General features: G+C 39.9%; 3 protein-coding genes across 10 annotated transcripts in view; all 3 read left to right on the forward strand.

Annotated features, from left to right (window-relative positions):
- The window catches only part of sanbr (SANT and BTB domain regulator of CSR), a 20,534-nt gene extending 15,984 nt beyond the window's left edge, over positions 1-4,550 (forward strand). For all 4 annotated transcript variants that reach the window (XM_053633004.1, XM_053633002.1, XM_053633005.1 and 1 more), the window contains 6 exons: positions 117-205; positions 293-321; positions 491-564; positions 1,498-1,586; positions 1,705-1,796; positions 3,473-4,550. In XM_053633004.1, coding sequence (XP_053488979.1) covers positions 117-205; positions 293-321; positions 491-564; positions 1,498-1,586; positions 1,705-1,796; positions 3,473-3,509 — 410 coding nt within the window. In that variant the 3' untranslated portion in view covers positions 3,510-4,550. The remainder of the gene's footprint in view (positions 1-116; positions 206-292; positions 322-490; positions 565-1,497; positions 1,587-1,704; positions 1,797-3,472) is intronic.
- Positions 4,551-10,369: 5,819 nt separating this feature from the next.
- xpo1b (exportin 1 (CRM1 homolog, yeast) b) lies at positions 10,370-41,050 on the forward strand. The gene is made up of 25 exons (XM_053632829.1): positions 10,370-11,060; positions 14,696-14,827; positions 15,929-16,030; positions 20,262-20,334; positions 23,107-23,168; positions 23,252-23,296; positions 26,286-26,467; positions 26,648-26,696; positions 26,830-26,949; positions 27,216-27,344; positions 27,481-27,639; positions 29,483-29,680; positions 30,133-30,271; positions 30,416-30,597; positions 30,738-30,894; positions 32,353-32,516; positions 32,690-32,824; positions 33,174-33,357; positions 33,639-33,745; positions 34,544-34,738; positions 35,934-36,102; positions 36,302-36,436; positions 36,945-37,104; positions 37,596-37,692; positions 38,941-41,050. Exons 2-25 carry the CDS (start codon positions 14,702-14,704, stop codon positions 39,085-39,087), a joined length of 3,216 nt encoding a protein of 1,071 aa, XP_053488804.1. The 5' UTR covers positions 10,370-11,060; positions 14,696-14,701; the 3' UTR covers positions 39,088-41,050.
- A 7,073-nt stretch (positions 41,051-48,123) lies between these two features.
- Positions 48,124-72,089, forward strand: part of si:ch211-63b16.4 (kinesin heavy chain) — a 33,594-nt gene continuing 9,628 nt past the window's right edge. For 2 of the 5 annotated variants that reach the window (XM_053632673.1, XM_053632672.1), the window contains exons 1-19: positions 48,131-48,843; positions 50,020-50,164; positions 50,666-50,727; positions 50,947-51,030; positions 51,362-51,506; positions 53,857-53,930; positions 54,576-54,714; positions 55,184-55,267; positions 57,103-57,134; positions 57,299-57,322; positions 58,777-58,887; positions 61,278-61,357; positions 62,883-63,039; positions 63,962-64,039; positions 65,704-65,893; positions 66,445-67,064; positions 70,451-70,546; positions 70,660-70,707; positions 70,866-71,106. In XM_053632673.1, coding sequence (XP_053488648.1) covers positions 50,059-50,164; positions 50,666-50,727; positions 50,947-51,030; positions 51,362-51,506; positions 53,857-53,930; positions 54,576-54,714; positions 55,184-55,267; positions 57,103-57,134; positions 57,299-57,322; positions 58,777-58,887; positions 61,278-61,357; positions 62,883-63,039; positions 63,962-64,039; positions 65,704-65,893; positions 66,445-67,064; positions 70,451-70,546; positions 70,660-70,707; positions 70,866-71,106 — 2,371 coding nt within the window. In that variant the 5' untranslated portion in view covers positions 48,131-48,843; positions 50,020-50,058. The other 3 variants (XM_053632668.1, XM_053632669.1, XM_053632671.1) reach the window with 3 other exon arrangements.

Genomic DNA, 72,089 nt, shown 5'->3' on the forward strand with positions numbered 1-72,089 from the left:
AATTCAGAAGAAGAGGCTGTTTTTGTTTGTTTGTTTGTTTTTTGCTAGACGTTTGCAGGCTTGAACTACTTTACTGTTTTTAACATTCAGATTTATTTTTATGTTTTCTGTATTAGCTGTAAAAAAGCCTAGAAAACCAGGCAAGCTTTTGAAAAGACAAGTGTCCTCGCCCATACTGCACAAAGAGCGAGCTGGAGGAGATAAGGTGTGTTATCAGCGTATTATTTTATTTTATTTCTCCAGTTAGACTCCAGCCTTCTCTAACTCAACCTCATTGTTCATCTTTTTACAGGGCGCTTCAAAGGACTCCACCCCATTCACGTACGTCATATCGGTCTCCCTAATATGTTACCAAACTGACAGCTCAGTGTGTACACTTATACACTATATCTAACACACATATTAGGTTGTATCATGCAGTGACAACAAATTGTTGCCTTTTTTTTTAATCTCCATCTTCTTTCCTTCCTTCCATCTCTCGTTTTCACAGAGTGAGCATGCAGAAGAGTAAATGGGACAGCACTCGCTCCTTGAGGTTTAACCAGGATGCCCAGAGGGAGGAAGGTCTCTGCACTCCACCGACATACGTTTATCCTCTAATCCGCTCAGTCTCGCGCACACACACACACACACACACACATAGCTGTGTTTTCCATCATTATCACTAACCTGCATGCTTTCCTGTGGTGTGGTGGAGTGAAGAGAAAACATGAAACGACCCACTGATTAGCCTTAAATCGTACTAAAGCAGTTCTTTAGCAGATACATGTATTAAATTGATGTACTGTACTGCTAGAACTATGCAAAGCCCATTAGGTATAAATGTTATAATGTTATTGTGGCAGTTTATACTGTGTTTTATTGTCAAAAAGCTTTAGTTGTGTTGTCCATTTGATCTCTGTATCAGTGTTATTGTGGAGAGGTGTGAAATGTTTGTCCAGCAGGTGGCTCACACCCTTCAACCTTTCCCATCGCCCTGCTCAGCAGCAGCTAAACACAGAGTCACGATACTCGACACACAGAAACCCAACAGTGTCCCGATTAATCTTATAACGGACTTGCGGCGATAAAATAATTCATTTGTTTATAACGATTGAAAACGTCCGATAAGTCGATTTCCGCTCCACCGGCGGAATGGAACGCGAGAAAGGGTTAAGAACTAGAAACGCCGAAATTAAGAATCATGTTCAGTGCTGTAGATGACTGATAAAGGTTTATAACAGCGAGCTGGATATTATAATGAAATTGGTATCCAGAATGCTTCAAATTTGGAAAGTGGTGATTTAAAACTCCAGTTTGTCTTCATTCTTATACACATATGATATATATGGCTGCAGATTTTCATTCCATTAAAAGGACAGATGGTTTTTTAATTTATTAGTCGTACTTTCTAATGTCATGGTGATGTCTTTTCTCCCCCTCCTCCCTTCTCTCTCTCTCTCTCTCTCTCTCTCTCGCTCTCTCTCTCTCTCTCTGCCTCTCTCCTGCTCTGTGTAGACCAAAGGAGAATGATGGAAATTACTGAGCATCTCACGAAGATGCGCTTTGGTGATTTGGAACAGAGCAAGTTAAAGGACACTAAGGAGGTAAAGCAGAACCGTGTTCATTGTTAAACGTGTGAAGGAGGAGTGGAAATGCACTGTAACAAAAAGTGAATAGAGCAAAAGTTCTTGCTTTAGTGTGTGTGTGGGGGTATGTCCTTAGCTTGCAGGAGGTATCTACTCCAAGTTGGAGGCGCAGTTTAAGAGCTCCACTCAGCTGAGTAACAGACAGAGCACCTCAGACAAAACACTCCGGTATGGCACACACACACACACACACACACACACACACACACACACACACACACACACAACACTGTAGCTTAGTATCAGTACAGAATAATCTTTTAGTTTTTATATAAGAAATGAAACACTTGGTGGAATGCTGTGATAGGAAAATAATCAACGACATGGCTGTGTATTTTTCAATAACAGCCCAGTGTTTGATTCCTCTTATAACACACCACTTATAACACTGTTGCTCTCTTAAAAGTCTCTGCAAACTCTGCTGTTCGAAAGAAGTCATAGCTTCCCTCTGAATGCAATAAAGCAATCAGTACGTTCACATGGACAACAATATTCCAATATGAACCCGATTAAGACGGTACTCTGATTAAGAAACTAGCATGTAAACAGCGATTATTGATGACCTTAATCTGATTAAAGTCATACTCGATGTAAACCCAAATGGAATTAAGACGTGTGGAGTATTCCTGTTTTAGTCGCATTATGGAAGTGCATTACAGACATGTACACACCTTAATCACACTATTGACGTCGTGTGGGAGTTTTCACCGCATTGTGCGACAGGACACGTACACACACGGCAGCGCTCAACCGTTTGACGGCAAACAAGAGAGCACGGCTGCGTCCCAAACCGCGTACTTGCCTACTACAGTATATAGTAGGAGATATACATGTATTTCAGCTACTATATAGACGGTAAGTACGCGGTTTGGGACGCAGCCCACGGCTTCAAGCAGTCGTCTGTTTGCACGTACAGCACGACAAATAATTAACCGCACTTGGAGCGTTCATAAAATTAAAAATAAAAACACCCAAAACTGTATACGGTACCATAACGAAGACCAACTGTATGTCGATACGTGAAATTCTGGAGGGAACGTCGGACGGCGTGGCGTGGGGACGTAATGACGTGTGCCGTTAATCCATCTATATTCTATAATATGTAAAACGGGAACATGAAAGGGATATTCTAAAAGTGACTCATGTAAACACCTTAATCAGAATATTGTCTTATTCAGAATAAGGTCAATAATGAGATTACTGCTATCCATGTAAACATAGTCAGTGACACTGGAGACTCCTTCCAAAAACGCTAAATTAAAGTCTCCTGACAAAACATTCACTGTATCAAGAGTTACACACATTTTGTATCTGCTGTAGTCTCTTTGTAAACCGTTACTATAGAAACGATAATGTATTAGATCCAGCACATTAATATAAACCTGTGATTTGAATTACAGTCAGTACTGCTGTCAGCGCTGGGGTTATAGAAATTAATCAACACTTTCTGACCAATCAGAATCATGAATTCAATAGTGTCGTTTAAATATATCTAAAATATAGTATGTGTTATCATACCGGCTGAAGAATCTCTATGCTCAGATATGCAACTTCCCCCCAAAATTTCCACAACAGCTTTGTTTTCCCATTATCAGTTTTGTTTGTTTTTCCCATACCTGTAAACTTCCAGGAATGGTGTATATTCAATTATGTGAACCGCTTCCTGTAACTTCATACTGTAGACATGTCTGTGTCTACACACCTTTACAGTCCAGCACAGGGATGATTTTCTAATCATTATTCTTTATTATGTTAGCATGGTGATGTTTATTCCTCCTTTTTTTCCGCTCCTTCTCTATTTTAGATTCGGTTTTTTTTTTTAACCCTCCTTTGGTCTTTTTTAGGGCGAAGACGCGCTCTGGACAGTCTAGACCAACGTGAAAGAAATAACAGGAGAGATGGATGTGCTGACACGCATGTGAATGAAACAAGAGACTTGTGTAAGAGGTGTAAAAAAAAAAAAAACACGTCCTTTTAATCATCCTTCTTATCCAGCGTCCTTCTATCCAGCCCTTTTCAGACCGTCGAAAGGCCTGCAATATCGTACCGGAAAATCATTCACGCAGCAGAAATGGATTAAAATACACTGGAAAAGAACAGCATCGCAAAAGCTTTCGGAAACTTTGCCTTCTCCTTTATATATTGTGCTGCTAGCTTCATAAGAGTACCTTGTCCTTCTTTTCCTTTATCTTTCATTTGGGCACTCGTAATTCCTGTCAATATCATTCTGTAACCCGTTATATACATTGTGCTATATACATTCATGGTCCTCATGTTCTGATCTCAGGTGAACAAACCGCTCCAACCCTGCTGTAGTAATCTGCACTTTAATCCATCATAAACAAACACAACAAAACAATCTAGATCCAGATTCTCTACAATAAACAAATGGAAGCTGAACTCTAATGCGACTGGGATTTAATTTCCTTAAACCTTCATGAAAAGCTGAAATGTGGGTGTGGGTGAGTTGTGAGAGGAAGCAAAATTGCTGTTGATGGGGATGGATATGGATTGGGTTGGTTCTTGTTGAGTTAATTGGAGTTCATTGTTGCTAATTATAGCTGATTGAAGATTATTTATTGGAGGAAAGGGCACTTCTGTGGGTGACGGTAATCAGCTGTTATGGGGTTATGTCTGGCGTGATAAAGCAGCAGCAGTTTTCAAAGCCAAGTGCTTCCTTCAGTCGCTTTCCACTGATTGCATGAGCTTAGAGTAATGACAATAGAGCTTAGTCATGATTGGCAGGACGCTCCACCAGCATCCAACCAGTGCTGATTCTTTTTTTATATTAAGACCTTCTGTTATCACTAATGCATGCCTAGACTATAGATTTTATTGAGATTTTAAACTGACAGGACATGCTGTTATAGGAAAATAATCCACTATGGGTCGTTGTGTTGCAGCATGTCCCGAAGTGTTGAATTTCTCTTACTTACACTACAGAAATTTGCATTTCATGATCGTTTCTATGTACAGTTAATGTTGTGGAACATTCGCGAGACATTGTTCCTGTTATCACTTACGTCCTAGCAGCTGTATAAAAAGTCATTCCATCACCAGCCTCTCTTTTTCTCTCTCTCTCTCTCTCTCTCTCTCTCTTGAAAAGAAACGGGGGGAAAGCATAAACTTTCCCATGTCTGAAAACTTACTGAGTGTTACAAAGTGCTGACACTGGAGACTCCTTCCATAAATGCTAGATAAACATCTCCTAACAGAAAACCTCTCAGGGTTTGGGGTTTGAATCCCGCCTCCGCCCTGTGTGCGTGGAGTTTGCATGGTGCTTCAGGGGTTTCCTCCAGGTACTCCAGTTTCCTCCCCCAGTCCAAAGGCATGTGTTGTATGCTGATTGGCATTTCCAAATTGTCTGTAGTGTGCGAATGTGTGTGCCATAGTGCCCTGTGATGGGTTGGCACCCCGTCCAGGGTGTCCCCCGCCTTGTGCTCTGAGTTCCCTGGGATAGGCTCCATGCTCCCTGTGACCATGTGTAGGATAAGCAGTACAGGAAATGGATGGATGAATGGATGGATATATTTACTCATTATAATGTCATTTTTCTCTACAGTAAGAGCTCATTCACACGGTGCATAATCTAAAATTACTAATACATTTATTTATAAAACGTCTTGATATCTAAGAAAGAAAAAAAGTCTGTTTTTCTTGACATTTATGGAATGCATCAGTAATTGGCTGTACTTCTGATTGGCTGGAATCGTTGGACGTAATGCTGATTGTTTTTTCCCAGGCGATTTACAGCTCAGGCCAATTAGCATTTGGCTCAGTAATTGGTTCAGACTGGTGAGATTACAGCACTGGGGCTCATGGGAACTCTGAGCACTAATGATTATGCGTTGATATCCTCTGTGATGACAGGAACCTCTGTGATCCGCTTTGCTCCTTGTCAATCATGCAGTGCATTTGGGCTCTTTCTTTGCTGTACAATTTTTCCGTATCCACTTCATTTCTCCATCTCTCATAGAAATCAAGAAGCCACTGCTCAGACGAAGCAGAATGTAGGCTAGCAGTGAGGGGAATACCAGATCTTTTCAGTGAGTCAGCTGAAGAGCTGACTCTTTGGACTCCCAAATGATTCACTGCTTCTTTTTGTTTTTTTAAACCAGCCAAAATAGTTTTAGTAATTGGTTTAGTGAAATCCTTCTCTATCTTGTGATTATCAAACAGTCTATTCTGCATTGCTTTAGTCCAGGACTGGCTCTAAATAATTACTCCGTGCAAAACCACTCAGATTTTGATGAGCTTCACTTAATACTTTTCGTGTTAGAGAATCATGAACACAGAATACCGAATCATTTTCAGCAAAAACATCACAAGATCTACCGTATTTGTCTTTCCCCCCATCTAAAAAACGGCTCTTCATTTAAAAGGTTCGCCTTAAAGACTCGATTCAGAGTCGACTCATTCGTGAACAACATTCTATATAGCAGTGGTTCTCGACATGTGGTCCAGGAGTCTGAAGCGTAGCCAGAAGTTCTGTCATTTTTTTTTTTATCACAACCCAACATTATTAAAGTTATTACATTTATCACTGACGTCTTATAGTTACTACCGTGTTTGACTGGTCACTTTAATTGAATGGGTTTAATCCAAACCTCAATAAGTCCTAATCAAGCAGGCCTCTAAATAATGTCAGCTTGTTTATACAGAGTTTGTTGTCTTCCCGTCAAAAGTTCAGGAACAGGAAGCTCTAGTGCTCCATCGTGTAGCCAAAACATTACTGTACATACTGGAATAATGATCCTAATGTTTGAATAGCAAGATTATATTCCTAATAAACAGTGGTCCAGCCTACAAAAAGTTCAAGAACCCCTGCCAATCTATTTGGATACTTCATCAGCTAGACAGTCTTCAGTCATGCATCTACAACATTCACTTATGTTTATTTACAGTATAATATGTCTAGGTTTTAACCTATCATTTAGATCAGCCTGCAGGAGACGTGGCGAATCGACACTTTGCTACAGCAGGACAGGGAAAATAGTGGCTGTGTTTTTTGTCATAAGACAAAGAGCAGTGTACACACACGAGCGCGAAGATGGACAGTAGTTGCATTCTCGGTGTGGGAGGTCAAAGGTCATATCCGGATTATTCGCTGCCCCTTTGTTCATTGTGCCTGCTGATGAAAGCTGCTCTCTCGTCATGGCCTTGAGTGATGAAAAGCTTTGTGCCTTATGGGTGTAAATAATATAAAACACTAACCAAATCAGCCTCACAGTATTGTATAGAAAAACATTTTAATCTTCTTTTTTTTCTTTAGCCATTTAAATATCTTGACTTAAATATGTTAATATTGACATTTTTGTTTGAGGGTTTTCATTTTGATATTATAACACTTTAATATTATGATGTTAATATTTATTTTCTTACAGCAATAATCATGGGTTATAGATTGTAATACATTTGTTTTTGTATTAGAGATATGATTAATACAACAACAACAACAACAACAACAACAACAACAAAAACCCTTTGCCTGTCATGATGAGCGGTAGCCACTAAAGGGAGCTGTTTATTCCTAAAGTGCTCCTGTGAAGAATCCACTCCTCATTGTTGTTTGTATTGTTTTCAAGTTCACCTCTTGGAATAGGCCACTACTATTTATAGGAGCTAATATAAATAGATACAGCAACAGTTTTGATTGGCTTGATTTTATGTTTATTTGATAGTGACTGCAAACACCATGCATGTCTCTGGCAAGAAACGATCACTTTCACATGCATGTATGTATTAGGCTCGTTTTCTTATTGGATAAATTCAATTTATGTTCACAAATCAGGACCTGACATACTTTGTGTGTGTGTGTGTGTGTGTGTGTGTGTGTATGTATGTATATATATATATATATATATATATATATATATATATATATAATATATGTGTGTGTGTGTACATATATATAATATATATATTATATATACATATATATAATATGTGTGTGTGTACATATATATATATATATATATATATATATATATATATATATATATATATATATAGTATTTATTTTTAAGAAAGAAATTTCTGTGTAATTTTCATGCACTTTACAAACAATGATTATAAACAGATCCCTTTTACTTATTTTTTTGAGTCTAAGCATTTGCAGGAACACTCAGTCAAACTGGGGTGCAAAGCCAAAGTCGGCCTCCTGACCTGACATCATGATAATATATGCAAATAGTCAGGCAGGACCGGCCTGAACAAGCTGAGGCTGGCCAAATCCTGAATGCGGCGCTCCACCTCACACTCACTCTTTCTCAATCTCTCTCTCACTCACTCACTCACTCACTCTCTCTCTCTCAGGTGACTCTCCCCAGGACCGATGATGGCTTTTGTAGTTGACTCACTTTCTGACTAAGTTTCTATTTTGGCTTGACTTTCCATTTCCTCTCAGATATAACCTATTACAGGTATTACAATCGGTGTTGTTGAACAACTCCAGAGTGTAAACAGTAATTACTCCAGAGATACTGTAAACTATCCAGATACTGTGCCTGCTAGTTTAGTTTCCTTTATTTCAAGGTCCTTTTCAAAGTACATTATGTGGTTTTATAGATGACAATCTATAAAGATGGCAAGCTGAGGATGCCTTTTTTTTTGTTAATCACATTTGTTAAAACATTTAAGATAATAATAGTAGAAGCATTTGGGGCGTCTTTAATTGTGTCAAGACATAATTCATCGATTTATACCAACCGCAGTTGGTATCAGATATCCTCGTTTGGCTTAACACACTGGCTAAGTTATCTACTTATGATCTCCTCTTTGCTGTCTGATGCAAACACGTGAGTATATGAGTAAACACAACATTCAATGTGAACTGTTAACCAGAATTGTCACTTCGAGCAAGTTTATTTCTTGATCACACACGGATTGTGTAACACAACAAACATTTCACAGTAATGGTTGTTTCCTAAGAAGCGCACGTAATACAACACAATGTGGGGTTGCAGCTGTACTATATCACCACGTGCCCCCTGAACTCACTTTACCCTGACCTCCAGTCCCCTGGAAAGGAACACGGCATGCTTGGTTTGCCCAAAAACACAAATAAAGGGCTGCAAAACTCTACTAACTGTGCTGTCCCAACTCTCCACTAACACATAGCTCTATTGTGTCAGTGTTCTTTTGGCTTCTTAGACAATCTTGCTGAAAAGAATCAAAACAAAAAAAAAAAGCAACACATGATGTCGGATGTTGGAGTGAAATTTCTGGTGAGCTTTGGGAATCAACTCCCACCATTGTTTTTTTTTTTTTGGTTTTTTTTTTTACAAGTTTACAACTTCACAATTTTTAGGTTCATAATATGACAGAACACATAAAATAGCCTACGAGTCAAGATTCAAGATCATATCGTCGCAATAATTAGCAAAGGCCAATTTAAACGCTAGTCTTGAATAAATTTGACAGTGTGTCCAGTGTAAATGAAATCTACGTATATCTCGCCTGGGATCATTCTAAAGATTTCTGTGAACAGAAGAATAACAAAAGACTTGCAGAGTCCACGCCCATTTACGCTTTTTGATTTTCTCAGAAAAAGACCTTTGTCAGTTCCTAGAAAGCAGAGTACCCTCTGGCACAGCTATTGTCCTGCAGATTTCTTCAGGTACTCTTGACATTGACTTTGCCCACTGAAAAGGTAAACATTAAAGCCCGGTCCAGGCCTAATTTCTGTGATTACAATCTCACTCGCTTATCCATTACTGCACTCATCATGCACAATCATGGGGAAACTGCTGAAAGGGGGTTGCAACAAGACCCTGATATATATTATATATGATCAGATATATAGTGAGACTGTAAGAACATATCAGTGAACTCGAGATGTAGAGTTAAGAGGATGCATGTGCAATGATGAAGTTCATGTCTAGCACATGCACGGGGTCCTATGTGCAAGATCACTTTTGCACGTGGTGCATATGAAAAAAAAAATCACAAAAGCCTATATAATCTTATCCTTTGTTCTGTTGCTGCACTATAGTTTTTTTTCTCTCTTCCTACACCAAAATCCTGTATTTTTCCATCAAGTGACGTAGAAGCGGAGTTGCACCACGTGACTCCTGTGGAGGGTGGAGGGGGGAGAGCGAGGCAGAGCGCGCGCTAATTCACAGCTTTAGCACAAAAAAAAACAAGCTTTGGCGTCGTCACGTGGTCGTGTCATTCGGACTGTATCAAAGTCATACGCTTTATTATTGTAAAAAAAAAAATTAATTGCAATAGAATAACAACCACGTCAAAGCCGTAGTTGTGATGTTAGTTTTATATTTTATCGCAAGTTTACAAGCAATATTCCTCCTGATTAATCTGCCCGTGACCCGCGCGCGCCTGTCTCTGGAGCAGCCGGCCACGCCCCCTCGGTGGCGAGTGGAAAATTACCAGCTTACAATCAGCCCCAAGTACAAGCTCTGACATCCGCTAGAGAAGGATTGATAGCCCCGGTCGCCTGTATAATTCATCTCTGCTTCCTTTTCCCCCCTCTCAGACAAATCTGACATTGCTTATAAAGGCTTTTAAAAATAGTCCCGAGTCGATAGAAGTTACTCTTTAAGCTATCTAAGCGCGTCTGATTCACCGCGGCGTCCAGTTCTTTAAACAATACTAATAATAAGAAGAAGAGGAGGAGAAAAATCACTTTTTTTCACTTATTCGTCGATTAGTACTAGAATATAAAACTCCACTCTCGCTGCAGCGAGTCCGCCTGATAGCTTTTTCTCTTCGCAAAGGGCGGAGCTGTTGTCGTTGGGGGGCGCTTCGCCAAAAAAATAATAAAAAGTGCTCGAGCTTTGATTGACAGCCGCCTGCGCCTATGGGAGATCAGCGCGGGCGTCCTGACCGTCATTTGATCCAATGGCGTCGCAGGAAGGGCGTGACGTTAATCCAAACTTTTTCGCGGCGCCGACGGCTGAAAACTAAACCGAGATGGAATCTCCCAGTCTGAACCGGTTTCAACCGGTTATGAGTTTGTTGCTTGTGAGGAGAAGAAGGCACATAGGCACACTCTCACGGTCTCTCTCAGTCTCTCAGTCTGTCTCCTATAAGCGCTGCAAAGAAAAAAAATAACAATAAATCATCAAGTAACAGACAAGATTTGTTGATTTGAGGTTAAGTTCTATTTCGTAAAATGACTCGGGTTGAGGAGATACCTTAGCTTAGCTTAGCCGTGATTGTGTTTGCGCTGCAGTGGTCCTTATTATTAAAAAAAAAAAAAAAAAAGAACAGTTAGCTGAAGCTAGCATAACGGTTTTTTGTTTGGTTTTTTTGTGTTTTAAACTCATCCTAGGAGCAGTGAAGGCTAGTCAGCAGGTTCTTAATTCATCCAGGCAGTCACCGTTACTGGAGCTAGCTGAGGTGACATAAGGGTGTTTATTTAGCAACTCTGGCAGAAAAAGCAGACCTTTCTTTCAAAGGCTTGGACTTTCGGTAGGTAACTGACCTGAGTGTGGGCTGAGAAAATGAATTAACTATATAACTTATACCTGTGTGTGTGTGTGTGTGTGTGTTTATGTGTAGTTTGTGTGTGTGCTCTGTCGCTTTGTGAATATATATATATAAGGCATTTCTTCTAGTTTGCATGTCCTACTTTTATCATTATTGAAAAAACAGACAAACAGATTCAATCCAGTTGCAGGTTTAATCATCTGGCTTGTTTGTTTGTTTGTTTGTTTGTTTGTCAGGTCGCTAATGCTACACTAACTTACATATTTAAGTTAAACTGCACACTAAGCAAACATGCAGTGCTGAAATGTCTCTTCATGACTAGTTCTATTTTGATTTGGGTTTTATTTGATACAAAACTGAGTCAGTCTAATGTTTTTTTTTTTTTTATGCTTGCTTTCCATGTGTGTGTGTGTGTGTGTGTGTGTATGCGTTGGGGGTGTGTGTGTGTGTGTGTATGTGTGTGTTGGGTGGGAGGGGTTGACCAATCCTGTACTTTGCTTGGAAACATTGCACACTTCCTATTCAAGCTTTCAGTGTTTACAATATTATATGATTAGTTATGTCAATTATTTAGTGCGAATTATTATTATTATTATTATTATTATTATTAAAATGTAATTAAAACAAACATAGCGTAGAAGGAAATTTCCATTCAGACACATCATTAATATTGTAAGACGACTTAAAAGCCAGTCCAAGTCGCTCTAATGATGAATGGGTACATTTTCTTTGGTGTGCTTTTCTATTATTATTGTTGTTATTATTATGATTATGATTATTCATCCCTACTATAGGTAAGCGTTGCCTTCTGCCGACGTGAACAACTCAAAAACTTTGACGTTTCTGTATGAATGAAATCTTTTTTCTTTATAGACGTGAGGGATTAAAACCAAGCCCATGCCCTCCAGAGCAAGCACAAAACGATCTCCAGTTCCTATTCCTTTAGAGATCGGACCGGTTTTCACGTCTTGTTTGTGTGTGTTTTGAGATTTTTACCCTGTCAGGTACGAGTCTGACGATCTGATCCAGCTTTACAGCCGTGTTTCCGACGCAGAAAGCTTACTCTCAGACAGCACGTGCGTTTCTTTGCAACCGAAATCGCCCTGCTGGCAAAAAAACGACCCATAGGACCGAATCAGGAGGAGATTAGGACTCTGACCCGGTTTGTTGAAATAGTCTCTGTGCGCCTGACAGCTCGTTGGCAAGCACGCGTCGTTGCGTCACGCCACGCTCTACTCGACGACATGCCGAGGAAAGGTTTCAGATTCGGTTGCGTGGCCACGCCTGTCCGTGACACATGTAAACAGTGAGGCGTCGACCGAAAGGGACGAACGGTTCGCACGTGTTCTCATTGAGAAAATAACCATCAGAGTCCGCATGGGCTTTAGACACGCGCACTGGAAGCTTCAAACGTCCGTGCACCGAGCAACACTTCCTGAATACATCGAGTGTCGCGATCTTTCCGTCATCCATTGAGCTATGAGTCTTGTTTTTAATTATTGAGGATATGTATCACATGTCCAGGACAGAATGTAGTGCTTTTTATATCCACACGTCTAGGAGCAGTAACCAGAGCAGAAAGCAAGCCATTTGCTGGAGCTTTATGACATAGTTTCTTATGTCGAGCTTGTTTAATGTGAGGTTAGAGAACCAGTGTTGGTGTAATGTAAGACTCCAGTAGGGTTGGGTGATATAATGGTGTAATATCACTATCGTGATAAATTACTATAAGTCACGATACACTTTTCTGAGATAGCGCCGGTATATCATATCTTTTTCTAAATTTTTTTCATAAATAGCAGTGGCACTGATTTGAAGCAGCGGGTTTTTTTTAGTTGTTGTTAAAATATTGAACCAAGTTTTAAAATTCTTTCACGTATCATTTGATATATTTTTATTTTATCATCCTAGTTCTAGTTGAGTTCTTCTGCTCTGAACACCATGTCGAGACTCATGATGGTGCACGTCGCAGTAAAAGATACCGCGCGCACACAAAAAAACTGACGTGATTGGTTTTATATGGTTTTATTTTATTTATATAAATATAATAGTGTGTGTGTGTGTGTGTATGTGTATATATATATATATAATCTGTTTATATGTTTAATGAACGGCGAGAAACATGCGTATAAATTCTTGTAACGGGACTACTGTTTGTGTTTGGAGATCGTTTAATGTTGGGAAGAGAATGCTTTAGCTGTTGAGAGTAGTGCTGGGCGATATGACGAAAACATCATATCATGATCCTTGAGGACATTTCTTCGATACACGTTGCGTATCACGATATATATTAGGGATGTGATGGTGAGGATATTTTCCCACCGGTTAATCGACGTGTGACGGCACCGGTAATATCGGTATCGTTATCTCAGGGGAGGTGGTATAGGTGTTTTCACTCTTTTCACCCTCGCTTTTAAATTGTTTATGAATTCCCGTGTGCATTTCGCCTTTGAATTAGCGGCAATTCGGGGGCAGCAATAGCTTGAATAGAGTCAGTCAGCTCGCCTCACTCTTCTTGTCTGGCCGGCCCGCCTCACTCTTCCTGTCTGGCCGGCCCGCCTCACTCTTCCTGTCTGGCCGGCCCGCCTCACTCTTCCTGTCTGGCCGGCCCGCCTCACTCTTCCTGTCGGGTCGGCCCGCCTCACTCTTCCTGTCGGGTCGGCCCGCCTCACTCTTCCTGTCTGGCCGGCCCGCCTCACTCTTCCTGTCTGGCCGGCCCGCCTCACTCTTCCTGTCTGGCCGGCCCGCCTCACTCTTCCTGTCTGGTCGGCCCGCCTCACTCTTCCTGTCTGGTCGGTTCGCCTCACTCTTGTTACGTGATAAATTAAATCTGACTCCTGCTGATTTGTGCTGCGACTCTGACTGATTCACCTCGTGCTGAATCGAGCAGACGCGTTCAGTTTTTAATTGTAGCGTCCGTTCTCTAACTGAACCAAATGACTTTTATCACTATAAAAAAAAAAAAGAAAAAGCAAAATGACAGTGGGGGCGGTGCCGTGGTGGGCAAATCATGGAATGGAATCGGTGTGCTGGCCAAACAATGTGTAACACCGGGAACACTGACTATTGCAGAAAGTGCTCTGTGTGTGTGTGTGTGTGTGTGTGTGTGAGAGATATATAATCTTTATATATATAATCTTTATATAGTAAAATAAACAGAAAAATGTTAAAATGAGTTTGACGATACTTTTCTGTAAAGCCTACGAAGACAAAGAAGATTAAGTTTTTAAAAAATGGTCAATTCGACGGTATCCGTTCAGTCCCGTTTAATTTGTAACGATTGAAAACTTAAATACGTCACCATACCGACGATGTGTCAGAAAAGTGTATCATTTATCACCTTTGTAATATTTACAGTCTTTGTGTTTATTATAAAGCTACGCATGCTGTGATACAACCACCGTTTAAGTCAGGTCCATGTGTTTGATTGGTTGAATTATGACATCTTTTAAAAACATCCCATCAGGCCTGTATCATGACGCTCATGTTGAGAATTTGGTTTTATTATGTAAGTCTTTGCATACGAGGAACTTGTTCCGCTCGTTTCACATGACTTTGCCCTGTTGGATGTTTACCGCCCCAAAAAAGGCCTCAACAGCCCTCCCCTGTCCCCACAGAGCTCTATGCCAGCAGTTATGACAATGTTAGCTGACCACGCAGCCAGACAGCTGCTGGACTTCAACCAGAAACTGGACATTAATCTCCTGGATAATGTTGTTAACTGCTTGTACCATGGAGTGGGACCGCAGGTAAGAATTCACACCCCACCTTGAGGAGTAGCATCTTCAGGGGGTTATTATTCTAAACTCTATGCATTCTTCTAGAATAACAAATGCAAAAAACTCTTGTGGCGCTAGATTTATTCTTATTCCAGCTTTATATTCCTGTAGTTCTTTATCTAGTTAATTTACGTCCTGTTTATATTTAACAGAAGTATCAGATTTTTGTTGTTTCCCCACTACCAAGCCTGTAAACAACAACCAGCTATTCGTTTTCTGAATTGATGCAAAAGCCGAAATTCTGCTGACGATGACTAACTATTTTGACGAACCAATAAATTAAAATAAACGGGCCTCTGGTAAATTAATGTTCCGTGGATGACAACTCCAGTTCCTGCCTCAGTTTAGTTTCCATTCAATAGTGTTTGGTATTCAGAAATGGATAAAAAGAAAAATCAATATTTCAATATCAGAAATAGATTTTTGAGCACACTATGTCCAAAAGTATGTGGACACCTGACCATCACTCCCATATGTGGTTCTTCGGCAAACTGTTGCCACAAAGTCTGAAGAACACAATTGTATAGGATGTGTTTGTATGCTGTACGTATTACAATTTCCCTTCACTGGAACTAAAAGGCCCAGACTTGTTCAAGCATGACGATGCTCCTGTTGCACAAAGCGAGCTCCATGAAGACATGGTTTGTCAAAGTTGGAGTAGAAGAACTCGAGAGCCCTGACCTCAACCCCACTGAACACCTTTGGGATGAACTGGAACACCGACTGCACCCCTGACCTCCTCATCCAACATCTTGTAGCTGAATGAACAAAAATCCCCACAGCCACGCCCCAAAATCTAGTGGAAAGCCTTCCCAGAAGAGTGGAGGCTATTATAACAGCAAAGGTGGTGTCAATCTGGAATGAGATGCTCAACAAGCACATATGCGTGTGATGGTTAGGTGTCCATGTACATCTGGCCGTTTAGTGTACATTGTATACATGATCCCTTTTACCATTTCTGCATGGAGAACATCAGTGGTGACATGCCCACAAGAGCCAAACCGGTCGTGAACACGGCGTCTCGTCAAGTGCAGGGTGTCAGTCTGCAATATTTATTTCTCTATATTCCAGCAAAGAATGGCCCAGGAGGTCCTCACGCATTTAAAGGAGCACCCGGATGCGTGGACCCGAGTGGACACCATCCTGGAGTTTTCTCAGAACATGAACACCAAAGTAAGCATGCACTCTCAACCAGCCTGCTACAGTCAACCGGACCGATGCTCACGAGCCATCTTGGCGGAGGAGTGCTGATCGGGCTTTTTAAAATTAGTATTAAATTTTTTTTTTTTGTAGTGATCAGCAGGGCTTACATCAGCGCTCTTTCTCAGAGATGCTTTGTGAGCACAGGCCCTGACTTCCCTGCTTTGAGGAAGCTCTGACATGATGTCACTAATTGATACACGTAATTGGGGAACACTTTAATCCGTTGAAGCCTTTTACAATGCGGATCCCTCCGTTTTTGGGGGGGTTTTTTTTGTTTTTTTTTGTAGTAGAGACAACCTAGCTGGTTCAGAGATCTTTATTATTTTTTAGTGCTAATTTCTTCTCGGTTTTATCGATCATGGTTGAACGTCGACTCAAAATCTTTGATTCCTCCCAACACCTCTGAGTCCAGTTAACCTCTCCCTGCCCCACCTAAACAAATACATCTTCTAATTAGAAGGAAATTGCATGGCTGTCCCACAGTGAGATGCCTTGCCCTTTTCGCTCTTCAGGTTTAGCTGTAGGTCTTCGTCTCCTGTAAACCCGTAGTCCTTAACGTTCATTTGGTCATCGTGTGAAAATAAATGAAAGCAACTCGATCATAAACCTCTTGGGGAATCTCACAGTGCTGTAATATAAAGACGCCATGCGCGTGTTTACCTGGTCAGAGCTAATCCGTTGTCAGCTGTCCTTCCTGTTTAGCTGATCGTAATTGGAGCTTTGTTCTACTCAGCAGTTGTTGGGATGGAGTTTATTCCCCTATTGTGCATCAGGCTTCCTTAAACTACTGGTAACAGTTTGCCTTTATTCGTTTTGTTCTGGGCTTGCTGTAGGTGTGCTCTTAACCCTTTGGTCATTATTATTACTAATGTTTGGAGTGGATTTGACAACAGAATTAATAATTTCATAATACGCTGCCCAAAAAAAAAAATCATTTCTCCAACAAGTACCCTTTCAAAATCATACCTAAACTATTTGAAGTGCACCAGGTAAAGCACTTGTGTTTATTTGGCTTCTCCCTATTTCTTATTAAACAAAGAATGAACAAACACAAAACCACAAAAAAAAATAATTTCTTACCTGAATTTGTTCATATTTGATCATTAATGCCAATGTTCCATTATGTTGATTGCTTGTAATAGGAAGAAAAGGGGTGTGTCTTCCTGTGCACCTTGACACAGCTAGGCTTTGGGCGGCAGGCCTCCACAAGGTCTACCTTTTCATTCCCTTATACTTAATTCTGCTCTGCATCCGTTTTCATTGCATTTTGCTGCTTCTCATCTGGAGGAGGGAGAGCTTAAGCGTAAGATGAGTAAGATGCTGATCCAGGAGCAGTTCCTCCTCCTCCTCTTGTATGGTCGTGTTCATTAGGAGAAACTGATCTTAGGTCAGCACTCTTCCTCTCTTCTTAGATATCATAATTACTCACTGGTCCTAGGCAGGTATTACATTTTGTGTATATACATATATGCACACACACATACATGCGTACATGCATACATACAGTTGCAATCAAAATGATTCGATCCCCATTGCAAATCAGGTTTATTGTCAAAATGTACAGACTTTCAGCTGTTTGTAATGAACAAAGCAAACAAAAGCAATTGAAATAGTTCAACACAACGAACGCTTTAAGTGGTTTCCCCAAATTCAACTGAAAATGCAACTTGTGACTTCTCCAGTTTCAAAATTATTCATCCCCTTGAATAGAATCTCTCTCAACAGCACAAATATGCAAAACAGGTGTTGCCTCAAGCACACCTGATACAATTAATCAAGGGTTTCATTAGTTGCACCAGGTGTGCTTGAGCTGGAACACATGAAATACCTGAACTGGCTAGGGGCAGAAAATTGTGTGAAGTACCTGTACGGGGCAGAAAAAGGAAGCTATCAATGGCTGCAAGCAGATTTCTGAGAAGGCAGGTTGTGAAAAACCCTCGAGTGACGGCAAAAGACCTGCAGCAAGACTTGGTGACAACATGCCCTGAGGTTTCAGTGAGCACAGTAAGGCATGTACTAAATGCAGAAGTTTTCCATGACGTTCACCACTACTGACCCAAAAAGCACAAGAAATGTTGGCTCAGAATCATATAAATAAGCCACAGAAGTTTTGGGATTCCGTTCTGTGGAGCGATGAAACTAAACTGGAACTTTTCGGCACGAAGGATCGGCGGTATGTCTGGAGGAAGAAGAATGAAGAAAGAACACTCTGTCCATAGTCGAGCATGGTGGAGGCTCGGTGATGCTCTGGGGCTGCTTTGAATCCTCTGGCACTGGAAACCTGCAGCGTGTGGAAGGCGAGATGGATTCATTGGAGTATCAGGAAATCCTAGGAGAAAACGTCATGCCGTCTGTGAGGAAACTCTGGCGTCATTGGACCTTCCAACAGGACAATGATCCCAAGCATACCTCAAATTCCACCAAGGCTTGGTTGCAGAAGAAGTGCTGGAAGATTCTACAGGGCCATCACAGTCACCTGACTTGAACACCATAGAAAATATCTGTGGGATTTGAAGAAGGCGGTTACAGCACGCAAACCCAAGAATATTACTGAACTGGAGGATATTGCTCATGAGGAACGGGATAAGATTCCTCAGGAACGCTGTCAGAAGCTGGTGTCTGGCTCTGCATCTCGTTTGCAGCAGGTCATAACAGTAAAAGGTGCTCTACTAAGTACTAAAGATGCTTATCATGAAGGGGGTGAATAATTTTGAGACTGGAGAAGTCATTATAAGTTGCATTTTCAGTTGAATTTGGGGAAACCACTTCGTTGTGTTGAACTATTTCAATTGCTTTTGTTTGATTTGTTCATTACAAACAGCTGAAAGTGTAAATTTTGACAATAAACCTGATTTGCAATGTGGGTTGAATTCTTGTGTGTGCAGGTATGTATATAATATATAAAATATTCTAAATAAATAAAAAGGGCAGGTAGGTATTTCAGCTGTAGAGATCATTTCGGTGTGAGTCTGTCTCTCTTTAGTTCTGATTTTCTTCTCCCTTCCTTGCTTTACAGACCTTCTCTTGTTTGTTCTTACCATCAGCAATTAAATGTCATGGCAGAATCATAGCTTCGAATGGCACAGTGACGTTTATGTTCATTTTATTTATTCTTTTTTTTTTATTATTTAATTTTGTTTCTTTTTTTAATTAAATCTGTCTCGGTTTGAAGGTGGAGATCTGACCAGGGCTTTGACTATAACCGTGAACCTGCAGGGTTTCTGTATCCAGATTTCAGCTTTGAATCACATCCCTTCACCTTGTGAAGCCTCTGTTATACGTTAACTCCTCTCATCGCCTCTCTCTCTGTTTGACCCACTTCATTTTTCTTTCTTCTGATCCTTAAAAATGACTGATCCCTACAGCTGAAATACTTTCAGCCTCGATGACACAGATACCAGTAACACAGCCTCTAACTAATTCTCGTGTTTTTCTTTTTTTTTTTTTTTTTTTTTTTTTTTTTTAACTGTAACGTTAAAAAAAAAGCACTATAGGAAAAAATGTAACCAAACCTGTAGATTGTTTTGCTGTTCCCAGAGGCGCACACCAGCCAAAGGCGAAAACAGCAGGTGCCAATACTTTTATTAATCGTTTATCATTAGCAAAATTATTAAGGAAAGAGTCGCTGATTAATTTTTTTCCTAATTCTGTTAAAAGAACGTATTATTGCCGATATCTAACCTTTTGAGTACGTAAAGTATTGGACGTATTTTTTTATAAATAAATAAAAGAAGACAGTTTTGTGCATTCTCTGACTTCCTGCAAGGTCGTGTTAACCAATAGCATTTTTTTCCCAACTGTCTTTCACTTTCTGGTGTGAAACTGGCAGAAACAGCAAAACTTATACAAGCTTTTGAGAATCTAGAAAATACTGATTCTCTAGAATGTTTACAACAAAACTATGAAATAACGCAGTGAAATCAAACCTGCATGAAACACTATGTTCAGTCTGATTGTATGCTTTTTTTTTTTTTTTTTTTTTTTTTTTTTTTTTTTTTTTTAAGGAAAAAAAAAAAAGAGAGAGAGGGAGATTTTTAAATGTGTTCAGGCAGTGATGATTTTCTGTCTGTTTTGTTTGTTTTGAGTCACAATTCTGAAAAAAAAAAAAAAAACATATATAAAATTCACAGTAGCTCATGTGGTTTACTGGATGGTTAAAGCTGAAGTCCTTAATGTTCGCTTTGTTCCCTTGGCATTCCAGTACTATGCTCTGCAGATTCTGGAAACAGTTATTAAAACAAGATGGAAGATTCTGCCCAGAAACCAGTGTGAAGGTAAGTTTTCCATTTCCAGCTCAACTGGCTGGCGCTACACTCATAAAAAAAATAAATAAATAAAAAAATAATAATAATAAACTTTTCCACTTTTATTATGCAGTCGGCCGCCCTCCGCGTTCGCAAGTTAGGTTGTCGTGAATAATAAAATGGGATTCTTTTTGGAGTTTAAGTTATAAATGCGTAAAATATATGTATTATTAATCTGTTTATCGTTTACTACCATAAATGTATACCCAGATTTATTCTAAAAAGTAAAGGTTTGTGAAAAGGTTTCAGTGCGCTGAAGAACTGCGGACTATGTGCTCTGACTGGGGACGCCACGCTCTTTATCTCGCGTTTCTCTCAACTTTTTGCACCTTTAAAGCGCGATAAAGTATCGACGGTAATCACGGGTCCAAAGAGTAGTGCTTCTAGTGATCCCAGGAGGCAAAAGAAAGCAAAGACCTTACAAGAAAAGGTTAAATGATTAGATTTGCTTCGTACAACACACTTGTATTGATCCACTTCTATTGCTTGGATAAATGACTATGTATTGTTCTGCATTGTATATACGGTAACGGTTTTATAAATGTTAATTTTTACTGCTATTTAAATACTGTACATGTACTCTGTTGCCTCTCTCGCTCTCTCTCTCTCACTCTGTGTGTGTGTGTGTGTGTGGTAGCCTACATTGTTGATGCTTTATAAAACATCCTGTTGCAGTACAGTGTATTGTTTACTTTTTTGGTATGTGAAATACGGCGTATTGTGTGTTAAATATATTGTTCACTTAAAAATGTGACGATAGCGCACCTTCAGATATAATTTGACGTACACCGCCGGTCAAAAATGTGTGGACACTCGACTGAAATGTCTCTCACGATCTTAAAAACCTTTTGATCTGAAGGTGTGTGATTAAATGTTCGAAATCGGTGTCGTAGGCAAAAATGTAATCGTGCCGACGTATTCATTTCTTTCACTAGAAAACCAACATTTTATTTACAGACGACTCGGAGCGAAATATTCCGAAAAGCAGCCGATAAGAGTCCGGTACCTTGATTTCTTCGAGTGTACGATTCCGGCTCAGGCGTTTGTGTTTGTGTATTCCTGATTTCTCATAGGACCTGCTTGCGGTGGACCTGAATTTGCATCAGTGTTAGCTAATCCTGAGCTTAGTGTGTGACTGCTCTGCACACACTCCAGAACACACCTGATCGAGTTCAGCAGCTCATTATTGCGTCCTTCGAGTAAGAGAAGGAAAAAGCGCTGAACCGTGCAGATGTACAGCAGCGCCAAAACCGGTACTCAGAACAAACTTTTTTAGCATGAAACGTTGACTGAATATGCAGTGATGAGGGTTAAATCCCGGAGACTACAGCTGTCAGTGGAGAGCTGTTTTGGTTTTTGTTCGGAGGACTGGATTTGGCTTGCAAGCTGCTTTAATCGGCTGCTTGAAACCGTTTGTTTGCTGCTGCAGCCGTGTGGTTTCCATGTTGTGTTCGCTTTTAAAACCAGTCTTTTTTTTTAATTTTTTAAAAATGTATTTATTTCTATTTAAATGAGAATTAATGCTATGGCAATTCCTTCCATAGCCCAGAAGTGTAACTCTTATATGCATGAATGACCTGTATCTCTCTTCAGATGCCACTAATGTGTTATGTAGGTCTTTAGGTATCGTGTGTGTGTGTGTGTGTGTGTGTGTGTGTGTGTGTGGGTATACCCACTGGAAAATACAAATCGAGTGGGTGAAAGGGTGAAAAGTTCAACCTCCTAAAAGGTTTCGCACCAAGGATTTCGAACGATGATGAAGACGTACTGCATTTTTCTTTTGCAAAGGCGTCGTAGTGTACTTGTTCATTGTAAATTTATCTATACACTTTTGAATCCATTTAATTTTTCATCTTATTATGTTTACATAAAACTTCACAAGCGAAATAGACTTAAATAGCCTGATGTCTCCTCTGCTTTTTGTCACTTCCTACGTTTTTTTTTTTTTTCCCTTTTCAGAAAGAGAAATGCTCTTTTATTTATTTTCTTTCCTGCTTGTTTCTTTGTAAGTGCACAAGTGATCTTTTTACATGCAGAGGACCTTATCAACCTTGCGTTTCATGTACACGCATATTTAACAGACTCATTTACATAGATTTTTGAGAGGGTTGCCATGAAGCCTCACATGCAATGCAAAGTGATCTGCATGACACGGCAATGCAAAGTGGCCTGACCGTGCGGTTTCTTTTGAGGCGATCGCTGAAACCTAGTTGGCATCTGCAGCAGCACCAAGACGGCTGGAGTTAAGACATATTTTGTAAACACGTTTCCTTTTCGTGCGTCGGCGCGACCTTGGTAAAATGTGCACCGTCACTGTCTGAAATTGTTCTTGTTTATCAGTCTGAAAATGTAGCATGAAGGAAATCTTTGGAGGCCTTGTATTTATTTTCTTGTGTCATCCAAAAGTTCAGTAATGTTTAACTACTTCAAAAGTGTAGAAGTTACTGGACACTGCGGTACTGCCGGATGACACATTTTTACTCACGTGCTACCTAGCTCGCTTCTGCGTGAGCAGGCCGAGGCTGACTCAGGCTTTAGTTAGGGCTGGAATGCCCCGTTCAATACCCATTAATGTTCAGGCCAAATCTAAGGACTTGAGCTGGTTAACAGACGAGCTGTCAAACAAAAGAGCTGTTTTAAATGTCGCGTAATCGTGCTTCGCGGCTGTGTTATCTTGATGACTCTTAAACCCTGAAAGATTTTTTTTTTAACGCTTTCTGTCTTGCCCCCGTTTGTACGCAGGGATTAAAAAGTACGTCGTGGGCCTCATTATCAAGACGTCTTCTGACGCAGCCAGTGTGGAGGTACGTGTGGTGTCTAAATTTACTGTGGAGCAAAGCTTTACTGTTCTTCGACAGCTGATGGGTGATGTGGTGTTTCATTGCAGAAGGAGAAGGTGTACATTGGAAAACTCAACATGATTTTAGTTCAGGTAAGAGCTATAGAAGGTTAATCCTTTTGTTTAATGATATAACCTATTAAAAATCAAAGGTTTAGATGTATTAGTATGGTACGGTCAAAACGGTTCTTTTAGTCTTTTACAAGGACTGTGTTTATTGACCAATGCATCGATATTATTTGGTTTCCCATTTCGCAAATAAGAAAACCAACCCGAAACTAAAATTTACATCCAGTTTCCTGTTGACTTTGCAGGATTTTGCAAACGCAGAGATTAATACAAAATTAAGCAAACTCTATAAATATTCGGCGGAGCTTGCAATTTTTCTAAATTACTGCAGATTTGGGCCAAGGCGTATGATGTGACCGCATCACAACGCACGTTCAGGCCAAGTCCTCTTCGGTTCATGTGCGTAAGTACAGCTAAAAGGTCTCATTTACCAACAAACATCACAGTGAGAAAACTGTTCACTGCATCTCACTGCAGTTCTTGCCTGGTTTACCACTGAAGCTAAGCAGGGTTGAGCCTGGCCAGTACCTGGATGGGAGACCTCCTGAGGGAAACTAAGATTGCTATTGGAAGTGGTATTAGTGAGGCCAGTAGGGGGCGCTCACCCTGTGTTCTGTGTGGGGCCTAATACCCCAGTGTAGTCATGGGGACACTATAGTGTAAAAACAGCACTGTCTTTCAGATGAGCCGTTAAACCGAGGTCCTGACTCTCTGTGGTCATTAAACATCCCCCATGTTAAACATTCCCCTCATAGCCCCCCTAATAATCTCCATGCCTTAATTGGCTACATCACACACTTCTCTCCACTATTAGCTGGTATCTGGTGGGCGTTCTGGTGCACTATGACTGCCGTCACATCGTCCAGGTGGATGTTGCACACTAGTGGTGGTTGAGGAGATCCCACCCACTATGTAAAGTGCTTTGAGTGTCTAGAAAAGCACTATATAAACGTAACTGTAACTAATTGCAATTTCCCCAACGCAAGTAGTTTCCTCAAAAAAAAACACAAACTCTGCAAGTTGCATCACAAATTTGGAGAAAAAAAAAGCAGCCACAAAAGCAGGCATTTTTGGCCACAACAGTCACAAAAAAAGAAATCCTGCACAGACTGATTATGCAGAACAGGTATAAAAGACAAACCAAATTCAACTTAATTTAAATGTCAAACAGTGAACGAACACTTAAGTGCTTCATCTTAAGTGGTCATCAATATATATATATATATATATATATATATATATATATATATATATTTTTTTTTTTAAACAATGCGGACCCTTACTATTTACTTTTATGATAATGCACTTGCACATCACGTCTGTTTTTTTGTTGCTTGTTTTTTTTTTTTTTTCTTCTTTTTCAAAAAAAGTGTTTAACAAAGTAAAACGCATAATTGTTGATGTGATTGTTTTTTATTAGGAGATATTTATTTAACATTTATGATGCGACTCTTTGTTGTGAACGCTGTGGAACAGTAATGGTGCTTTGTGAAGTTTATCAGCACAGGAAAGTCTTCAGGACGGAGGAGTTTACTTTTTCCGGTAAATTTAAACACTACGTTGTATGAGAGAGAGAGAGAGCGCGATCTGATCTAGTGGGAGAAAGAGAGATCTGATCTAGAGAGAGAACAAAAGAGAGCGATCTGATCAAGTGAGAGAGGGAGAAAGAGAGCAGTCTGATCCTAGTGAGTGAGGGAGTGAAAATGAGAGAGGGTAATCTGATTTAGTGAGTGAGGCAGAAAGAGAGAGAGATCTGATCTTGAAAGAGGGAGCGCGAACAATCTGATCTAGTGAGAGAGGGGAAAAAGAGGGAGAGATCTCATCTTGAGAGAGGGAGAGCGAGCAATCTGATCTAGTGAGAGAGGGGGAAAAGAGAGAGCAATTTGATCTACTGAGAGAGGGAAAGAGAGAGAGCAATCTGATCTAGAGAGAGAGATCTGATCTTGTGAGAACGGCAAAAGAAAGCAAGAAAGAGTAATCTGATCTAGGGAGAGGGCAAAAGAGAGCAATCTGGTCAAATGAGAGAGGGAGAAAGAGAGCAATCTGGTCAAATGAGAGAGGGAGAAAGAGAGCAGTATGATCCTAGTGAGAGAGAGGGAAGGGAAAGAGAGCAGTCTGATTTAGTGCGAGAGGGAGAAATAGAGTGCAATCTGATCTAATTTGAGAGAATGAGAGAGATCTGATCTTGTGCGAGAGCGAGAGAGATCTGATCTTGTGCGAGAGCTAGAGAGATCTGATCTTGTGCGTGAGCGAGAGAGATCTGATCTTGTGCGAGTGAGCCTGATCTTGTGCGAGTGAGCGAGAGAGATCTGATCTTGTGCGAGTGAGCGAGAGAGATCTGATCTTGTGCGAGTGAGCGAGAGAGATCTGAACTTGTGAGAGAGAGATCTGGTCTTGTGTGAGAGGGAGAGAGCAATCCGATTTAGTGAGAGAGAGGGAGAAGGAGAGTAATCTGATCAACAGAGAGAAAGAGTGTAAAAAAGAGTGAGTTTGATAAGGGAATGACTGTTTATCGCAGCTATAATGTAAGTGAAAACAGAAACTGACTCTTCTCACAGACTTTGTACAACATTAAATCTAACTGTAAACCATTAACATGTGCGCTGTGTCGTTCATTAATAAACAAAACATTGTAAACGTTGACCAATCGCTGTGGTATAAGTGGAATAACACCCCGGAGTGTGTTATTCCCTACTTATTAATGCTAATAATCTCCCAGAACAATACTGACCATATATTACTGTCTCTATAATACTAGATGACATGAATTTGATCATCGGTCAGATGAGGCAATACAATGAAGGCAGTTAGACGCCAGTAAAGTTACTAAAATTTGAGAATTTCAGGTGATGAGTAACCTTGCGCTGTGTCCCATGCAGACAGTGTGACTAGAAAGTCACGTTCTGTTAAACATCAACTGCAGCACCACTACCTGTGAGAAAACTCGAATTCCGTGCGTTTTTGGTTTTTTTCCTCCCTCCCCATTGCACACCTTTATGTTGCTGTTTTATAGATTCTGAAGCAGGAGTGGCCCAAGCACTGGCCCACGTTTATCAGCGACATCGTGGGGGCGAGCCGCACCAGCGAGAGCCTCTGCCAGAACAACATGATCATCCTGAAGCTGCTCAGCGAGGAGGTGTTCGATTTCTCTAGCGGACAGATGACCCAGGTCAAAGCCAAGCACCTGAAGGACAGGTCAGACGTGTTTGAGTGACGTGAATTAGCTTGTAGAACGTGCTACATAAGTGATGTTGGAGATTTTGGGTGTGTTAGACCAGGAAAATAACAAATATATGAAGAGCAAAGCGTTTCCAGGATTGGCACTGAGATTACAATGCTGTTTTTGTTTTTTTTTATTCTCCCCCTCCTCTCCAGTATGTGTAACGAGTTCTCGCAGATCTTTCAGCTCTGCCAATTTGTGATGGTGAGTGCAGCCTATACTGACATCTGCGATCTCATGCGTATTTTTTTTTACATAGAGAAGAAACAAAGCTTCTCTCTCGTCAATCCAAACGAGAACGTAATAATGGACTACCGTCGTTCTTACCATCTCTTAGGAAAACTCCCAGAATGCTCCTTTAGTACACGCCACCTTAGAAACGCTGCTCCGGTTTCTGAATTGGATCCCACTGGGCTACATCTTCGAAACCAAACTCATCAGCACTCTAGTGTACAAGGTGAGACCCGCACCCTTTCCTCAGCGTTTTGCGTTAAGATGTACCATCCGTAACGAGCCAGTTCACGACCATCGTGTGCAGTTTTGGATTTGCACCCAAAGTTCTGAATGTATTTCTTCACGCTAATGGTAGTGTAGCTTGCACATCTGATTTTTTTTATTTATTTATTTATTTATTTTTTGTAGCCTCAGTTTGTTTAGTGATTATATTATTTAGTTATGTATTTTAGTGATTATATTCATCGTTTATTTATCCTCTCTCGGTAGTTCCTGAACGTTCCAATGTTTCGGAACGTGACGCTAAAGTGTCTGACTGAGATCGCAGGTGTGAGTGTGAGCCAGTACGAGGAGCAGTTTGTCACGCTGTTCACTCTCACCATGATGCAACTCAAACAGGTAACAAAATACAAGCGATCATCACACACACACACACGCACGCACGCGCACACTGCAAAGCAGCTAAAACGGATCGCGTACAGCTCGTAACGCCATGCAGGTTGGAGGTTAATTCGTTCTCTGGTTGGGTTCGTAGATGCTGCCTCTGAACACGAACATCCGTCTGGCATACGCGAACGGGAAAGACGACGAGCAGAACTTCATCCAGAACCTGAGCTTGTTCCTCTGCACCTTTCTCAAAGAGCACGGCCAGCTCATAGAGAAAAGACTCAACCTGCGTGAGACCCTTATGGAGGTACACAGCTACACACACGCCTCGGAATTCTATTTATTTATCTATTTATTTATTTATTTATTTATTTATTTGCATCCTTTGTTTATATATGAAGTAAACTGGTAATCCGTTTAATAATCCATTAAATACATTAATCATCACGTAAACCTTTGAACTCAATCCGCTCGTGCCAAAAACTGTCTAGTGACGAATCAAAGTTCACGTCGAAGAATTTAAAAGGTATATAATTCAAGATTTAGGAAGTGGAAGTATGTGGTAGCCAACTAATAATATTTTAGTGGTGGCTTGACAGATAAGGGTCTGGGTTACTGATCAGAAGGTCGGGGGTTCAAGCCCCAGCATTGCCAAGCTGCCACTGTTGGGCCCTTGAGCAAGGCCCTTAACCCTCTCTGCTCCAGGGGGCGCTGTATCATGGCTGACCCTGCACTCTGACCCCAACTTCCTGACATGTTGGGGTATGCAAAGAAGAAAGAATTTCACCGTGCTGTAATGTATACATGACCAATAGAGACTCATTATCATTATTTTGACGTAAAATCGAGTTGTTTAAATTTGAAGATTTCTGTTCTTAAAGATTTGTTCATTTTAGGGCTACAACTAACGATTATTTTTGATAATCGATTAATCAGTCGGTTATTTCGTCGATTGATCGATTAGTTGGATTAAAAGGCCAATTTTTATTTTCTATATTTTTCCCCCCGAAAAAATGTTATTTCACATTCTGCCTGCTGTCGTCCTTCAAACACTGTGGAAATTGAAGGCTATGAAAAAGGTATTAAATGTATATCTGTGGGCTATGCTATAAGGATTTTATGCAAAGGATTTAAGAAAAATATTAACATTATATTTTGAAAAAAAAAAAAAACAGCTGATCGTCCACAAGCTTTAAAGCAGAAGTTAAATCACTATATTAAAACACTAAAAAAGAAAAACAAAAGCACAAACTAAGTGTTAAGAGGTTAAATGTTCTGCAGTAACACACACATTCTCTCATCTGAACACAGTAACATGTTCCTTTATTCTGTAAATGTACGACACATCTTACATTTATATACAATGACATGTTATAACTCCATTACAGTTACTGCTCTCATAAACAACACCGTTACTTTAGTTTCTAAATCTAGATAAATATCACCTCAAACTACATATCTGATCAAAGTGAATATTTTAGTCAGCGTTATTGCGCTTCCTTTCTATCGCGCGCTGTTTGATTGACGCGTACGCGTGGACTCGCGCTCGTTCGGTGAAGATTAACGGAGACTCGCTCGCTGTCAGGACGAGACTTTATGTAAAACGGAAATACTGGTGTGAATTTCTAACATTTACAGATGAGGATATAAAAGGTATAAATGTCATTTCTGTGCTGAAGAAAACACGTCTGGAACACGTTAAACAGCACACGCATCTGTCGCAGGATCTGACACGACGAGCCACGTTAATACACTTACGAGTTTGTTTGAAGCGCTTGATATAAAACGCTCACGTTTTGGACGACCCGGATCGTGCACTTTTCCCTCAGCAGCTCACCCTGTGACCTCCGCTGGGTTTTATTCATAGACATGAGTTTTTCACCGTTGTGAAGTGACGTCACTGACGGGGGTTATCCACAGTGACGTCAGAGACCCAACTAATCCATAATCATGTTCGTTGTCCATTATTTTAATTATCGACTAGTTGTTATAGCTCTGTTTCATTTGAATTGCACTATAACATCCTCTTCTAATAATAAAACCGCTCCCTAGTCCGAGCGCAGAGTTTAGTTTACATGTAAAGAGTTTCTTAAACTTCCACAAATGGAATAAGTTCCTTATCGGTTCAAATATTTGCATGTGATCTCCAGGCTCTGCACTACATGCTGCTGGTGTCTGAGGTGGAGGAGACGGAGATCTTTAAGATCTGTCTGGAGTACTGGAACCACCTGGCGGCAGAGCTGTACAGAGAGAGTCCGTTCAGCACCTCCACCTCCCCACTGCTCTCCGGCAGCCAGCACTTTGATGTTCCACCACGCAGGCAGCTCTATCTACCTGTACTCTCCAAGGTAAGGGTGCTTCTCACATGCTGCTGGGAAACTGCACGTTAATACTACAGACACAAACGCCAGGCGTGGGTGTTTTATTGTACATCACTAAACGGTTCCAATTTAGGATTTATAAAGTTCAAGCAAGACATTTGTCACATTAAAAGGCACTTTGGAATATTGTGCGTGCACACACATGTATATGAAGAGAATTTTTTAGTTGAATCACAATCTCTCTCTCTCTCTCTCTCTCTCTGTTTCACTCTCTCTATCTATCTCACTCGCTCTCTCTTGCGCTCTCTCTCTCTGTCTCGCTCTCCTTTTCTCTGTCTCGCGCTCTCCCTTTCTCTCTCGCGCTCTCTCTCTCGCTCCTGCACTCTCTTTCTTTCTTTCTCGCTTTCTTTTGCTCTCTCTCTTTCTCTCACTATCTTTTGCGCTCTCTTTCTCTGTCTTTCTCTCTCGCTGTCTTTCAGGTGCGTCTGTTGATGGTGAGCCGCATGGCAAAACCGGAGGAGGTGCTGGTGGTGGAAAACGATCAGGGTGAGGTGGTGCGAGAGTTCATGAAGGACACTGACTCTATCAACCTATACAAGAACATGAGAGAGACGCTCGGTAAGATACACACACCTCGTACATACTTTGTGCATTTGATCCAACCACTTATGATGGAAATACACCAGATGTGGTCCTAATTTGATCTTTTTCTTTGTTGTTTGCACGCTCTCTCTTTCTCTCTTTCTCCATTGCCCTGTGTAGTGTACCTGACCCATCTGGACTACGCAGATACAGAGCGGATCATGACAGAAAAACTTCATAACCAAGTGAACGGGACAGAGTGGTCCTGGAAAAACCTGAACACGCTGTGCTGGGCCATCGGCTCAATCAGCGGAGCCATGCACGAGGAGGACGAGAAGCGATTCCTCGTCACGGTCATCAAGGTGTGTGTTTATTTCTAACAGTTCATTCGTTTCACTCACGTGAGTGTCGCGTCCCGAATGAACGTTTGTTACGCTCACGCTTTTCTTATGCGTCTCGGCGTCGGTCTGAATATAAAGTGAGTTTTGTGTATCCGTGTCAGGACTTGCTGGGATTGTGCGAGCAAAAGCGAGGAAAGGATAACAAGGCTATCATTGCCTCAAACATTATGTACATCGTTGGCCAGTACCCACGATTCCTGCGCGCACACTGGAAGTTCCTCAAGACTGTAGTCAACAAACTGTTTGAGTTCATGCACGGTGAGTTTGAGGCACGTATTTGAATGTTTGCCTGCTTTTTTTTTTATATTTTGAAACCTAACTAAGAATTAGGCTTCTTCTACAAGAACCTCATTTACAATATACAGGTGCATCTCCAAAAATTTATAATATCGTGGAAAAGTACTTTTTTTCCCCCCGTAATTGTATTCAAAAAGTTGAACTTTCATATATTCTAGATTCATTACACATAAAGTGAAATATTCCGAGCCTTTTTTTTTTTTTTTGGTTTAATCTCGATGATTACGGATTACAGCTCATGGAAATCAAAAATCCAGACTCTCAAAATACTAGAATAATGAATTTATAATACAGAAATATCGACCTTCTGAAAAGTATGTTAATTTATTTGGTTCTGGGCTAAAATCCTTTTGTACGAATTACTGCATCAGTGCGGCGTGGCATGGAGGCGATCAGCGTGTGGCGCTGCTGAGGTGTTCTGGAAGTCCAGGTTGCTTTGATAGCGGTCTTCAGCTCGTCTGTATTGTTGGGTCTGGTGTCTCTTATAGATTCTCTATGGGGTTCGGGTCAGGCGAGTCGGCTGGACGATCAAGCACGGTAATACCACGGTCAGAAAAGCAGTTACTAGTAGTTTTGGCACTGTGGGCAGGTGCCGAGTCCTGCTGGACAAGGAAATCAGCATCTCCATAAATCTCGTCAGCAGATAGAAGCATGAAGTGCGGTAAAATCTCCTGGTAGACGCTGCATCGACTCTCGACTTGAGAAAACACAGTGGACCAACACCAGCAGATGACCTGGCAACCCAAATCATCACTGACTGTGGAAACATCACACTGGACTTCAAGCAACTTGGATTCTGTTCCTCTCCACTCTTCCTCCAGACTCTGGAACCTTGATTTCCAAATGAAATGCATCATCTACTTTCCTCTTCCCCGTGATTGTGGTCGTGTACTGAACCAGACTGAGAGATTAAAGCCTCAGGAAACCTTCGCAGGTGTTTTGAGTTAATTCGCTGATTAGAGCTCGTCTTAGGTTGACATTTCTGTATTATAAATTCTTTACTCTAATATTTTCAGATACTGGATATATGATTTCCGTGAGCTGTAATCATCGAGATTAAAACAAAAACAGTCTTGAAATATTTCACTTTGTTTAATGAATCTAGAATACACGAAAGTTCCACTTTTCGAATAAAATTACGGGAGAAAAAATGAACTTTACCACAATATTAACACTTTTTGAGATGCGCCTGTATAAAGAAACCGTAAACGTGACTCGTGGTTCAGAATTATGCACATACTCGCACTGATTTGGGAAGATAAAATATATACTGTTATAATATTATATTATAATATTTTATATATGTTCAGTAATATTAATAATAACAAGAATTATGCATGGATTATTATGATCCTTGTTATGTATGATCCTTTTAATACTGATGTCAAAATGCTAAACGTTTCTTCTTTCTCACATTAGAAACCCACGATGGGGTGCAAGACATGGCGTGTGACACGTTCATTAAAATTGCACAGAAGTGCAGGAGGCATTTTGTGCAGGTGCAGGTCGGAGAGGTCATGCCCTTCATTGACGAGATCCTCAACAATATTAACACCATCATCTGTGACCTGCAGCCACAGCAGGTCCGTTTCGGCTCAGAAGCTTGTAAAAAAATAAAATCCCGTTACGGTCTAAATTCTAACGTTAGATATGAGAAAGCTGGACCGAAATCTGGTACCTTATTTATTTATTTATTTATTTATTTATTTTTTTTGCTTTGCTTTGCTTTGCTTACTCAACCATTCTGTCCCTGTAGGTGCATACGTTCTACGAGGCAGTGGGTTACATGATCGGTGCTCAGACGGACCAGGCTGTACAGGAGCACCTGATAGAGAAGTACATGCTGCTACCCAACCAGGTGTGGGATAGCATCATCCAACAGGCCACCAAGGTGAGAGATTTCAGCATCCTCGCACATCAGCAAATATTCTAGACGCCATGTTACGATGCACGTGTGTGGCTGTGTACGTATATATACATTTCAGTTTGTTCAAACTTCTGTTACTCAGTACCAGTAGCACTTACAGTGATTCTGACAAAACACCATGCACGAATTAATCTGACTGATAAAAGCCGTACCTAGCGGTAGAGCGCACGCCACGCCGGCCGATGTGTGTAGTGCAGCAGGTGGTGGGATTCAGAATGTTTGTTTGACCCACAGCATTCAGTCACTGGTACTTGTAAACTTCTATGTGGGGAATACTACAGCAGTAATTGTTCTCTCTGCTGCTCTTGCTCAGAATGTGGATATCCTGAAGGACCCAGAGACTGTGAAACAGCTGGGAAGCATCCTGAAGACCAACGTAAGGGCGTGCAAGGCCGTGGGTCACCCCTTCGTCATTCAGCTGGGACGCATCTACCTGGATATGCTCAACGTCTACAAGTGCCTCAGTGAGAACATCTCCGCAGCTATCCAGACCAACGGTGAGGAAGTGTGTGTGTGTGTGTGAGTGAGAGAGTATGCACACATGTGCTTTATTGATTTAATATTCAGTTTAGTGCATAGATATTTAACAAAGTACTTTCACTGATCACTTGGTTATTTTTTTGAGGTCTTTCAAAATGAAATTTGAATAAGCAGTGAGTTTTGTCAGTAGGTTTGTTGGTAGGATTAATACTATATGCAGCGATTTGAAAAATTCTGTGTACTGTGTTTATTTTTGTGATCTCGCTTGTGTGTGATTTATTTGTGTGTGTGTGTGCAGGTGAGATGGTGACTAAGCAGCCATTAATCAGAAGCATGCGCACGGTGAAGAGAGAAACTCTTAAACTCATCTCAGGCTGGGTCAGCCGTTCCAACGACCCACAGATGGTAACACACACACACACACACACACACACACACACACACACACACAGAGAGAGACTCCGAGTCAAAAGTTTGGAGACACAATTTAAAAAATCTTTCGATCTGAAGGTGTGAGATTAAACGTGTGAAATCGGTGTCGTAGACAAAAATATAATCGTGACGACGTGTCCGTTTCTTTCATTAGAAAATTAACATTTTATTTCCTGAACAATCTTTATTTAAACGGACGACTCGAGCAAAATATTTTCCGAAAAGCAGCCGATGAGAGTCCGGCGTCGGTGTGAACTCCTTTAATACTGTTTAAAAAGCATCTCAGGGAAAGTCCTCAAGAAATCGGATGAGAAAACGCCAAGAATACGTTTCTGGGAATTTCTAGGTGAAAAGAGCGTTGACTTTGAAGATGATAAAATACTCAATTATTTTGATTTTTTTTTATTTTTATCACAACATAATTCCCATAGTTCCATTTGTGTTACACCAGAGTTTTGATGACTTCATAATTATTCAACGATGAGAAAAAATAAAAATGGCGTGAGTGTGTACACACATGTGCGCACACACACACAGCCCTAGCACCTTAAACTTTACACACTCCTTTTCTATAAGCACAATTCTGCTCAACACACCTTTTAATATCTGTGTCAGGTGTGTGTTCTGATAAGCTGTACCTAATTCAGGTGTAAGTCGCTCTGAACCTGTTAAGATAATCTGTCACCCCATACACACGCACGCACACACGCGTGCTGTCTCTCTCTCATTCTTTTGCTCATCCTTTAATCCTCTGTGCGTGTGTGTTCTCAGGTCGGGGAGAACTTTGTTCCACCTTTGCTGGACGCCGTCCTGATAGATTACCAGCGGAACGTTCCAGCGGCCAGAGAACCGGAAGTGCTCAGCACCATGGCGACCATCGTGAACAAACTGGGCGGACACATTACAACCGAGATTCCGCAGATCTTCGACGCTGTGTTTGAATGCACGCTGAACATGATCAACAAAGTAAGACCCTGCTTTGGTTCAGATGCCCTTCCTACGTCGGATTGGATTTTTGTAACACTGGATTGGATTTTTTTTTTTTACATTTTTTTTTTCTTCCAAAAAGCAAACAGTACACAGTCATGTGAAAAACTATCAAAGATTTAATTATTATGAGGAAAACGGAAAGAGGAAAAAAAAAAACACTTGCACAGCAAGACTTTACAAGACACGAAGCAATAGTTTGGCAAAAAGCGAACACAATTTTCAGAATGCAGCGCTAGTCAATAAGCCGAGACATGTTTGTCTAGATCGGTGTCTGATGTTTACTCCCGGTTTTGCTCTGGAGCCATGAGGCCAATACCAAAATCCGCACACTTGTACTCCTGGTACTCTCTGGTTATTTTAGAACCAGGGCTGCGCAATTAATCATGTTTTCGATTTTGATCATAGCCTCCGACAACGAAAAGAAAATAATCGAGATAAAACAATTATTGTTCCACATTCCGTTTCGCAACGTTCTCGTTTGTCTTTTTAAAAACCGCGTGCCGTTTTTCTTTACAGCTGTGCACTTTCGCCCCTCCCTAAAAGGCCAAACATCGCTCCCCGCCAGGCTGTGGCGTTTTTAGTTCAGCGCGAGACAAGATGACAGAAAGACAGCCTTTGGTCGACAAGAAAGATAAAACCATTTCTGCCGTTTGGAAACGATTTGGTTTCAAGGAATCCGATGTGGAACAAAAAGAAATAACGTTTCCACTGCTGGGCCCTTGAGCAAGGCCCTTGACCCTCACCTGCTCAGTTGTATAAATGATATAAATGTAACGGTGCTGCTGTTCTGTTAGCAGTCAAATTCATATTTCGTTGACGTCTGTAGCGGCGCGTCGTCTCTGTGTCCGTCTGAGATTCTCGATAACGCGAGAACAAGAGCGAGAAATCTGAAAAAAGGAGTGGTTGAATGTTTGTAGGATTTAATCTGGGGTTATCACTGTAACCTGCGGATAAACAGATTAGATTTTGGAATTGATCCCAACAGGGTTGAGGTCACGGCAAGGTCATGTCTGAAATAGTTTTTCCTCAGTAGCTTCCTTCCTCACCTATTTTAAAGGTATTTCAGGCAGACAGATGATCAACATGAAGAACTAGACGTGTTGGTGTTCTACCCATTTTCTCAAAATCTGACAGCATCTTGGTTTTTTTGGGGGGGTTTTTTTTTGTCCAGGATTTTGAGGAGTATCCGGAGCACCGTACACACTTCTTCTACCTGCTGCAGGCAGTGAATTCCCACTGCTTCCCGGCGTTCCTCGCCATTCCCCCTGCGCAGTTCAAACTGGTGCTGGACTCCATCATTTGGGCCTTTAAACACACCATGAGAAACGTAGCTGACACTGGTGAGAACATACACCCACGTGCACACGGAGACGACTCTACATGGCTTAGCGTGAACGGCTTTTTTTGGCATCACGTCTCTGAAGTTTATTTCCTGTAATAACGTCTCGTCACTTACGAGTGCTCATGTCCAGCCCTAGTCTGTACTGATTTCTCTGTCCTAAATTTGCTTGTTGTGTGTGTTAATGTGTGTGTATGCAGGTCTGCAGATTCTTTACACGTTGCTGCAAAACGTGGCACAGGAGGAAGCAGCAGCTCAGAGCTTCTACCAGACGTACTTCTGCGATATACTGCAACACATCTTCTCCGTAGTTACGGACACATCACACACGGCCGGTGAGTCATATATACACACACACACACACACACACACACACACACACACACACACACACACCTTATGAGTCACTGCTACTAATCTCAGAGTTTGAGGAAAACACAATGTCTAACAGAGAAACATGCGCACCACAGATGGTTTTATTTTCCATTTCTGCCACTTTCGTGCACACTTTAATACTAGAGATCGGATTTACCGGTATTTTTCCCAATATTTAAGCATTTTTCCATAATCGGATATCAGTTTTGAAATCTCGGATCCACCGATAAATGGCGCCATCTTGTGGCTGTTTTGAGAATTGCGCACAGGACCGCCATTGCAGCGTTGCATCTGTTTTTTGTTTATTTGTTAGAATTATGTTTGTGCTTTATTTGTTTTCCTGTTTGTTTACCTCATCGAAGCGTTTATTTCAAAAAAAAAAAAACAGCTTGTATATTGGGGGTTTTTTTTCTTTCTTCTTCTTTCCTCCCTCTTTGCCTAACCCCCGTGTCTGTGTGTATCCTCCAGGTCTGACGATGCACGCGTCTATTCTGGCTTACATGTTTAATTTGGTAGAGGAGGGTAAGATCAGTATGACCCTGAACCCTGCAAACCCCATGAGCAACCAGGCTTTCATCCAGGAGTACGTGGCTAACTTGCTCAAGACGGCCTTCCCTCATCTGCAGGAGTGAGTTTGTGTCTTACTTTTTCTGTGTTTTTAATACATTTCCAGGGAAATTGTGCTAACTGTGATAAGCCTATCACATGTGGAAGCTAGCAGAGCACATCCTGGCATAGATTCAACTCCGTGCTGATTAACATACGGCTAATTATAGTCTAGTAGGTAATCTCATGAGACCACAAACAAAATAAGTCATGTTTTAAATCCACAAACCGTCGATTTACTCTATTCTAAGGTAAAATTATGATTGTCAGATTCCTGTAGAAATGTAATTACTGATCAGAACGACTCAATTGTGTTTAAATCTTATAATTGATCTTACATAATAACTTTTTTTAATTATTAAATATATATATATACATATACACTAGTAATAATTGGTTTGGTAAATAGTAATGCTAACTCCCTTGAAAATGTGCCGTGTTAGGTGTCTAAATCTGATCTAGGTCGGTGTCTGCTGCCCGAATTCAAGCTTTTTGTTTTATTCGTGTATTTAGTGCACAGGTGAAGGTGTTTGTGACGGGGCTGTTCAGTCTGAACCAGGACATTCCTGCATTTAAAGAGCACTTGAGAGACTTCCTGGTGCAGATCAAGGTGAGTAGGGCGACACAGTTACCATACCTGGTAATAGGGCTTGGACTAGTCCAGCCATACTTTCTATCCAGTCAGAGTTATTGGGGTCAGTGGTAGCTCAGTGGTTAAGACGTTGGATTACTGATCGGATGGTCGTGAGTTCAAATCCCTTGAGCAAGACCCTAAACCATCAAATGCTCAGTTGTATCAGAGAAATGTAACTCGCTCTGAATAAGGGTTTAGACTACAGGCCTGAGGAGATCGTGATAATTGTAATATATTGAAACTTGTTTTTGCACAACTGTTTATTCAACATCCTTTTCTTAGTATTTTGCACATGCACTGTAGATGGTTTAGCTTGAAATTAAGTCGGAAAACTGAACCAAAAGGAAAGTCTGGCGTATTCCTCTAAGGCTCTGACAGCTTGTTATTCAACTCCAACAGAGGTTTAGCAACGTGTGATTATTTAAATAGAAATGTTTTCAGTAGAATGCACGCTCACCCTCCATTCACACTAGCAGCAGTTAATAGCATTTTATTTTCTGTGTACGTGTACGGAGTAGAGGTGGACCGATCGAGGATTTTACCCATAGCGATAACTCAGTTGGGCGGCACCTACCTCCTGATAACCAGTTAATCAACCGATAGATTTTAAAATCGATACTGAATGAAAACATAACGCTCAAAGTAAAACACTGCTGAACTTTATTACAAAAATAAACAGTACTGGCTGAACCAGGAAAAACGTACTGTACGTTTTTAAATGAAATAAATAATTATATTATATATTTATATATTATTATATATAAATATTAATATATATTAAGTATTAATAAATATTAAAGTAACTAAAAGATGTACAGTCAAACTGAACCAAAAACTAACAGTCCAAATAACAAATAAAAACGGAGACGTCCAAAATGAATCAAAAAAACACTTCAAATAACACAGCAAGATTTGTCAGCGACGGTTTCTATTTCGCCTCTAGAGGCCGCTCTCGTACTGTATAACGACAGCAGACACTTCTCAGCCGCTCCCGCGACCGGAGAAAACTATTGGTGTGGATTTTTGCCGATAACCGATAGTCCCAACGAGCGGTTATAGGTGCGGATTAATCAGGATAAACCGATCGATCGGTCGACCTCTAATACGGAGCTACGTTTTCAGCGGGTTTGCCCCGGTGGTAATTGGAGCTTGTGGAATCTTTGGCAAGCAACGAATCTCTCTACTCAATCGTTCTCTCTCCATCCATCTCTTTCTCTCCTCTAGGAGTTTGCAGGTGAGGACACTACAGATTTGTTCCTTGAGGAACGTGAGGCGTCTCTGCGCCAGGCCCAGGAGGAGAAGCACAAGCTGCAGATGTCTGTCCCTGGAATCCTCAACCCTCACGAGATCCCTGAAGAGATGTGTGACTGAATACACACACCGCGTGTGTGTGTGTGTGTGTTGTAAAAAAAATGTATATACATGCATACACAAACACGCATCGATGCGTGCTGGCGCCTTAACGCATTTAAACACATCGCTAAAGACAGCAGTGTCCAGGCTGTCTGGTTTTGAGGCCACTGATCTGTGTGTGTGTGCGCGTGTGTGTAAGGGTTGAGTGTGTCTGAGAGTGTGTTCCTCCACTACGGAGACAAAATCTGCACTTGGCTGTCTTTTGACCAAATCAATGCCAATCTGTAAAATGATCCAGTCACCCAGTGGCCCTTTTTACATAACCTGCGTTTTATATGGACACTTTGTTTTGTGTAATACCTCCGACATAATTAACTCGAGTTTATGATTGGTCAGTTAACCTCAACGCTGCATGGAGATTTTCCTCAAAGCTACACGTTTTAACTCGTTCTCGTTCTCTCGCCTTTCTCTCTCTCGCCCCCTCCTCTCTCTCTTCAGCTTACACATCATGTATTAGTTTATATATTATATATAAAGTTGGGAGTGCAGTTTTGTTTTTGTTTTTTTGTTTTTTGTTTTTGTTTTTTTTTTTTTTTTTGTCTTGCAGTAAGCCACGTGTGAACGCAGTGATGAGGAATCTCAGATTTTGGAGATCAATTCTTTGCCTCGCATGCTAGACCGTCTAAACAAAGGTTTTATAGCGCTGAAGGAAGATTCGATAAAACAGTGGACGTGTGGAACTTTTTTGGTTTAGCGGTTTTCTTTTAATCGAACAACAACCCCAAAAAAAAAAAAAAAGCATTATTACTTTTCTGCAAAAAAAAATAATAATTAATCGCAAGCCGAATCCTCCAGTTCGGTAGATCGATCGTAAATGAAGATTACGTTTATCGGACTGCGAGTATAAAAAATCGGATCATGTTTTCTGCATAGACCTGGATAGCGGTTAGTGATCACTTCCTGTAAAGAGATCGTGCCATCCAAGTCAGACTGAAAGGTTCAGCCTTAATGTTAACGGTTAGGACAGGATCACCTGTTTAGACTTTACCGTAAGATTCCTCATCACTCTGTGTGTGTGTGTGTGTGTGTGTGTGTGTGTGTGTGTGTGTGTGTGAGACGTGGAGGAAAAAAAAAAAAAAGGAACAAGCTGTGAGGTTCTGCGCTGCTCGCAGCCTGCAGATGTGAATGTTGAAATTCATGAATGAATCCGAAACCAAGCGATGAAGGTCTGTTGGACGCTGCTCGATCTCTGTTCTACCTGGTTAGCATCCTCGCTGTCCAGTGGCTTTATATTATAACGGACGCATCGTCACTATCGAATAGCAGCTTTATTACCATGGGAACACTTGGATGTTTCTTCCTGTTAGGGTTTTTTTTTTGTGTTGTTATTGTTGTTGTTTTTTTTTGGATTGTGTGATCGTGTGCGCGCAGTCGTGTGTGGGTGTGCTGTCGCTTAGCCGACATCAGGGTTTTTTGTTTTCCTCAATGAGGACAGTGGCTCCTTTTGCGAGCTTTCATTAAATCGAAGTTTAAAAGAAAAAAGGAAAAAAAAAAAAACGAAAGTGGTTGAAATATTTATGGGTTTATTGTAGGCTGCGTCTTTATACCTGCTCTCATGTTAAGTCATTCAGAGACAGTTATGGAGGGTTTTTTTTTTTTGTTTTGTTTGTTTGTTTTGTACTAATTTACTTTGTTTACTATGCTGTAGTGCTTTAAGTCACTACGTAGAGCAAATAAAGAATTTAAAGAAAACACGGTTTACATTTCTTTTTCTTCATTTTCAATTTATTATTATTTTTAAACTTCAGTATAAATAAAAATGCTGACATTCTGAGTAGGAAGAGAACGTTTCTGATTCAGTCAGTAGTGGAGACATCCCCTTCTTTAAGTGTTATGTTTGATGTGAAACTTTTTTGTTTTTGTTTTGTTTTGTTTTTTTGTTTTTTTTTTTGAGTTGATTAAAGTGAAAAGAATTTTATAACCATGTTCTCTGGACTTGCTTTTGTTCGTGATGGTGCTGAGTTGCGGACGTGGGACGATGTTAGGAGGGTGTGTATAATAAAACTGGAACATAAATCATAGGTAGATGCTTTTAACGTAGGAACGTTTACCTTAAACTCAATAACTAACTAAATAAATAAATAAACACCAAAGCAGGGTTGCCAGGTCTCAGTATAAAATTCCTGTTCCATCTAAAAGACTTGACTGGAATTTTTTTTTTTTTTCTTCTATTTCCTCAGTTTTCTCAGCCTTTGTTGTAGGAAAGTTCACTGTAGTGCGCATGCATTTCTGCTGAATTACCTGGTATCCACCTGATAATCCCCGTGTCTCTCTCCCAATCTTTGCAATACATCTTAAAATAGAAATGATCTTGTACATACCTGCTCTTACACGTTCCATTTGCTTGCCTTAGCATATGATTATGGAAATTAATTTGATTTAATGCCAATTATTTCCTTTAAAATGACATCTTGACCAACACTATCCTTGTTTTGGCATTTGAAAAAAAAATATATATATAAAAACATTAACCCTGGCAACCCTGCCCCAACTGGATTTATGAGTATCCTGAGTATTTGTGAGTAATTTAATGTTGCTAGGCCACATGCTTGCATTTATTTTTGGAAGGTGAGAGGAAAATGGAGAATCCAGAGGAAACCCATACGGACATGGAGAGAACACGTGCTGAAACTCCACAAGGATGGTAACCCGAGCTCAGGATCGAGCCGTGGACCCTGGAGCTGTGAAGCAACACTGCCATCGTACTACCACCCAGTAGGCATGCAGTATAATGAAAATAAGACCGAAGTATTAAAATGAAGCTTTCTGCATTCAGAAATACCTTAAGTGGGTTTTTATTTATTTATTTATTTATGTAGTGATCTGGTAGTACTACACCCATAGAGTAATACCCCATTTAGGAACAGCATGCTATAAAGAAGGTGTATTCCTTCTTTTGGATTTGTAAAGATTTGATACCAAGCACTCTTGGTGCTGCTGATTTACGAACCTGCGTGATTTATGGGGCTGCAAGTGCATCTGAGAAGCCACACACCTGCTCATACTTGTCGCTGCTATTGTGAGTATCCATTTCCGATGACGTAACATGAACAGTGATCACATTGTGCTGCCGGATTATCCACAGTATAAATAAAAACTAGCTTTACGCGAGGGTTCAGGTATCTCTGTTTCAGCACGTTCACCCTAAACAACTAGAAGCTTTCTAGAATTATTACTCACCCTACGAGCTCTTGGAAAGTTAAAAGTAGAAATTTCCAGAATAGGAGTGGTTTCTTGATTTGCAGTGGAACTGGTGTTGGTTATGGGCCAGGAGAATGTCACGCAGAATCCACACAGACATGAACTATTGGTGCATTCGAACAACTCTCACAGAAAATGAATTCTTACATCATTCTAAATTTTTATTCCAGAAATTTCCACCGACAGAACACTTTAGGTCTAATATTGATGATGTTCGACTTGTGTTCGAGTTATTAATGTTCTCATTAGAAGGTCATTTGAAAAGAGAAAATTCCTAGATGTTCTCAGGTTCCCGGTGGACGTTACAGTTTCTCAGTTTAGGGAAGAGTGAGCAAGTGAGTGGTGACTTGTCCTCTTCACCCTGGATCTTATCCAGTAGCGATGACCTGCGCTACTTTTGATCATAACTCATTTTCATTAAGCTTGTGTTGAAATGTGTGAGAAGCCACCCTGCAGCTGTGGAACCCTGCTTTCCTCCTGACCCACTTTCACTCAGATGTGATACTCAGATTCCAGTTTAGTGTCACATTTCCACTTTGTACAGGGTGATGAGGCCTGAAAATATATATATATACACACAGAGAAACTCTAGGCCACTTAACACTTGTGTATTTTTACTGTTTAGCAATGCACATTGCATGTTTAGCATGTTCTGGACCATCTGTCTTTATTTCTGATTGTATAGCAATACGACTGCCAGAATTGATCTTTAAAATGCTCACACTCGGGAATGTGCTGTTGTTGAAAAAGAATCAATTATGGGGTGGTGTGATAGTGCCAAAAATGAAACAGAGTTGCTCCAAAGTCCAAAAGCGGTTTCTTCATTTGATACCGCAGGACTGATTGCTAACGATGACATATTTGTAATTTTTATCCGTTTATGGTTACATTCAACGCTGTGAAATATCCTCAAATCACGTTAGTCCACGTTGTGTCTTCCGTTATATCAGCTATAAACAGTCGTTCTCTCACCAGACTCTCTTTTTTTTCTCTCTCTCTGTCTTGAAGTTAAGCCCCCCCCCCCCCCCCCCCCTCAAAAAAAAAAAAAAAACAGCTTATCATGTTACTGAGAACCCGGAATGGACTCCGGAGTCTCCGTCACTCCTTAAACGATAATAAATAAATGTTTCCTTCACCAAACCAGCGACTGGACATTTTTTTCTAATCGTGTTATTTTAATCTAATTATTATCCATCTTAGATTATGTAGAGCCCTTATTGATGAGCTGTTACTATAGAAACAATAACGTAATAGAACAAGTGCATTAACATAAACCTGCGATTTATCCTGCAGTTAGATCTACTGTCCAAGCTGCTCTTATAGGAAATGAATCAACACCTGACTAATAAGAATTGTGAATTCCACAGCACTGTGGTAGAACGTTCTTTCAAAAAAAATGAGAGCTTTTGCATCACACACGTGTTAATACATGAGTTTATATACTTTTTGTCCCCATATATCTTTATTCAGTGGTTCCGACCTGGCCAAATGAATTTTGTCGTTAGCTTGTGAAGTGCACTCAATCAAACCCCCAACCCTGGAGGTGTGAGGCGAACGTGCTAACCACTAAGCCACTGGATCCCTTGGACCTCAATGGGTGTGAAAATTCCCCTTAGTTGTCCCTTCATGACAGCAGGGTTGGAGTGACTGCATGTATACCTATAACAAGTAGAACAGTGTTTGTACTTTTATCACTCTGCCCTCATCCTTGTCCTTACAACTTTTATTAATAACAAAGTTACAGCCGTTATACGATTCATTCATTCATTCATTCATTCATTCATCTTCAATAAGCACTTTATCCAGGTCAAGATCTCAGTGGCTCTGGAATACTCTGCCTGAGGCGGGAATACACACTGGATGATTGTCACATCATGACTACATAATTAGAAATGTAGCAATCTGGCAACACTGATTTCTACTTACTTGTGCTGGAAGAATACATTCATATCACCATCTGCTGGAGGAGGCGGACGTTGCTGTGTCACTGAAATACATTTCAGATGTGCTGTGTATTGACCTCCAGTTTATATATAATGTTTTATACATGGTGATGGTAAGACCTAGACCTGTTTAAAAATCTGGCTAAGGTAGATGACTCCTTCCAGCATGTTCTGTACTATATATATTCTGTATAGTTTTATGGAAGCACGGTGGCATAGTGTTTAGCACGTTCGCATCACACCTCCAGAGTTGGTTTGATTCCCGTTGCTGCCGTGTGTGTGTGCGGAGTTTGCACGTTCTCCCCGTGCTGCGGGGGTTTCCTCCGGGTACTCCAGTTTCCTCCCCCAGTCCAAAGACATGCATGGTAGCTTGATTGGCATGTCCAAAGTGTCCGTAGTGTATGAACGGGTTTGTGAATGTGTATGTGATTGTGTCCTGCGATGTATTGGCACCCCGTCCAGGGTTGTTGAAGCACATTGTGTAGAGTTCAGGATTTGTGTTAACTTCATTGTGCATGCATAGATACACATGGAGGTGAGGAATGTGCACCATTTACCCAGAGACAGCTGGAGATGACAGCAACCTCACCTCTCTCTCTCTCTCTTCCCCATTTTTCTCCCTCTATAACTCTTACATTCATTAAACTACACTCTTTCTTCCTTTTACTTTTTTCTCTCTCTCTCTCTTACTCTTGTCTCTCCATATAATTAATACCCCTTTCTATCGCTCACTTATTTTCCTCCTTCTCATTTTTCATTCTTTATCTAACTCACACTTGTTACCAGTGACTGCTATAGGAATCTTCATTGTCCGTCATTACAACAGATTCATGCAGCCTAGGAATCAATTTCATCTCCATTCACTTCTGTTCACTCACATTTTGTGATTTCACCTGTAATCCCCTCCAAAACTATTAGAACGACAAGGCTAATTCTATTTTTCTGTCTGTAGACTGAAGACATTTGGGTTTGAGATCAATATGAGAAGATAGTTTAGAATTTCAGCTTTTATTTCCTGCTAATTATATGTAGATGTGTTAAACGAGATAGAACATAGCACATTTTGTACCAGACCACCCCATTTGTAGGTGAGCAAAAATATCAGAACACATTCATTCAATTCAATTTTATTTGGATAGCGCTTTTAACAATGGACATTGTCCCAAAGCAGCTTTACAGAAATATATATATATTCAGGATTTAGATTTAAAATGTATGAATTTATCGCTAAGGAGCAAGTCATAGGCTTGTAACGGTTGCAAGGAAAAAAACACCCCGAGACGCTATGTGGAAGAAACCTTGAGCGGAACCAGACTCAAAAGGGAACGCATCCTCATCAGGGTGACACCGGATAGTGCGATTATAAATAAGTCCCTTCTATAAATGTACTAATTCTACATGGTCAAATAGAACAACTGTGTAACCAGGAAATTCATTACAGTTTTTCCATGAAGTCTGTTTTGTTGAACTTCTCCACTGTGCACTGATGGAGACTTGAGTGCAAAACTGTTTGGGGCAATTGCAGTCCTAAAGCTGTCATAGCATAACTGTTCATATGAATTGAGGTCCAAAGCCATCTTTATGGTTTTTAAGTGTTACCATCCTCAGTAATCTAAATGATCTTTAGGCTGCACCATGTGGGGCCATCCTCAGCAGCAGCATGTAACTTCCAGTTGATGAGAACTTCAACCAGAAGTAGGGCATCAGGATGGAGCAGAAGGGGTCAGGATCACTAGTATCTCAGGAGTAACGTGTAGCTCGACAGAAAGATAGACAGAGAGATAGACAGAGAGAGAGAGAGAGAGAGAGAGAGACAGAGAGTGGGATAAAAATGTGACTGACAGGTGTTTCCTGATCTGATCAGGATCCAGAATATACAAGCTCATCTGTGAAACATGGTGGTGGTAGTGTCATGGCCTGGGCTTGACCAAATCAACAAAGGACTTTAACAGTGGGGGAAAGTTAAAGTTTTTACACTGGCCAAGTCCAGACCAGACCTTAACCCAATTGAGCAGCATTTCACCTCCTGATGAGGAGACTGAAAGGAGAAACCCCCCAAAACAAACAACAACTGAAAGAGGCTGCGGTAAAACCTCAAAAAAGAAGAAACCAACAATTTTGTTATTTCAATTAGACACAAGCTTGATGCAGTTATTGCAAGCAAGGGGTTGCAACCACATATTAAGTGTAATTTATTTCAATTTACTTCAAGACGTATCTGTTCCTATACTTTTGCTCCCCTAAAAATTGGGTGTTCTGATACAAAACGTTCTATGTTTTATGTTGTTTAATGCATTTATATGTAAATCCTAACCTCTCGCCTCATATCCGTCTTATGATCTCAAACCCAAATGTGTTTGGTGTATAGCACAAACAAACGCCGTTTAGTTTCAGAGGGGACTGCATTACCACTTTCTCCTTGCTGCCTCGTAATGTTTGATTCATCTTCTGCTCCATAAGGGGGTCCAGAAGCTGAAATGTCCCTGTCTGATGATGCACATTCTTCCCCTGAGCACGTTGTAAAAAGGACAATAAACGGGGAGAAACCATCAAGTCGCCTAAAGGGGGGATTCCAGTCTGACACTTAGGCAACTTACAGGCCCACCCAGCATATAGAAGACCTCCAACACAGAGTATAGAATCAGTAAATAGATTAACACACAAAACATGGACAAATCCCAGTGTTAGTGTAGGAATAATAAAAACATTTAATAGTATCACTGGGTAGGAATATAGGTAACTTACTAGTAGTTTAATCGGTACATCAAAGCAGATAGATAGAGATACAAAATACAAGCTTTTATTGAATAACAAAGTGGGGGAAATGTTCACATAAGTATTACAAAAATTATATCTAAATATAAACAACTAGTATGAATTTATAGTAGGATGCCCAGTGGTACTGTGCTGTTTCTAGACAAAACTCAGGTCTCTGGGACAGTTTTTAGACACTTCAGCACACAATTATTATACTATCCAAATACAATAGCATAATAAAGTATCTTACAATTTGCACTCCTAGGAAAAAAGGCTACCAAACTGTATCATTCTTTGTCACTGGGGTGGTACCTTCAAGTGTATCCACTATCTCTTGTATGTACAAAGGTGCACAGTGTACATTTAAATCTTTCATCGAAAAGGTATTTACTATCCAGTTATGTACCTTAAATCGTTTTTTAAAAGTACACTATATTAGATGAAAGCTCCATATTAAAAGTACAACACATAACAACCCCAGAGACTAGTAATGCTACATTATAGACAAGATATATTTAAGAGTAAAACCACTGCTAACCCAGAAGAACATTAAGGCTCATTTGAATTTTGCCAAAACACACCTTGAAGATCCTCAAACCTTTTGGGAGAAGGTTCTGTGGATTGATGAGTCGAAAGAGGAACTGTTTGGAAGACAGGAGTTGCGTTATATTTGGTGTAAACCAAACACACAATTCCACAAAAAGAATAGCATACCTACAGTCAAGCATGGTGGTGGTAGTGTGATGGTGTGGGGATGCTTTGCTGCTTCAGGGACTGGCCAACTTGCGATAATTGAGGGAAACATAAATTCTGCTCACTACCAGAAAATCCTAAAGGAGAATGTCCGGTCTTCAGTCCATCAGTTGAAACTCAAGCACAACTGGATTATGTAGCAAGTCCTTAAACTTTTTTTTTTCGTTTGTGTTCGAAAACCCTCCAGTGTGGCTGAACTAAAGAAGTTCTACAAAGAAGAGTGGGCCACCACAGCGCTGTGAAAGACCGATCTCCAGTTATCGGAAGCGTTTGGTTGTAGTTATTGTTGCTAAAGTATAAAACTATATTTTCAGTTTAATGGGACAATTAGTTTTTCACATGAGTGATAGGCGTTGGATCCATTTTTTTCCTTCTTTAATAAATAAATAAATAAATAAATAAATAAAAACGGGCTTGTGTGTTTGCTCAGGTTGCCGTTGATTCATGTTGTATTTCGTTTGAAGATTTAAAGCTATTTAATATGAGGTATACACAAAACCAGAAGAAAGCAGGACGGGGCAAATACTTTTTCATAGCACTGTACTCGTTGGTATGGTAGTAGGCTATGCTGTGCTCAGACGTAGCCATGGTGATACAGGTAGAGTTTGAGCGGGGTGGGTTTTTTTTTTTTTTTTTAAATATGTTATATGTTTTTCTCCCTCTCCTTAGTAGTTAGAATCGGTTTAAGCGTGTAAAGCGGCTAACTAATTCGACACACTGGGCTAATTAATGCTCTAGCTTTAGCTGACTGAATCTGAGGACCGTTATTAAAGTCGTGCGCGCGCGCGCGCGGACTGTTTGGCGATGCGCGCTCGAGCCGCTGAAGCAGTAGGTGTTGGTGTCCGTCCATTCTCTGTCAGTCAGGTGAACTCGGAAAAAAAAAATTCACAAAGAAAGAGTGTTTTGTTTGTTTTTCTGTCAAGAATGTCGGTTTGATACGAGTGAAAAACGGCAGCGCGGAATTCTGACTGACTTTGTGTGGGGAAAATAACGAACTAGCGAACTTTACTATGGCTGCTTTGGATGAATCTGAAGTTGACGTGAACGTCGTCGGTTAAAGGTATTTAAACTTATTGAAATGAATTTAAATATTACACTTGTGTGGCTTTTTTTTATTTTATTAAATTTAAGACTTGTCTTTGAACGTAGAGTTTTGTTTTGGCATATAAGATATACATGTTGTTTATTAGCTTATTATAGTAACGTAGGAGAACAGGATATGAGTTCGGCATTTTCCGCCGTTCGGCAGATTGTCACGGAAACACCCGAAGTCTTACAGCTATACACTCCTAGAAATAATGTACCAAACTATACTTTCCCTTGCTAATAGAGTGGCGCTATCAAGAGTACATCGTTTGTACCTTTAATATGTATCTTTTCTACGAGTTGTACCTTTAATTAGCTTTTAGAGTAAGGCTTTAAAGTTAAATCAATGATCATTATGCTCAAATTATGCGCCTTGGATTGTTTTTAAAGGTAAGAGTCAGATTCTGTATGGAAGAATGGTCTCAGATCCCTTGCCATGTATTCTCCAACCTCATCAGGCATTATCGGAGAAGACTATAATTATATGACTCTAAAGCCAATCATTGTTGCACACCTATATTTAACAAAGCTATATTTTTTTTTGGATAAACCTGTGTATTGTTTGATATCCATGAGAGCAGAGTATTTTTGTGAATGTTTTGAACAAAAGGTCAAAAGCTTGAACAATAAAGACAAATTTTCACAGCCGCCTTTGCTCACGTTTACCAAGGGTGTTCATATTAATGGAGGGCACTGTATCGTCCACCGATCTTAGTATACCATTAAAAATAATCTATGGTACATAACTGCACGTTAAAGACCATTGAGCTGCGTTTAAATCTTTACTCGAAAAGCTAATTAACTGTACACTTAATGCGCCTTCCCAGGTAAAAGTTACACACTAAAGTTACTCTTGATAATACCAAGCTAGCTACGACGAAAAATACAGTTCGGTACCTTTATTTCTGAGAGTGCGCAGAGCAGTTTTCTGGGACACCGTGAGAAGTGAAATAACATTTTAAGATAAATACCATAAAATAATAAGATGTATTTATGTGTGTATGTTCTGTTTAATATCTTTATCCTCTGTTATGTTTGTATAGTGTTGGTTGATCATTTCATAACGACTTGTTGTACTGTTTGCTCGTTGTCATAGTTCTTGGATGTAATCAAAGCCTTTGCGTCTTCTTTACATCCTTGACTTTCTAAGACAGGCGGAGTTTTTGAGGACCAGCGCGTTCATCGGGACATGAGACCAGAAGACGTCCATCAGATGGAGCAAGCAAGAAACTCTAAGAGATTTAGGGTTGTTCTCTGTCTCTGTCCCCCAGAACGTACAGAAATGCGAACAGGTTGTTTGTTTAACACACGGGATTGATTGATTGATTGATTGATTGATTCTCACCTTCATTCATCCATTCATTCCTCTTTTTTTTTTCTTTTTTTAAAAAAAATCTCTTTCAGTTACTCTCTTTTCAGTTATTCAACATAAACTGATTAAAAAGTCCTACTTGTAAATATTGTGTCATAAAATATAAGGTTGTATCATGTTCCAGCACATGGGACAGCAGTTTAGCAGAGGAAGGAAGTGAGCATGTATTAGTTTGGGGACATTTTCAATTAGCATATTCATAGAATCTGTTTTTTTTTTTTTTCTTTTCTTTTGATGAGGGTAAAAGTGTAGACACTTCCTGTGTGTTTTTTTTTTAAATTATATTTTCTGAAGCCACCACATTAAATAATTTATTATTTCATATTGAAAAACTATAGCCTTTAAAACAAGATCTGTGTAATGTTAAACAACCCCCCCCAGCCTGCCGTGATATTAGATCTGTTGTTGTGTTTGATTCCCCTAGCAGAGACGAGAGCCTCCATCAGAGTTATCGGGACGAACAGAGTCACTGTTGACACTGGCAGGGTGAGCTTTTCTCAGGCCAATGAAATCAGCTATTTCAATTAGATTACAGTCTTCTTTCTCTCTCTCTCAGACTCTCCTACAAACACAAGGTTAAACAGAGAAAGAGCGGAAAAACAGAATGCAGAAATGGAAAATATGTTGTGTCATTTAAATTTAATTTTTTTTTCCTGTGGGGAATTGAGTTTCTTTCTTGCTAATGCATGTGTTTGCCCTTTGTAGGGTCACCGGGCGCACGTCCTAGATTTTGATGCCGTGTGGAATGAAGGGGCTTCACCGAAAGACATCTATGAGTCAACGACAAAGGCATTTACCCATGTTGCACTAGATCTACTACTTAGCACTGACAGTAGTATTAACTAGTTATTCACTAAATCTGTGAAATTTACTTATATATGATTTCCTGTATCTGACCTCCTTGCTGTCTCAGATTACACAGCGTTCATGGTGCAACACTAGGAAATAAAACATTAAGAAAAAAGCCAGATATTCTCTCCAGGTTTCCTTTCATTCTCTCCGTCTGTCATCCTGCTGTACACCCTCTCTTATTCTTATTCTGTGCTTTTCTGCTACTCGTACTTGCTGACCTCCTCTCTCTCTCTCTCTCTCTTTCTCCCTCTGTATTTATTTACCCCAGTCATTGGTGGAGTATGTGATGAAGGGTTATAATGGATGTGTCGTATTGTATGGACAGTCCACCAGCGGAGAGACACACCCGGTTCAAGCCTGCACAGCCAGACAGAGGGGCATCATCAGCCGTACTGCTGACGACATCTTTAATTGTATCCATCTGTCAAAGCTCATCTCCAAACGTTCATAAGGTTTAATTGTCTGTGTGTAATTCGTGGTACAGGCGTGAAAACGTAAAACTTGATTAGCTTCCCAAATATATATTGACCTATTTAGGCTTATGTTCTCAACGTGTTATCTTTTTTTCTTACCGATAATGAAAGATGCTATCTTATGAAGCAATATGATCTCAAAGCCCAAATATGTGACTATCAGTATACATGATTGTGTAGATACTATCCAAGAAACAAAATATATTCAGATATAACCGCTCACAAGTAATATTGTACTGACTTTGGGCTTTCGGACTGTAAATGATTTGACATCTGTATTGCCTGAACATCTGCAGTGGAATGGAAATGTTCTTTCCTTTAAGAGCTGCAGTTTGTAATGTGTTAAAGCATTTCTAGATCTGTAAGAACTGTAATGGACATTCAAAAGATACAGTCCCCGCCAAAACTATTGGAACGGCGAGGTCAATTCGTTTGTTTGTGCTGTACACCGATGACATTTGGGTTTGAAATCAAAAGATGGATATGAGACGAGAGTTTTTCAGGATTTCAGCTTTTATTTCCTGGCATTTTCATCTAGATGTGTTAAACAACATAAAACATCGAACCTTTTGTATCAGACCACCTTCATAGCTCTCACAGTGTTTCTGTCATCAGCTGTCCCATTCGGTGTCTGTTGCTCAGTACATCAGTGGTTTCTTTCTTTTTCAGGACATTCCAAATTGTTGTATCGGCTATGCCCAGTGTTTGTGCAATGCCTCTGATTGATTTTCCCTCTTTTCTCAGCTTCAAAATGGCTTACGTTTCTCCCATAAACAGCTCTCTGATCTTTATGTTGGTTTATCATTTTTAACAACAAATTCAGTCTTCACAGATGAAACTGAAGTCTAAAACCAAGAGTAGACGTTCAGAGTTATTTATTGTTTAAAGCTGCAGTACGTAACTTTTTTTGGCAAAAAAAAAAAATTAACAAAAATAATTTTTTGAGCAAGTACGTAAAAAGTACATCAGTGTTCAAAACGGTCTCTTTACCTTACCCCGATTCGCAACAGTGAGCTTATAGTAATGATTTATAATTTGAGCTGTCGGGTCGGATTTCGTGGGAAACGTCAGTTTGACGTCAATCGTCTTTGCGTGGTTACGTCACGTCTGTAAATAGAAAGAAGAAGAGCTACTATATCGCCTGTGTGGGGGCTGAGGATGGTGGAGTGTTTGTAGCTTGTTCTTACAACAGTTGCTTAGAATTTAAACTTGTCATCTAGATGGCTGCTTTAATCTGGATCGTGCTAAACGCAATCATCGTTGACATCTGGGGAATCAGCTGTTGTCAAAACCAAGAAACCTCGAACTGCAGAGAGCCTGTGCCAAATGGGAATGCGACAGAGCCCGTGCTAACACGAGAATAAATATCGGGATTGAAGACTGACGCAGAGATTTTTTTCTTCTGCTGAACAAGTAAGACATTTCAGTTGCTTAATAAGTAGGTAGCTAACATTAGCACACTTGTTCGCTTGTTTCAGCTAGGTATCGAGTTTCCTGTGGTTTGTTTGTTTGTTTGTTTATTTGTTTTGCTTTGATCAGTGTGGTAACTTGCACTTATTTTCTGCTAGCTATGAGAGAGAAAGCAATTCACCTCTACCGCAAGAAAACCGTATCCACCACCACCTCCATTGTCAAGTATTGGAGCTAATATGCAACCCATACGAGTACCTCAAACCATTAGATTCATCCTCGAAGATGGAGAAGTGCCGAAGCACAATTTTAAAAAACCTACGCAAGTAACTTGCAATTTTATGTTTCAAACAGAGATGGCGATGGAGAGGCAAAAGTGCAGTACTGCAGCTTTAAACAATAAATCTAACAAGAAACACCTGTCAGTCACATTTTCCAATATTTTTGCTCGCCTACAAATTGGGTGGTCTCATACATAATGTGTTATGTTCTATGTCGTTTAACACATCTACATATAAATACCAGGAAATAAAAACTGAAATTCTCAACACTCTTCTCATCTTATTCATCTTTTGATCTCAAACCAAAAATGTTCTGTCTACAGCAAAATAAAATGAATTGTCCTTGCCGTTCCAATAGTTTCAGCGGGGCGTGTGCGTGTGATAAACGGTCCTGAAACGCTGGAACAGAGCTGCTCAACAAAATTTGATCATGAGGTCAAATCGGGTAAATGGGAAGACAGCGTTTTAATCCCAGTATGCCTTGCAGCAGCACAGGGCTCTAAAGATTACAAACTGCTCCTTTAACTTATTCCAGGCTTTTGAATGAACCTCCAGAACATTTAGAATTTAGAAAGCCATCCTTAATCTGACCCTATCAGCTCCAGAGGCTTCTCACTGCAGAGTCAGGGTGTCCTCTTATCACATCTCTAATGAGAAGATTTACGACCTGTTGGTGAGTAGATCCTGGAAGATGTTGCATCAGTTTTTTTTGTTAAAAAGTACACTTGAACACAGCCAATAACAAACAGCTAATGTCGCTCATATGAGACTTTCAGAGACTTTGTCCATACTTAGGTAAAAAAATAATAATCTATATATTATATTCTGGGAGTGCTACTTATGAGTAATAATGGCTTAATAGCTCATATCGTGTTAAGGAATACTTCAATACTCTATGGTTCTCAAAATGAGGTCCAGGGACTCCCAAGCATCCCTAGTTTTTTTGTTTGTTGATTTTTTTTTCTTCTTCAAACTCTCCAGTAAAAAGACTAATATTATGGTACACATTGAAAGTTGGAGTATGTTTGTAAAATACATCTGTACATAGGAGGTTCATGATTGTTTTAACAGTTAAAGGGATCCCTGGCTTCAGAATAATTTGAGAATTCCTGTTTTAATGAATGATTAAAAGCAAACAAAAAGACATCTAAGATTTTGTTGTTAGCCACATCAGATTAGCTTCATTTTTCTCTCCATGTCAGTGTACATGCTGACTGAGGAACACCGCATAGGAGATTAAGCTTATAACAGCAGTTTAAAAAAGAAAAAAAGGTGTACAGGTTAAATACTCATCCTAATCTTAGATCCTCACTTTTAGGAGCCTCAGGTGAGTGAGGTGTGCCGTATCCACGACACAGAGGAAGTGGTGCTTCTGGAGGGGCTGAGAGAGCTGGAGGTCGGCTCTGCTCAGGAACTGATGGACGTGTACCACAGTGGGATCGCCCACAGGAACACAGGTGAGAGAACCTCCTATACAGATAACCAGTTAGAGGTGAGAGGACACAGCTTGCTACAGGTATAACAGATCATTTAATTCTGTTTTTGAAGATACTTAGAAGAGATACAAGTACAAATGTAGTCATTTTTTAAAAATGAACTTTTTATGTTGGTGCAACTACATAGTCCATAATGAAAAGTACATAATCCGTAATGAAAACTACATAGTCCGTAATGAAAACTACATAATCCATAATGAAAACTACATAGTCCATAATGAAAAGTACATAATCCGTAATGAAAACTACATAGTCCGTAATGAAAACTACATAATCCATAATGAAAACTACATAGTCCATAATGAAAATTACATAATCCATAATGAAAACTACATAGTCCATAATGAAAATTACATAATCCATAATGAAAACTACATAGTCCGTAATGAAAGAACACACACACCCACACACACTTTGTGTATTTGTGCAGGTGTCTCTAAAGGTGATTTTGCCAGCAAGTCTCATATGGTGTTAAACATTATGGTCATAAACATGAGAGGCAAGTCTGATAAAGGTAAGCTGAACCAAACCGATTTTGTCGACAATTATCTATGTGTTACAAAAGGTTTTATAAAATCATTACCCTGTGACTAGATCTGAAAATTCCATGACAAATTCAACACTAATTATGTTGAGGTTCTGGATTACATTTTAAAAACTAACTGTTGAAGAGGATTGCTTTTACCATCTAGCATTTGACCAAACAAAAAAAAAAAAGAATTTTCTGTTTTCTCTGGTTGTTAGAGAAAAAAAGTTTGTTAAAAGTACAGTATTCCAGTCCCTCCAGGATTTAGCGATTTAGCGATCGCAGAAATGAATGCAAAATCCCACAATATTTGGAAGAGCTTGCAATTTTTCAAAATTACCGCAGATTATTGCCAAGACTCGTCGAACACGTGTACAGCTAAAAGGTCTCAATCAAGATCTAAAATCAAACATTTTTGGCCACAACAATCTCAAAAAAAAAAAACTCTGCGAAATGCTGTTCGGACTGGTGTGCTATGCTGTCTTCACAGTATTGGAAGGATAAATTTTTGGGGTGAAAAAGGGGGAACAAAAGCCATTCAAGAGGCTAGGTAGCAGTAGTGGCTCGTCCGCTGTTGAATCTTGTCCTGATTTACAGCTCCATACATTTTAAATACTTATTACCTCCTTTTGAGCTACCGACAATTAAAAAAACGTTATTTAACAGCAGATTTTCTGTCCATTTTCTCACCTTCCTAGATGTTATGCAATCCTTAGCTTTCATATTTATCATTATTATTACTCCTAGTGGTGACAAATGAGAACTGCAACAAGCACCAATAGACATCCACATGGGCAAGATTTATCCTGCCCAAGAAAAATCGCTCTGAACATTTTTCATTGAAGAGAAGAAGTGGACAGGACAGTTAATGACATGGTTGCCAGATTGGGCTTTTAAAAAAAAGTCTGCAGCTGCCAAGATGTTGTTTTATAGCAAATAATCTAATAAAAAGTTTCAAAACATCTCAAGTGTGATAGTTTGAGCCTATGCTATTATTAATGTCTGCTATCTAGATCTATTGCAAGGCAGTATTAAGAAAATAGTGTTTCTAGAGTATTTTTATTTTTTAAATGATATGTATGGTAATATAGCTTTGACTGACTAGCATCCTATCCAGGGTGTATTCCTGCCTTGCTCTCATCCTTGGATATGCTAAACTTAGACCCTGGCCAGGATATAGAAGTTCAGTAAATCAGTGAATGATTGTTATATAAACAATTTATTATTATTATTGATCTAGAAACATTACAAGCTGAATATTGTGCTGTAAATATCATATACTATACTGCATATGGAACTCATAGTCTAATAACTATTTTTCTGATTTGTAAGTCGCTTTGGATAAAAGCGTCTGCTAAGTGAATAAATGTAAATGTAAATGTAATAAGGGTTAGTATAACCAAAGTATAATCATATGAAGGTTTTGGTTTTAACTCTAATCCAGCGTTCTGTCTTTAGAATAAGTTTAGCCAAGAATACCATTCATTACATTCTTTACTTTCGCAAAAAAACATTTCTCATCACATCCATCAAACAATTACACAACTCAAGCCTCCCCTGGGAGCATCAGCAAACACACTGGAGTGTGGCTAATGTGTGTGTTTGTGTGTGTGTGTGTGTGTGTGTGTGTGTGTGTGTGTGTGTGTGTGTTATTGTAGGTAGATATGAGCAAACCTGTAACTTCGACCTCCTGCTGTTTATGATTCCATTGCACTGAAAAAGTTTTAGAGAGTTGTTAGAATTTTTACATAGTTTGTTAGTATGATCAACTTGCATCTGTGTGTGTGTGTGTGTGTGTGTGTGTGTGTGTTTGACATTCACAGAAGGAGTTTTGACAGCCAGCAAACTTACTCTGGTAAGATGGTAGCAACATATTAGACAGAATACTCTCTTGACCACCAGATCTTAATTAAATGCAGTATATTGCGTTGCGTGCCAGCATATATATATATTGTGTGTGTGTGTGTGTGTGTGTAAACTATTTATTATCAGTATTCATTGTGCTTCTCTATTTCCTAGGTGGATCTTGCAAGTTCAGGCAAAGTAGGAGCAAGAGAATCCTTTTGCTTTCTCCTTACATGTGCGCGCGCACGCACACACACACACACACACACACACACACACACACACACACGCACACGCACGTATGCATGCTTCCATTTTTTTTTTTTTTATGTCACACATTTGTACGTCCATAGAGCTACTCTAAATGTTTAATTTAATGCTAATGACAGTGATGATAATAATAAAAAAAATAACATTTTTGTAGTGAAAAATCAGGAATAAAAGGTAAGATTAAAACCAAATCAAAGCCAAAACTAAATCTTAGTCCACAGTATCTGTAGCATATGTGTGATTTCTTTCCACACATTACAGGGGTACTGAGAAAAGAACAGAAAAATGCACGAGTCAATCGTGAGAGCATGTATGCGGAAGAGGGTAGATAGTCCTTCGCTCTGAGTGTGTTACGCGGTCCCGTGACACAGCATGAGATACAGCTGGCTAGCTTCAGGTGACTCAAAGGGAGCATGTGTTAGTCTTTACTTTTCCCAATCGTAGCAGCTGTGTGATAGGGGAGCGCTGGCTGGTGGATGGGAACTGGCCCAGAACAATTTGGGGAGAACTATAGGGGTTCTCTTCTTCAAGACTCTACTTATTGTTAGCGTGTATATTTTGAATTGACATTATAATTGTAAACATTATTTCTATAGTCTTTCAGTACAAGTAAGGTTTCTGTACTTTATTCAGAAATTTCTTGTTTGTGGCAGTTGCCTATATCATACAGATGCAGTAAATACAGATCATAATGGAAATCATGGAGTATTTCTTTAAAATCTGCCTTGCCATTATTTTTAAGCATACACCACCCGTCAAAAGTTTAGACACACTCATTCTTTATTTTTATAATCCCCCCCCCCATCCCCCCCCCACACACACATTTTAGAATAATAATAAAGTCATAAAAACTCTTTAATAACCCAAATGGAATTATGGGAATTATGTTTTGATAAAAAATCCAAAATAAATCAAAATAATTTAGTATTTCAGCATCTTCAAAGTAGACGTACTTTTCACCTAGAAATTTCCAGAAACGTATTCTTGGCGTTTTCTCATCCGATTTCTTGAGGAATTTCCCTGAGATGCTTTTTAAACAGTATTAAAGGAGTTCACACCGACGCCGGACTCTTGTCGGCTGCTTTTCGGAATATTTCCCTCCGAGTCGTCCGTTTAAAAATATACTATTTTGTAAATAAAATGTTTTCTAATGAAAGAAATTAATACGTCGGCACAATTGTATTTTTGTCTATGACACCGATTTCACACATTTAATCACACACCTTCAGATAAAAAGGTTTTTAACGATCTTGAGAAACATTTCAGTTGAGTGTCCACAAACTTTTGACCCGGAGCGTGCTTATCTCTGAGTAATTTTTTTCTTTACTGTCTTCTTATTCTCTCTCTCTCTCTCTCTCTCTCTCCCGTCCTCTGTGTATAAGTCCACATGTAACAGTTCTGCAGTTCTGGATATGAGAAGAAGTTTCCATGTGGCTCAAGAAAACCTTCAGGAGGCCAAAACAATTAAACGATCCCTTACAATCTTTAGAAATGTGAGTATGTTTTCAGAAATGTACACACTACAAAAACACATGTAGCTTTGTGTCTGTTTCAGCACTGTGGACTGTTAAAGACATCACTGTGTATAGCTGGGTTTGTGCTACAGGTCTGTCTTTCGTCTTTATTTTACATACTTGTATTTTAATCACATCTACTGTATATTCTAACCTCATTATGATCATGTATGCTTTGTGTTTTTTAAATCCTGTTTTTATGTACATGATGTGTAAAGGGTTAAATTTGTTTCTGTTATAGTTGAGAAATTGTGTGGGGGGTAGGCTAGAGTCATGGTCACGTTCAGCAAAATGAGCAAAAGTTTGGGAGGATATTAGAAATGAACACTGTTGCTGTGGTTACTGCAGATAAAGTGGAGGCCCCTTTCCCTCAGTGTTTTTGGATGGTTTTTGAAAAACAAAGACACTACGATAACGAGTTGGAGGGAGGACAAGGTCATATTCAGTGTTTTGTGCAATGCTTTAACAGAGTCCAAAGACCTGGTTTAACTCCCCTAAATTAATTATCCAGAGCAAATGAATTCAGGGCAGTGAAAACTCTAACCTGTGGTGGATATTCATTTGAGAAACTTGTTTTACTGGAGGCTAAAACCATTCTGTGCTTCTTTACTGAGTATCTGAGATAGAGTGGATATAAAAAAGACTCCACAGCTCTGTAAAACTGGCAGGTTTCTGTGACGTAAAAAAACTACAGGTAAATCGTATTTCCTTAATGTGATATAGTGTCGTTTACTGGAGGCACAGACGGAAGCAAGTGCACGAAATCAGTAAACGAGAACATGCAGAGGTCAATTGATCAGGCAAACAGTCCAGAACAGGCAAGGGTATAAACAAAGTCAGAACCAGAATAAACAAACACGATACAAGGCTTGGATAATGACAGAGACAAGGCAACTGAGCGTTTACTTCGCAATCTGCTGTGTGTGTGAGAATCTCTTAAAAGGAGTGTGTGGGTGTGCGTGTGATTGAGAACAGGAGTCTCTAATTAGATCTCCAGCGAAGGTGAACGTGTTTGTACGTGTGTGTGTGTGTGTGTGTGTGTGGGAAGTGTCTTTGGCTATGTTTGTAGTTGGTGGTGCATTCTGGGAACAACAAAATAGAAGTTTTTAAAAAATAGAAGCGTTTTAGGGGACAAAGATAACCTGGCTGCATAAGCGTGCACACCCCTTAACTAATACTTTGTTAAAGCACCCTTTTGCTTGTAATACATTACATTTATTACATTTACATTTATTCACTTAGCAGACGCTTTTATCCAAAGCGACTTACAAATGAGAAAGGTACAACAAAGTACAGCACTCTTTGTAGGTAAAAGTCTACTAACTCGGCACATCCTGATTTGCCGATATTATTCCACTCTTCTTTGCAAAAATGCTCCAGATCTATCAAATTACAAGGGGCTCCCCTGTTGAAGAGAAGCAGCCGCATAGCATGATGCCGCCACCACCATGCTTCACTGTGTGTATGGTGTTCTTTTATATCCACTGTAAATGCTATCACAGTTATGTCTTTTTAAAGGGTTTCCCAAGCCCTGATACAAAGGTTGCTGCTTATAATGTGTCCTTTTTTTATTTCTAAAACTTATTATTAGAACATCCAAGGCATCGCTAAAAGATTAAGGCTCAAAGAGCATTTTCTCGCTACTCATTAAAAACAAGCCCTAGCCCACATTGGAGCCAACAGAACATCTAGTTCAGGTTTTCATTAATGTGAGTAACGACTGGAATGATTATAGCTATAAGAGTAAAAGTGACTAGGTCATCAAAGCACACTTTGTCCTCTGTGTCTAACAAGGAGGAAATACTCTGAATGAGGAAGACTCTGAAGAGCCAGAAGCAAAAAAAAAAAAACAAAAACAAAAGGAAAAGCATTGTCAACACTAAAAGCATAACCAACAGGTTCCCAAATTCATGTCCTGGAGTACTTCCTGTCCTGCACATTTTAGTGTTATCTCTGCTGAAGGGATGATAAGTAGCTGATTAGTTGAATCAGGCGTGTTAGGAGCAGGGAAAACACTAAGCTGTGCAGCACAGAGGGTTCTTCAGGACCAGGGTTGGGAACCTGTTATGTAACCAATCAGCCATTACGTCCTGTTGGTTCCAGTCAAGAGAATGTACCAAAACTCATACAACCAGAACTCAGAACCCTCAGTACTGAGGGGGGAAAAAAGCCCTGGGTTTGTTCTGGTGCAAAATGTAGTACAATGGAAAAAAACCCAATATGGGTTCTATTATGGATTTATTTTTGAATTTGTTTTTGTTATCTCACAGTATATACCTGAACCTTCGTGTTTTTGTATTGTGAATATAGCGGTTACTATAGTGTCATTAAGTATTATGGGTAACGGGTAAAATTTTCTCTAATTGCAGGTGATATTTTCTCTGAGTAACACAGGCTCTCAACACATTCCATACAGAGAGTCCAAACTCACTCGTGTTCTGAGAGACTGGTGAGAGTCATTCATCATTATCATTATGAGTCACCACTTTTTCTCTATCAGTGCTTTATTTATTTATTCATTACTTTTGCATGAGCTCCATGATTTCATACTGAAATCCAGGTATATGTAGAATTTGACCTAAACTACTAGGTCGCAGTTAGGAGCCCTGTATGATTTCATATTTGCACCCATATGCTGTAAGCCAGCACTGCCTCGGCTCTGCAGTCAGTATTTTAGATTATCCTTACTAAAAAAAAAAAAAAACAACAAAGGAAATTTACTTGAAATAGATCTTTGATGTATTCTGGATCAATCATATGTCCAGGAATGAATTTTGATGAAGCTGGTGAGTTAGGAAGAGCTTAAGAGCATAGAAGATGTGAGCGAAAGAGAGAGTGTTCGGTTGTTCACACTATCAGTTGAGTTTAAACAGGTGATTAGAGACAGAGTATGGCTGTAAATAATTAAAACGTTCAGAGAGTTCATTTATTTGGTTCTTCTGTTCTTCTCATTCATTTTGTTCTTCTGCAACCATTTGTTACTGAAAAGGCAGTGTGTGTGTGTGTGTGTGTGTGTGTGTGTGTCCATGCAATTTTCAATCCTGTAAACAATTACATATGTGCTAAATTAATAAAAAATAGATGACAGCCTGTGGTTATCACTTCAATAACACTAACAATACATTAGCTTGAGTCATACCCGAGCCTCAAGTGGCCTTCTGGAGACTTCATCATTTTCCTCTCCTTACTTTTTTTTAAATTTTTGATTTTTTTTGGGCCGCTGCCTATTTTGTCACTGTTTGACCCTCAGCAATGATATGTCGTGACAGTTGCCCATGCGGTGAGAATAGATTAACCTTTTTCAAATCGTAAATACGGTTGTGAGATAACCCGGTGGACGTAAGGTTAAGCTGAAGGAAGTTTGCAGATTCGCATTCGGTATTCACAATATTAAAATGGCTGCTAAATGAAGGAATTCACTCACCGGCGCTTGTTTTGAACTTTAATTCGATGGACGGATAGGTTTGTACGAGTGTTACTTTGAATCCTGAATCGTTACTCACATCACACTGCTAGCTATTTGTTTGAGGAAGAGGAGGCTGCGTTCACATTTAAGGCGTTTAGCAGATCCTTATCCAGAGCTACTTACATTTATCTCATTTATACAACTCAGCAGTTGAGTGTTAAGGAGTTGAGAGTTAAGGGCCTCGCTCAAGGGCCCAGCAGTGGCAGCTTAGTAGTACTAGGATTTGAACTTATGACCTTTCCATCAGAAGTCCAATATCATAACCACCGAGCGACCACTGTCTTCTTCTTCTTCTTCTCAAGATACACTTCCACACTGACTTCCACACTGACTTCCAAGTGTTGAATAATTAATTCCTGAATACATTAATGCATGCTTCATGATCGTAGTATATATTTATTTGTTTAATTTCAACTAATAAGTGCTATTTCTACTGTGACCTACTAGGCATGATTCTTTCTGTTGTATGAAGCTCTATCTTAGTTGTCTGTCTTTGCGTTTGGTACAGTCTTGGAGGAAACTGTCGGACGTGTCTTATGGTCACCATGCCAACCCAGTCGTCGTCCGTCACGGAGACTATGAGCTGCCTGCAGTTTGCTGCACAGGCTTTGAACATACCTTCACGGCCCGTACACACCTCCCAGATCCGCTACACACCTGCACAGGTACACAAACACACCTCTGTCTTAATGACCAGTACATACACAACATTCGAAGCAATTATGAATACAAAAGCATACAGGTTACAACTTGTAGAATCTTGTATTTTTATTATACACGCTCAGGAAAAAAAAACAACAGATCATTTCAGGATACAGGAGGTGATGACACGTATTTAGGGCCTAGAGCGGGGGCGAAACCTGGTTTAATCTTTAGCCCCGAATAATTCTCCACTTTGAGCTGTTTGTCATTACGTAACTGAAGGTCAGTAAAGGAAGATATCAGTGTTGTAATTGTGTATCTTCAGCGAATGGAGTTTTGTATTTTATCTTCAATGAACGGACGCGAGACAAATCAGACGGAGCGTACAGGAAACTACGTGGAAATAGTCGTGTCTTATTGGCTGACTGGTCAGAATTCTGCTGAACGCTAGCTCATACAGTCAGTTAGTGTAAGGAGGAAAACGGATTTACGCCGTTTTACTGGGATTGAAATTGAAACACTGACATCCTCTCATGCTGAGCAGGAAAACAAGGTGTGTAAATGTCTGTATGAGTTCCAAGTTACGTGAATAGGATATGAGCAGAGCATAAGGACAGCTAATGTACTTTACAAGGCACTGTAGCAGCTAAACCCATACAGTGATAGTTTAATTGTGCCTCTCTTTGCTAGCAACACCAAACTAGCCTAGTCTTGTGTTAGATAGCCAAAAAGTTTGATAATTTATCGGTCTGGTAGCCCTGCAAACAGCGACAACACTGAAGGCAAGTTTTATGATGAATCCAGTTTTTTTTTTCTCTCCAATTTTCACATTGTCAAGCAAGCAAAAAAATGCATGTACCTTACCTGTACAGTACACTTTTCCTGGCAGTGTAACACTCAGAAGTGCAGGGACTCGATTTAACCGAATTGTATTTGCCTGTTTAGGTACAAAACATGTGGACAGCAGAGAAGAACAGTCTTCTTCTGACTCGAACACAGATCCTCCCACCAGTCAGTGGACGAGTAAGTGTTGATGCTTAATCAGTTTTACACATTGGCTCCTGCTCGGTACATTTTTACAGGGAGAGGAAGAAGTGAGTCTGAGCCAGCACTTTTCTTCTGAAATGTCTCCAAAGGAGTGGTGAAGTCTTTGAGTCCTGAAGCTGGGCTTAAGTTTGACTTGCTTCATGATATTGATTGCTTCATGATGTGCTACAGCCTAATCCAATCCATTAAGGCAGCCAAAGTCCGCTGATACTTCTCATCCCTCCCCTCTACATGCAGGACTTTTAACATCAAATGGTATTTTAACAGGATGTAGGCATTTACATTTAGCATGACAGTCCTATTACACAGGACCTTCCGATCAGAAGTCCAACGTCTTAAGCACTATCGCTTTTCTTTTTGGATCCAGTCCTGTCCCTACCCTTGTCTTCTCATTGGTTTGTTTTTCTAATGTGTGCACCTGTTCTATGTTCAGCCCTTAATTCGTTTGGTTATTAATACCCTGTTGCCTCTATTTCTCTTCGCAAAGGCTTGCAGAGTGTGTAGTGCAATTCTGAGCATAATGAGCATTGTTTCTCTGACGCTTGTATTATCATTTCTTCTGTGATGTGATCCTCCTTTCTGCTAAGTTATTAGCCTTCGTTCGCACGTGATCCCTAGGTCTCTATAACGGTGTCAGTTTTCCCAGGACGCGACTTGCATTTACACTTAATCCCTTCCTGAGTAATTAAAATTGAATCGCCGCATAAAATTGCACGTTGAACAGGGGCTTCTGAGACAACTTAGCAACTTAGGGAGTTGTTTTGACCTCAGTTTGGATTTTAATAGCTTTGCTTGCTAAGTACAGAAAGTACGGACATCTCAGTTTTAGTTCTGAACATGCTAAATAAAAGACTTCCTGTTGAAGAACTTTATCATAAACTTCCTCAACTCTAACTAATGCTTGCATGCAGAGTGGCTTTAATGAAAACACAGGAAGTTGTATGAGGGTTATTTTTAAAGCAGCTGTCAATGTCATTTGTATTGTTTTCTCTCCTGTGGGCAGATCTCAAAATAACACTCTTTCGTCTCATCTCACTCAAAATCGAAAAGCATCACAGGGATGACTCACCAGGACAAAAAAAAACCCAGACATTTCCTAACCCCTATATTAAACCACGGTTAGGAGAAGGGCATGTTTTTCCCACTAATGAAGTCAGATTAAGAGCAAAAACAACACTCAGTCCGCAAACTAAAGCAGAAGAACATGATGGGAGAAATAGGTAGGGAGTTAGACTGATAAATGTAATATATTGCATATATTTTACAATATATTATACTTATATTTCAGAGTATATTGAATATATCACAATGTAATCCATTTATATATAAGAGTACAAAGAGATCCAGCAACAACCCGTTACCTAAAGATTATTACTCATCATTTTTCATTTCAAAAGGTAACTACATATATTATACTGGCATTTGTTGAAACTGTAATTGTATAAAATAGGGTTCAGGGATTGTGTAATTAAGGTTAGGAGGATGTACAGGGGCAGGTCTTCACACTTTTTAATGTCAGTTCTGCCCAATAGAGAGTCCGGTACTTGTGCAACCCGAAGCCTTAAAACATAACATAATTAAAAATAACAACAGAATTTCAGCGATTTAATTTTCTCCTTGTCCTGTTCTGTCTGGTCCAGTCTCAGACCTCCTTGCCATCTATTGTAAGCAGTCCAGGACCTCTCACTCAGCTCAAACCCAGACGCAGCCTGGAGATTTCAGAGAACCGCTGCTTCTTGCCACACCTAGAGAAACCCAGACTACCAGAACCGAGTAGATATCACAGCTGCAGCTCTCGGATTACAGAGGAAAAGACCGGAGCAGTGGATGGTAATTAAGCATAAAGCATACACTCATCATCCATTTTAATAAGAACACCTGCTCGCGTATGCAGTTATCCGATCAGAAGGTCATGTGACAGCAGCACAATGCATAAGCTCATGCAGATACAGGTCAAGAGCTTGAATTGGGGGGGAGTGATATCTGTGACTTTGATGGTTGTTGGTGCCAGATGGGCAGGGTTTGAGAATTTCAGAAAGTGCTAATCTCCTGGGATTTTAAAACACAACAGTCTCTAGAGTTTACACAGAATGGTGCGAAAAACAAAAAACATCCTGTGAGCGGAGGGTCTGCGGGTTGAAATCAGAAGAGAATGCAGATTTTTTTTTTTCATTGTTTATTTGATTTCCATGTTGTGTGTATTTCTCTAGGTGATTGAGTTTCAGTCGAATGGTTTTAGAGATGTAACTGCCAGAGCAAATTGCAACCAAATGATTCCAGCGTAAATAAATCAGAATATTAGGTCAGTGGAAGGCTCTAGTTTGCATTTTCCCCTCTGTATTTTATTATAAGCACTCATTAGTGTACTTTTTCTCTTGCAGTGTGTGTCGTGAAAAGTGCCATCCCACTCTCCCGATGCCTCTCTGGGTCTGTTTTTGCGGAGCCCCTACGCCGTCGCTCTGCTGAGAAACCTTCGTCCTCGCTCGGCTCCTCATCCGTCCCTCCACCGCTCCTTGAGTGCTCCAACTGCAAACAGGAACGAAAGATCAGGGAGGAGTACGACAAATTTATCATTCAGGTGAAGAGAGATAGAGACAGCCTGAGCCAGAGAGTGACAGAGCTGGAGAAAGAGCTGAAGAACAGAGGAGGAGAGCAGGGAGAGAACGGAAGAGTGGAGAAAGACAAGCGAAGAGCAGAGAGAGACATCGGAAGACATGAGACAGCGACTGGAAGTAATGAAACCGAGAACGGAAAAAAGACTGAAGGCGAAGTGAGACAGATGAGTAGAGAGGGAGACGAAAGAGAAATTGGAAAAGACAAGATTGAAATAGAGGGTAATGATGACAGAAGGCAGTTCAGAGGGACAGAGCAGAAGGAGGGGGAAAGAGAAGAAGAAAGAGAGAGAAGAGAGGAAAGGGAGGGAGAAAAAGAGAATGACTCGACTGGAAAGGAATCTATCAGCACCTCACATGGAGTAACAGAGGCGGCAAAAAACACTGAGGTAAACAGTCAGGAGTTCATCCAGCTAAAGGAACTCATGTTTTATCAGCTTTGTCCATACAAACTTATTCATTCGGCTCGTCTCTCTTTTTCCATAGCAGGATCAATCTCTCTCTCTCTCTCTCTCTCTCTCTCTCACACACACACACCTTTCTCTCTTTCTCTCTCTCTCTCTCTCTCACACATCTCTCTCTCACATCTCTCTCTCTCACACACACACACATCTCTCTCTCTTTCTCTCTCTCTTTCTTTCTCTCTCTCTCACATCTCTCTCTCTCTCTCTTTCTCTCTCTCTCTCACATCTCTCTCACATCTCTTTCTCTCTCACACACATCTCTCTCTCTTTCTCTCTCTCTTTCTCTCTCTCTTTCTCTCTCTCTCACATCTCTCCCTCTCACACATCTCTCTCTTTCTCTCTCTCACATCTCTCTCTCTCACACACACATCTCTCTCTTTCTCTCTCTCTCTCTCTCTTTCTTTCTCTCTTTCTCTCTCTCACACACATCTCTCTCTCTTTCTCTCTCTCTCACATCTCTTTCACACCTCTCTCTTTCTCTCTCTCTTTCTTTCTCTCTCACACATCTCTCCCTCTCTCACATCTCTCGCTCTCTCACACATCTCTCTCTTTCTCTCTCTCTCTTTCTTTCTCTCTCTCTCTCACACATCTCTCTCTCTTTCTCTCTCTCACACATCTCTCTCTCACATCTCTCTCTCTCTTTCTCTCTCTCTCACATCTCTCTCTCTGTGTCTGTGTGTACAGTCACATTTATTAAGATGAGTTTTTTTTCTGTCCATTCCCTATCCATATGTGTATTCATAAGAATAAGACTTGCTCTTGCTGTGCAAACAGGGACATATTTAATTAATCATGCGCAAGGACTTAATTTAAAAAAAAATTACGCACAACAGTATTCAGACCTCAGATGTAAAGCCTCTCGCTTGCTCATTAAAGATCTAAGTATAAATCTCCATCTTCTTCTGTAAAGACGCTGTGTGACAATGTCTATTGTTAAAAAGCATTATACGTTATCTAAAAGCATTGAAACAAATTGAATCGAATGAGAGATTTAAGCGCTGCTCAGTTGTGCAGGATGGACCGAGGCATGGCGTTGGCCCATTTTTCTAACCTAAGCGAGGAACAGTATAAAGCCTGTAGACACTGAAAATGCTGAAATTTATATTTTAGGCTATAAATACATAAAATACAAAAGAACATGGCATAGTATTTAAAGTCAATATCAGATAGATGAATATGACACTGTTCATTAATTAATTAATAATATTGTCTCCTTAAAGGCCACAAAAGTTTGTTTGGTTTTTTTTTTTTTTGCGCAGAGGACATTTGGAAGAAACATCAGCTTATCACAAGGACCGAATTTTTTAATGGACAAAATTATGAACTACACATACGTAAACTACACGCAGGTTATTTGATTAATCAAAACGTGGTGCCCCAAAAAACTGACTTAAGCATGTGCAGAACTTTCCTTTGTTCACACTCTCAGCCATTAGGATTAGTTCTCTCTGACACAGTTTTTAAAAAACTGGTCCTTCAAGACCTTTAAATGGTTCAGATGTTTCGATCGCCAAGAGACTGTCTGGAGATCCCAGAGGAGCAGTTTGGGGAACAATACCTATTGATTCATTACTATCAGCTCTCTCTGGCCATGAAGACCACCCATACAGTCATATTCATTAGAGTCAGCTCTCTCTACACTTACACTCTCTATCTATCAGGATCGGGTTTCTTTGTCTATACATACTTGCTTCCTGGGATTAGCTCTCTCTATATTCATCCCCATATTCTCTTTATTCATAAGGATCAGCTCTCTGTGTCCATACAGTCTTATTCATTACCTTTCGCTCTTTCTCTGTCAATATTGGATGATCCTAGATCAGCACCTTGAGGTTTTCATTACTTTAACTCTTTTTACCTGAGGCCAAAAATTTGTTTTGGGGAGCCCGTGTTCAGCATTGGATTTATTTGTGATGTACTCCACAGTAGTGGTTCATGACTCGTATGAAAGTAAACACTCTGGGATTTAAGAATTTTTTTTTTTTTTTTTAAACAAACAAGTATTTCTTTTTATACCTAGCCCTCTAAGATTGAATGTTATAATGTTATTGTGGCAGTTATATACAGTGTTTTACTATAATAATAATAAAAAAGCTTTAGTTGTGTTGTCCATTTTATCTCGTTATCAGTGTTATTGTGAAGAGGTGTGAATTGTTTGCCCAGCAGGGGGCTCACACCCCTCCCCCTTTCCCATCACCCTGTTCAGCAGCAGCTAAACACAGAGTCACGATACTCTACACACAGAAACCCAACAGTGTCCCGCCTAATCTTATCCTAAGCCTTATATGACTTACAGCCATAAAATTATTCATTAGTTTGTACTGAACGTCTAATGTTAGATAAACTATCAGATGTATTTACGAACTATATACATCAGATGTATGTACAAACAGCCTCAGAAGCACTTTTCTTGCACGGTTTATGAAGGACATTTGTCCGTAAAGTCCTGTTTCTCTGGGCAATTTGTGTATTAGGCTTAATTTCTATTACAGCCACTATCTTTGATGAAATACGCCGCAGTTCCTTCCGGGATTCTACATGTAAGTATACGGTGTGTAAAAGCAACCATTCTGAATGGCATATTCTCTATGGTAAAGGCGTTAGCGTGAACACCAAGTGGTCTGAGATCTCATCAATACAAACATTTCCAGAAAGAGAACTCGGTCCCCTTTTGAGTCAAATTGTATTGTGAGCACCAAAAGCACTGAGAGTGTTTGCGGCTAGTTCGTTTTCCGGTCCACTTTAACAGGACTGAGTATGGTGCATTGAAAAAGAACTATATGTGAAAACACCCTTATTCTTCATCGTCACTGTGTTTGTGTCTAACGGAGTAGCCTCTGAGAGTGGTGTTGCGTGTTTGTGTATAAGTATGTATCAGAAAGCAAAAGCTCTTGCACACAAATAAAACTGCAAAGTGAGAGAGAGGGGGCTTTACCCAGAATGCACTAGTCCAAGCACAGTTGAAGAGAGACAGGAACATTACCAACAAGATCCAAGAGTTATTTCCAGACTGATCTCAGTTTAATAATTCATTTTTAGACTGTATTGTTTTATTTATTGTCATTTTGTGTTTCCTTTGTAAGATTTTAGTATGTATAAACTGATGAGTTCGGTAATGCTCTCGTGTTTTAGGAGACAGGGATCTTGGTGCAGTTTGTTGTTTACAGGCTGATCCAAGTTTAGTAACGCTGAGCATTTTAATGGATGGTTTAATGTTTATGAACTGATTCGAATTCAGTAAAGCTGTGCTATTTTAGGACAGTTCAATGATTCTAGACTTATCTGAGTTCAAGAATGCGGTGTTGTTTTAGGAGAGCCTACTGTCTGAGCTGCACAGCATCAGAAAGGAGTATGAAGGGCTGAGGAAGAGTGCGGCTCTGTCCATCACACAGCTCCATAAAGAAAAGGTTTTTACCTCTCCACTGATTCATTTCCAGCTTTACCAAGCACACAGTCTCTGTATTAAAGCCATACTGTTTAATTTAATTGCTGTTTCCGCTGTTATTGTTCTGTGTTGCAGGCTGAGCTGCTCTCTCACATAGATGACACCAAAAGCTGCTATGAGAAAGTATGTAAATGAATGCACATTTTAAGTTTGTTTTAGATGCTGTGTATGCATTTAGGTTGTTTTCTTTTTTTTATTTTTTTATTTTTTATTAAAGTGTGCATTTTAACACAAAGTATGTGTTTGTGTGTGGTTCTGTGTGCTTGTGCTGCCCCCTGCAGGTTTGTTTAGAGAATGCAGAACTAAAAGCAAGACTTGAAGCCCTCTTGAAAGAAGCCAACTCCAGACCATGCTCTGGTTGCAATGGCAACACCGACACGCACGGCTCACACACACACACGAATGTGCACAACTCACACATGGACACACACTCCTCACACACACACACGGTCACCACTAACACGGAAATGCTTGTTGTGTCACACAGTGTTTGTCAAGAGTGCACCAGTGATCTTCCTCAGGGTGAGGGGGACACACACACATGCTCACACACACCTCACACACACGCACTGATGACAAAGGTTATGATGAAGATGATGATGATAATGATGAAGGTTATTATGATTATGATGAAGATTATGATGATGGTTATTATGATTATGATAAAAGTTATGAGGAAGATGGTGATGAAGGTTATTATGATGATGATGTTGGAGATAATGAAGGTTATTATGATGATAAAGATGATGGATAAAGATGATGAAGGTCATGATGATGAAGATGATGGATAAAGGTTATGATGATGATGCAGGTTATTATGATGATGGAGATAATGAAGGTTATTATGATGATGATGAAGATGATGGATAAAGGTTATGATTATAATGATGATGAAGGTTATTATGACGATGATGATGGAGATAATGAAGGTTATGATGAAGATGATGATGAAGGTCATGAAGATGATGGATAAAGGTTATGATTATAATGATGATGAAGGTTATTATGACGATGATGATGGAGATAATGAAGGTTATGATGAAGATGATGATGAAGGTCATGAAGATGATGGATAAAGGTTATGATTATAATGATGATGAAGGTTATTATGACGATGATGATGGATATAATGAAGGTTATGATGAAGATGATGGATAAAGATGATGAAGGTCATGAAGATGATGGATAAAGGTTATGATTATAATGATGATGAAGGTTATTATGACGATGATGATGGAGATAATGAAGGTTATTATGATGAAGATGATGGATAAAGATGATGATGAAGGTCATGAAGATGAAGATGATGGATAAAGGTTATGATTATAATGATGATGAAGGTTATTATGACGATGATGATGGAGATAATGAAGGTTATTATGATGAAGATGATGGATAAAGATGATGATGAAGGTCATGAAGATGATGGATAAAGGTTATGATTATAATGATGAAGAAGGTTATTATGACGATGATGATGGAGATAATGAAGGTTATTATGATGA

The sequence above is a fragment of the Ictalurus furcatus genome, chromosome 9 (genome assembly GCF_023375685.1).
Source record: "Ictalurus furcatus strain D&B chromosome 9, Billie_1.0, whole genome shotgun sequence".
Lineage (NCBI taxonomy): Eukaryota > Metazoa > Chordata > Actinopteri > Siluriformes > Ictaluridae > Ictalurus > Ictalurus furcatus.

Bases quoted from the DNA above. Each gene is read 5' to 3' on its own strand.
- xpo1b (XM_053632829.1), top strand. From the start codon at position 14,702: ATGCCAGCAGTTATGACAATGTTAGCTGACCACGCAGCCAGACAGCTG. The intron at 26,697-26,829 runs GTGAGTGCAGCC...ACCATCTCTTAG, and splicing joins AGCTCTGCCAATTTGTGATG to GAAAACTCCCAGAATGCTCC. The intron at 30,272-30,415 runs GTAAGATACACA...TGCCCTGTGTAG, and splicing joins GAACATGAGAGAGACGCTCG to TGTACCTGACCCATCTGGAC.